The 71,699-nt window shown below is 46.0% G+C and overlaps 1 protein-coding gene and 1 pseudogene across 1 annotated transcript; one reads left to right on the top strand and one right to left on the bottom strand.

Annotated features, from left to right (window-relative positions):
- The first annotated feature begins 24,274 nt into the window (after positions 1–24,274).
- Positions 24,275–55,749, top strand: LOC135886937 (somatomedin-B and thrombospondin type-1 domain-containing protein-like). Its single transcript, XM_065414713.1, has 6 exons — positions 24,275–24,280; positions 25,187–25,514; positions 38,344–38,538; positions 39,563–39,641; positions 42,292–42,468; positions 55,632–55,749. Exons 1-6 carry the CDS (start codon positions 24,275–24,277, stop codon positions 55,747–55,749), a joined length of 903 nt encoding a protein of 300 aa, XP_065270785.1.
- On the bottom strand, positions 27,785–31,366 carry LOC135886558 (SCAN domain-containing protein 3-like; annotated as a pseudogene).
- Positions 55,750–71,699: the final 15,950 nt, after the last annotated feature.

Genomic DNA, 71,699 nt, shown 5'->3' with positions numbered 1-71,699 from the left:
CAAAAGGATTGAGGCCCCCAACTCCCACTGTGATCTCAATGAGAGTTAGGCACCAAGATACCCTTTAGGACCTGGACCAAAGTGACCTGCCTGAGGTCACGCACGGAATCTGGCAGAGCCGGGAGTTGAACCCACGCCCCAGGCTAGTGATTGAAACATTGGACCAGGTTTCCTCTCCAGGATAGGGAAGGATGTAGGAGCACCCGTATTTGAAAATCTTGGCCTTACCCTATTCCTTTAATAAATGGGGGAGGGGAATTACCTCAGCTCTAATGCTCAGCAAGTGAAATCTGAATTCTTTCTCTGGCTGGGTCTGAGCAGTGCTTCATGTTACTGAAACATCTGTCAGCTTCTAGCGGGGACCAGCCAATTCCCTGGTATAACCACCATAGGCGCTGACTCCGTGGGTGCTCTAGGGCTGGGGAGTGGGGTGTGCTCAGGGGAGGGGGCAGAACTGGGTAGGAAGAGGTGGGGCGGGAGTAAAGCGGGAGCAGGAAGAGGCGGGATGAGGGTGGAGGCTTGGGGGAAGGGGAAGGGGTGGGGGAGCGGGGCCTGGGGCACAGTGGGGATACGGAACACCCCCAGGGCCCAGAGGAAGCCAGCGCTTTTGATAACCACTGCGTGTTTTTGGAACACCAGCTGATGGCAAAAATAACATTTTTGGAATGAGATTGACCAGGGGTTTATCAGGGCTGCCCGGGGGGGGGGGAGGTGGCAAGTGGGGCAACTTGCCCCAGGCCCCACAGGGGCCCCCATGAGAATATAGTATTCTATAGTATTGCAACTTTTTTTTATGGAAGGGCCCCCCGATATTGCTTTGCCCCAGGCCCCCTGAATCCTCTGGGCAGCCCTGGGTTTATTTGAATTCCCCTTTTAAACTGAGAGCCCCAACTCCGAGGCAGTTTAAAGGAAGGTTCCAGTGGGTTAGCACTGCATCCAGCCCTCTGGCCCTGTGGCCGTGTGAAGTAGCCGGAGAAGAGAATGAATGCTGGGAACTGAGTGGATTTTCTCTCTGCTTTGCCTTATCAGTTACTGCAGGAACAGACAATTCCATATATATTTACATAACTTTAAAAAAAAAATCTGGAGTCTCTCACTTGGTTCCTATTTTTAAACAAATGTTTACTTTTCTCAAACAGATCTGTTTCTTGGTGCCGTTAGGGGTAGGGTCTGGGGGGGGCCCAGAAATAAGCACAGATTATTTCTCTGTCTGATGTTGCTTTTAATAGATTTACTTTTTTTTCCCATACACCATGAGTGGTTTAACATTTATTTTCCCAAAGACCCTATAATCTTTCTGGCCATATGCTGATTATAATATTATTTTTAGAGCTCTGCTGAGCAGCAGCATTAGCTGATGGGTTAGCACGAACTATTTACTCATTGCTGTTTCTCTCCCCCACCCCCCAGCTCCCTCTCTCATCTGAGAGTGATAAATTGAATAGTTAGCAGCTTCTGATACATCAGTTGTGTTGACAGGCTAGACTGTATTCGAGGCAATAATAGTTTGTGATTGCTCTAGGAGAGATCTAGGTCTTCTGACTGTGGAGCACAGTGCAATCAACAAATGTTTTTGACTGTCATAACATCTTGTTGGTTTTCGGCTGATCAACTGATTAATTACCTGATGATGATGACTTGCTTCTTCCTTTCCTTGCTGCTCAGTTGATTCTTTTAAACTGAAAAATGGTTAGATGGCTGCACTGGAGGCTGTGCATGGTAAGTTTCATTTTCCCTTTGCCATGGCAAATGTGTTCTAATGTTGGTTTTGTGTCAACCATTTATCCATGCAATGAAGAACTGTAAATGCTTTCTTGTGGGCTACAGGAGTCAGGATCCTTTTAAAATACATCTTTGGGGCTGAATTTTCTGATGTCTTTGCTTTTAAACACAGCTTTGGGCCTATGTTTTTATTACGAGTTTGAGTAGCACTTAAGGGTTCCCAAATAGGGACTGAGGTTCCATCGTGCGAGGGTGCGAGGCGCTGTGCAAACATTTGTGCCCCACGTCCACTTTCCATTTTCCCCCTCCTTCACACCAGCTGCCACCTGCATGCATGCGATTTTACACCTGCAAACACTTCTATGCACAACACCAGTATGTGCGCCCATGGCAGATTCAAACAGTGGCAAATACATGTGGTAGTGTTTCCTGTGCATCATCCCCTCATTGGGACAAATGGGCCTTGCATGTGAAATCATCTGTGCGTGCAGGTATGGAGGGAGCAAAGTTGAGGGACCATTGTAAACTGGGGCCTTTGTCAGGTGTTTATTTTAAAATAATAAGGCAGGGCCTGACAATGATGCCATTGTGCATATATGGATAAGCATGTTCTAAAAAGCATGCAATGTCTTTTGTCACTGCTTGCCATGGGACAAATCATGACAGCTTCCCCGGCTATTTGCTGTGAATTCTCTTGCTAGCACTTGATGGCTGCTGCCCAGGTTTGCTGTATGCAGTGGAGTGGTTCCTGCTGACGCCATTGCGGATGGATGGGTGGATGGGTGGGCTGGAGGGAAGGTAGAGGTGCCCAACGTATTTTGTAGCTTTCTGCTGGTGTTTACAACCCAGCCTGTACCACTGTGGGAAGACTCTCCCTTTTAGCACAGGATGCACATCAAGGGCCAGTGCCATTGTCTTTTAAAATGCTTCATAGGGAATGAACCACTGGTGAGAAGTGTCAGCTAGATGGCCAGGAGACTGTTACGCTCACTTTATTCACAGAGCACAGGCAACAAAAATTAAAGCTTCTCTGCATCCGCCTCTTTGCTGAAGTGACCAACAAGGGGCCAGTTAGGGCCTGATCCAACTCCCATTAGTCTTTCCATTGATTGGAGTGGGCCCTAATTGCATATTGTGATGTGGAGCCTGGGAACAGGGCTGAGCCCACTACCCTAATGTCACATGCCATAGAGCAGTGGCTCTAAACCTTTCCAGACTACTGTACCCCTTTCAGGAGTCGGATTTGTCTTGCGTACCCCAAGTTTCACCTCACTTAAAAACTATTTGCTTACCAATATCGGACATAAAAATGCAAAAGTGTCACAGCACACTATTACTGAAAAATTGCTGACTTTCTCATTTTTACCATATAAATCAATTGGAATATAAATATTGTATTTATATTTCAGTATATTGTATATAGAGCAGTATAAACAAGTCATTGTATGAAATTTTAGTTTGTACTGACTTTGCTAGTACTTTTTATGTAACCCGTTGTAAAACTAAGTAAATATCTGGATGAGTTGATGTACCAACCCCCTGAAAGACCTCTGCGTACCCCCAGGAGTAAGCATACCCCTGGAATGCCATAGACTGCCCAGCAACTATTAGATTGTAGCAGTTGCTGATCACTTCTGAACTGGGCTGGATTTGCTCAAGTGACACAAGTGAAAGGATCCACAGACCATTACCATCCTTCTTATACAAAGACTTAATTCTCTTCATTTTGAACAGTGATAAGCTTGGTTTCAAAAGGAAAATGTAAAGGGATTCTCACCAATAGGCCCTAGATCAGTGGTTCTCAAACTGTGGGTTGGGACCCCAAAGTAGGTCATGACCCCGTTTTAATGGGGTCACCAAGGCTGGCTTAGACTTGCTGAAGCCCGAGCCCTACCGCCTGGGGCCGAAGCTGAAGCCCAAGGGGCAGCGAGGCTCAGGCTACAGGCCTCCCTCCCGGGGCTGAAGTGCTTTGGCTTTGGGCCCCCTGTCTGGGACAGTGGGGCTTGGGAGGGCTCAGGCTTCAGTCCTCCCTCCTTGGGGTCATGTAATAATTTTTGTTGTCAGAAGGGGATCGCGATGCAATGAAGTTTGAGACCCCCTGCCCTAGATCTACCAGCAAGAAAAAATACATCCTTATCTCCAATTATCCATCAGGGGAAAAGATTCTCAGTTCCTGAAAAGAGGGCTGCCAGGGCCTTGACTTTTAGTATCTCTCTGTACATAATGCACAGATCCTAAGCTATAGGGACCACACCCACCCCTCCCTCCACCTACTGACCGGAGAGCTGCTGCAAAGGGCTGATCATCTGGCCCCCACAGAACTGATTTTTCATAAACTGATTCATAGGCTGTCTCTGTTTCATTGGAATTTTGCTTCAATAGCGGTAGTTTAAAAAAAAAAAACACCTTATGAGCCAGACTGTGATCTTGGTGTAAATCTGGAGAAACTCCATTAGCTTCATTGAGGTCACTTTGGAGTAACCGAGATCAGGCTCTGGCCCTGAGTGTTCTCGACCTGCCTGAATCATTTGTTCTTTCTTTCCTGTTCTATTTCAGTGTCCCCTGGGGGCATCTGGACTTTTCACTGTGCTTGTCATTCAATCTTGTTCTGCATAATTCCAAACACTTCTATTGGGTCACCTTGAAGTCTTCCCTGAACTGCTGAGAATAAGCTCAATGTCTTGAGCCTTTTCTCCAAACACATATTATTAAAGCCAGGAGTGGTCCTAATTTCCTTACTTTGCACCTGCTTTCCCAGGGGTGACTGTAACCTTCCTGTGCAAAGGTGACCAGAGCTGAAGAGTTTTCTAGACCAGGGGTTCTCAACCTTTTTCTTTCTGAGGCCCACCCCTCACCAACATGCTATAAACACTGCGTGGCCCACCTGTGTCACAACTGCTTTTCTGCATATAAAAGCCAGTGCCAGCTTTAGTAGGTAGCAGGCAGAGCAATTACCCCAGGCCCCACGCCACAGGGGCCCCCATGAAGCTGCATTTCTTAGACTTCAGCCCCAAGTGGTGGGGCTCAGAGCCCCGGGCTTCAGCCCCACGCAATGGGGCTTTGGCTTTCTGCCCTAGGCCCCAGTGAGTCTAATGCTGTCCCTGCTTGGTGGACGCCCTGCAACCTGCTTGCAGCCCCCCGGGGGTCCCAGAACTCGGGTTGAGAACCACTGTTCTAGACTGTCTCAGTGCTGCTGCTGCATTCGGCAGGAGGGTCACTTTTTTTTACTGTGTAAGTAGGCACAATAATACTTAGCTGTAGTATGGGGTAGAGGGCTTAATGAATGTGAGGGATGGACTTTGAGATCCATGGATGAAGGGCAAGAGCTAGTCTCATTCCATCCAGCCAGGGTGGTGATGATGTTGTACAATGCGTGAGTTTTGCCTGGTGGTCCTGATTGACTGTATGGAGTTTTTTTGCAACTCATTTCCTGGTAGCTATTCTACAGAATAGATGCTGCACATTGGTACCCACTAGGTAGCCTACAGCAGGTACATTATATACATTTGTCTTAGCGTACATGATCATATTTCCCTGGTGTGGCTGGCCCCAACAATGTTAACAGCCTGCTACATACATACTTTCAAAGTTACTCCTTTAGCTCAAAGGTGGTGGAAGCTTGTGATTTTGGTCCTGGGCTCTCCCAGTGATAATGGGAGGCTTGACTTAAAGAGGAGAGAGCATGACCCTTAGATATAAGGAAACTTTGTTAGAATCACTCAGTGAGCAAAACAGTCCCAAGCATTTTCAGGGTCACCACTGTCTCTGCCCTTTGTTTATTCGGCCGTGAGCACATGCAGTTGCCTGATTTGTTCACACAATGGCGACAAATGCATAAACAGCTGCACATCTAAATGATAGGAAAACTTGGCTTTTGTGATAGACTTAAGAGTCATCCCCCTGTTGATGTAAAAAGGCATAGCTGACATCTCTGTTACAGATGTTATTTCAGGCCATCTGTAGATGCAAGAACCACTGCATTGGTTACACTTGATTTGCACACAGTTCACATTTCAAAGGTTTTCTGTTCACCCAGAAGAGCTAGAAACCTACTACTACTATTTTATTTTATTTTTTTACAGGAAAGTTTGCCCTCTGTGAAATCTGCCTTTGGGCTGAGTAAATGCCTCAAGCAGGTGTGGTTCGGGCCTCTGGGGCTGGGTACCTGACGCTAGTGTTTGAAAGCAAACATTTTCTGAGCATTGGTCGTGGTGACAGTTGCTTTTTACAGTGATTTATTTATAGCTCTGATTTTCCTGGAGATCTAGAGAGGAATCCGTTTGAGCAGTTTTGTTAGTCAGCAGTTTATGTTGCCATGGCAACGTTTTATGTTGCTGTAAGGACTGAGGGAAAGCGCATAGAGACAAAAGCTGTCAAGCAGGCCAGGAGCAATTATTGCCTCTCATTGGTTTCTAACTCACTTGTTACACCATAAAAAGAGGCCTGTGGTACCCAAGGGCTGCCATTAGCTTATTTAGTGGCAATGATTTGAGACACGTCTCTTCCTGCTGCTGACTTTGGCCTGGCTGGGCCCCTTTCTCTCTTCTCAGATCTGTGAAGCAGATTCCCTGCCAGCCTTTCCACTGATCCATTTACTCCGCTTGGGGCCAGAGTAGTTTTCATGCATAACATGCAGTGCCCACATGTGAGGTTACTGGCTTTAAGTCAAATACATGTCGATGTTGGCATGGGGGGTAGTTAGTGCTTGCTAATCAGAATGCGAAGTTATGTGCAGTCCGGGCTACAGCCCAAGCAGCTAATGAATGTGTTGCACTCAAACAGACCTGGGTTTTTGTCCAGCAGATCTCACTATGCATGCTCTGTTCTGTTTTGCGCTCTCTGTATAAGCTGGATGCCCACTGAGATAAGGGCAGTGCTGAGATCAGCCTGCATGTTTATGCAGCAAACACAAATAAATCCCCTTTCTGCTCTTTACCCTAAAAGGACATCATGTGCTGACTTTCACTGGAGCTATCCCATGTCTCCTAATCCTGCCCAAAGTATGCAGAGTAACATGGAGGTGAGGAGAAGAGGAGACAGCTGGCAAGTACCCAGATTGTCATGGAGCAGACAGAGCCAGGATATCAATTATTTAACATTTATGCTTCAAATTGGACAGCTTCTGAATGCTTCACAAATAGGATGTGCCAGGCACAAAGGATGGAGGGGCTGTTCCCTGTGAGGTGCGATGCAGCCTTTTCTCCGCAAGCGGGCGTCTCTCTCTCTCCATGCATTGTGTGCAGGTGTGTGAAGTTACCAGCAAGTTTCTTGCAGTGTCTTTTTGAGATGCACTGTAGCCTTCTCTGCAATAGGAGGAAGGTGGGGAGCATCCAGGGAGCTGCATCCTGCTCTTCCACGTGGCTCATCCTTACAGCAAAGCTGAAAACACAGATCCCCTCCAGGAAGAGGTTGTGCTCTTGAAGTGTCAGTTTCTAAAGGAAAGGTGTAATTGCGAGATGTGAGGGAAAGCTAGTTCTTTGCTGTAATAAAACCAGTACTTGGTTCCGATTCAAGCCAAACTCCTATTGGAGTCCTGGGGAGTTTGCTGGACTGAAGAAGAACTGAGTGTTTAAATCTCATTCCCACCCCCAAGGTCCCTATACTGAGGGGATCTCCCTCATTCCCTTCAGAATGGGGCTCGGCTGACTTCATCGCAATATTTCCCTCCCTCTTCTTCAAACCTTGCTCCGTGGCTCCTGGGATCCGTGTGGAGGGCCACGGTGCTCTGGAAGAGGAGGGGGCAGGTTGATAGAGGACAGATACGGATCATCTCCTCACCAGCCCTTTGGAACTTGCAGCAGGAATCTGCCTTTTGGGGGTGTCCCTCAGGGAAGTGTCAGAGACAAGAGCCCTGTTAGCACTATTCCATTGGAGCTACGCTACAGAGTTGGACCTCCAGAGACCCAGCACCAGGGTGGAGGCTTGAGGCCTCCTCACAGAGAGTCATGGCCTCCTGCAGGTCCCCCTCTCCCTGGGAACTGTGTGGATCTGGAGGGATTGTGGGGGTGGCCTGTGGAGAGAACCCTCTGGCAGAAGGATTGATGAGCAGCTTCCATGAAGAGCAACTTGTGGTGGTTTCTTTGTGTTTAGCCCTCTCCCACCAGCTGTTTGGACCTCAGGAGTTGGAGCAATGTGAATAATTGTGAGGTTGTCTCAGATGTGTTAATGCCTGCCGTGCCTCGGTTCTCAGCCATGCTGATAGAGTTGTGACTTGGTTCAGGGCAGCCTTAGAGATGTGGTGTTACATGGCGCTCTCTGTCCATGAGACCTAAAGTAGGTAGAGGATGGTAAAGTGCCGTTTGCGGTCTAGCCTTTTCTAACGTTAGTGCCTGCTGTAGAAATGGGGTGGCTCAGAAGTCTTGTGGACAAAAAGCTATTCAGAAAAAGAATGTGCATAATAGTGCAGTGAGGGAAATAAATGTAATTGGCCCAGAGCTTTTGTATACCAGTTCATGCTGCTGTTATGGAGAGCAGAACCTGACAGGAAAATGTGCAAGCTGGATCTATAAAGAGCTCACTAGCTATGTAGAGAAAGTTCCAAATCAGAGGAGGAACTGAATAAAATGTTCCTTGGTGTAATAGCGGATCTGGCCTCTTAGCAACAGCCTTGTAATCGTCATGTCATCTTGCTCAGAGCACTATTATTAACAGAGCACTGAGCATGTGAAGGAGGAAAAACCCTAGGGGGCAAACTTCCTTGTTTTGTTTTTGTCTTGTTTCGTTAAAAATAATAACAACCACCAACTCTGTGATTTCCCAGCATATGAACTTTCACAGGGAGTTCGGTTAAAATGGGTAAGTTGAGCTGGGGGTAGATGGTTACATGCTGAAGGCTGTGACTGAGTGCATGGTGCTGTGCAAAAAATGTAACCAGCTGGTCAGTGTCAGGTATTTGTCTGTCTCCCAAACCACAGATGATGTGAATCTGTTACAGCTCCCAACTACAGTGCCCGGTTCTTTAGCTTCAGCTGGAGAGATCTCTAGTTCATTTCCTGGTGTCAGTCAAGATAGTGTCCATTTCACAAATATAACTAGAGGATGTCCTCCCTGCTCCAAGGAACTTACAATTGAAATTGGATACAAACCATATCATTCAGATGCACAAGACAAGCTGAAACACTAAACTCAGCCAGGCAGGTGTTTCTTTATTTTATAAATTGACCAGGATATTCAAAATTTTCCCCATGCAAAGATGTCTACCCAGTTCTGCACCTAATTTGCTTTGGCACTCATTTCCCTCATTGCACGGAAGACTGTTTAATTGAACATGCAAGTGGGCAGTTATGGTAATTTACATGTACAATTGTCTGATTTGCATGCAGATTAGGTGTGTGAGTGTGCATGCATTTTTGCATGGGCAATATTGATGCTATGGGTTGTGTTCTGTACTTGGCAGGTAAAAATGAGAGAGCTGGCAGGAGAAATGCATTTAAGGAGTGCTTTGGAGGTGGAGAGGGAGTTGATTAGCTGCACAGGCAGCAGAAATCATTGTTCAGTTCATCAAGCCTATCTGAGTGACTTGCCCACTAAAGCTGTTCCCTTTCCACATCAGCGGAAAGCAGAGGCCCAGATAGAGGAGATGACCTGCAGTCTCTTTTGTATTCAGTAATCTCCAAAGATGTGATCCAAATGAATTGTGTGCACGTGTGTGTGTGTGTGTGTGTGGGCGGGGGAGCGGATGTTAGTGAATCTCAGTGCTTGTAAAAGGTGCTGAGCTGATAGCTCTGGAGACTGAAGTTCTCCATTTGTCCAGTACAAGCAGTGGCAGAGCTAGCCGTGCCTTCACACTGGCCCTCCAGTGTGCCTTCGCCTATCCTACAGCGATCACTAGAGTCCTGGTTTCCAGGTCTAGGCTGCTTACAACAAGGGGGAGAGTTAAGCCCAGACCCTCAACAGTATTTAGGGGCCTAACTCCCCATAATATCAATTTCAAGGGGAGTTAGACCCCTAAATACCACTGATTTGGGCCTCAGTGCCTATTGTGGTGGTGATTCTTGTGACATGGACATACATCTGATATGAACTGGGCTGAAACCACCAATTCATTTCTGGCGAACAGCTGTCAGATTTTCAGTCATTATGTGAATCCAAATTCTTGAGGAGGTCTTGGCTACTCAGCCATTGAAATCTGTGCAGTGAGTCTTAGCATTTCATCCTCTCCAGGCCCTCAGTCATAGGAAGTGATGGCTGAATGATGTCAAATGGCTGCAAACATCATAGTCTTTGTCTCATGGAAACAAGAGTTGGAAAAGTCTTAAGTCACATCTCCTTCATCTAACTTCCAGCGAAGGTTTGTTCCTTACCCTGTATTCTGCGGGGCTTGTACTATAGCATTTAAAGCAAAATTACAAATACGATTTTTAAAACTCTGCTTGGATTTCACACATAGATTTCTCTTGTTTCTGCCATATGGTGCTAGTGAATTCCTCCTCTGGCTTTCCCCGCCCCCTTTTCCCATTGACAATATGAGATGCTATTCAGCAGTATTTCCATTATCTGCAGAGATTAGAAGGGAGAGTTACAGCCAGCCAGTGATACTGTTAATGTGATTTTTGGGTTATAAGGCCAATTTCTTGGGCTCATTTAGTATGTTATTAAAAGTTCTTAGTTCTTTTAAAATATAATTATTTAAAGTCTAGTGACCCCTTTTGTTATTCAAATCTGTCCTCTGACTGTTTTCTTTAAGGCTCTCCGCTCCAGACAGGGTTAGGGTCATATTGTGCTGAAGTTAGCAATAGAAATTTACAGTATGTTTGCATTTAGAAAAGGATGAGGGAGGGTTTGGGGAGGTTGCCTAGAAATCTAACTCTGGAAAAAGAGAGACAATAAAAATGTATGTGAATTTTCTTTGACATGATGCTCTGGGATATAAAGCTACATCAATCCACTGAGCAATTACTCGAAACTTAGTGCAGGGCATTTAAAACTGGATTCTTCCCTGGCAGGACTCCAGCTGATGAGCAACTCGTGGTAAATACAGTTATTTAGTTGTACTGCAGTAGTGCCTACGAGCCATGGACCAGGGCCCCATTGTGGTAGGTGCTTTACCAACACAGCACAAACAGATGGTCCCTGCCCCAAAGAGCTTACAATCAGCTATAGGACTGGAGACAACAGATGGATACAGACAGAGCATCATCTGTGAGTTCATTGCTGTAGAAAACACATAGGAAACTCGTGGTCCTTGTCCCAAGGATATTAAAATCTAAGGGAAGGATCCTGCAACTGGCTTTGTGTGGGTGGGCCTCTGCACCCCCACACATTGACTTCCTGGGGCTCGGTACTCTGTCTACGCAGAGCTAGTTACAAGATCAAGGGCCTAAAATGGCTGCCAAAAGCTGTTCAGCAGTATTGCTCTGGCTGATCAGCAGGAGAGATTGGCTTAGGTCATAGCATTCTGCCCCCTCACCCAAATCCTAGTATCTTCTGCTTGTGAACTTGGAATCTCCACAGCAACTAAGTGTCACCAGCAGAATGCTGCACCTTCAGTTATCCTTAATAATCACAACTAAAGGACACCCCATGCCCCCACCCTACCCCTACGAATGCAAACCCCAGAAAATATCCATCTGCAGAATTGTTTGTAGAGGTAAAGTTTTCTCTTGTTACATCTTTCCAGGAAGCACTAGGAGGTCTTTCATATGCTGCCTGCTATGATAACTAAGAAATAATAAAAACCAATGATATGTTTGTTTGAATAAAACACACAGCTATAGTGGGGGGGAGGGAGCTATTTTCCATCCACTTAATTTTCTATCTCGTTCTTTTTATTTACAAGATTTTTTCCTTCCTGCTATAATTTTACTGTCGTTTTTCATGAGTCCAAGAAGGAGCCCAGGCTGTGAAATTAGTATTGTTCTGTGGTGAAGGAGGTTAAATAGATAAATAAAGCTTTGATTTGGAGCCCTATAATTTAAACCTGGAACCCGCTGAACAGTGTTGAAATGATAAAAGTTTAATACACCCCTACCTCGATATGCCACGACCCAATATAACATGAATTCGGATATAACGCGGTAAAGCAGTGCTCCGGGGGGGGCGGGGCTGCGCACTCCGGTGGATCAAAGCAAGTTCAATATAACGCGGTTTCACCTATAACGTGGTAAGATTTTTTGGCTCCCAAGGACAGCGTTATATCGAGGTAGAGGTGTATAATTTTGGAGGAGAGAGAAAAATTCAGGTTTTCCCCCCAGCATGAAAAACCACAACTAAAATAATTAAGCTATTTCTTTTGCCTAAACTGCAAAGTATAGAAAATCGCATATACTGATGGCTTACATGGCAACTTTGCTTATTCTAAGAAAATGCAAAATCTAACCAAACACCCGACCAAATAACAAACTCTTGATTCCATAGTTGCTTCTGCTTTCATTTTAGAAAATAAGCATGGCTATTTCTGCCAATGTAGTAAGTTGTATCAGCTGAGAAAAATATTATATAGTAGACTAGTTTGTCCAGGTGGTCATTCATTGCTCCCATCTGCATTATTATTATATATTATTTGTATTGCAATAGCACCTGAAGGCCCCGGCCGAGATGCGGGCCTCATAAGGCAGAAAGATACCATCTCTTATTTCATTACAGTTCCTTAATGCAGTAATGGTTAGAGAATACAGGGCCCTTTGCTGGCATATTCCGTAGATGAGCTCCTGTGAGTTCTTTCCCACCCTCCCCTCTTCCCACCACCACAATATGGGCCTGCTCCAAAGCCCCATGGAGTCAATGAGAGTCTTTCTGTTGACTTCAGTGGGGTTTGGAGCAGGGCCTTTTTTTTTTTTTTTTTAAACTCCACAATCTGGTGTAATTTTATGCTGCTACTCAAGGTTCTGCAGATTGCACAGACGGCATCTGTGGATACTGAATGTATCATGAGGAGCTGCACTTGAACTTCTCCCAGCTACTAGGATTTGAAGACTGGGTGTTCTGTACGTAAGTGGAAAGGTAAATTTCACCTAGATGAGCTCACAGGTTTAATCAACTCAGTGTCCCAGCCATCGCTGATCTTCATGCAGGCAGTGTCCTGGCTGACAAATAAGCATCCAGCTCTTGTGTAGCTCTGCTACACTTTTATTGATTTACAAGGGTCTGTTGCAGTTCAGGGCAATTGCCTCTGCATTCCCTCTCTGTGGTCCACCCCAGGGCACCCACGTTAGGTTCCCAGCCTTCACCTCTCCTGGGTGAAGACCTGTGTCTCACTCCCTCCTGACTGTGGGTTCTTGAAGGCCGCACAATCCCTGCCTACACTGTGATTTCCCCAGTAACCCAGACTGCCTAAAAGGTCAATGTCTGCACTTTGCTTTCTCTCCAGAGACTATTTCCAGGGTATGACCGGCAGTTATATGTTACCACACAGCTTTTTCTAAGCAAGCACATTTATTCTTAAGGTGACTGTATTACAGAGAAAACTCATAAAACCCCATCAAAGTTCCTATATGCATGCTAATAAGCTTACCAGAGTCACCCGAAAGTCTTCTCCAGCCCTGGTAGGTCAAGTCCTTCTAACTCTTCTGCAAGGATTGGGGACCTCTGTCTGGACAGAAAGGTCCTGTGCATTTGCTGGATCAGAAAGCAGCCCCTGAGTTAGTTTAACCTCAGGCCATTTATCCAAAAGTTCTTTTTTTGTCCGTTGGTGTCTGGAGAATCCAGTTGGAACTAGTCTATGCAAGCCGCACCAGAACGTGGTGCCTCTCTGGAGGGGCTGCTGCATCCTGGCTGATTTGCCATCACCACTACCCCTACTGTTTTTAGTTCCTGGAGTTGCTGTGGTAGCCCTTTCCCATGGAGTAGAACACAGTTCTACAGCAACTATTCATTTAAAACAATGGATCCCAAAGATATTGTCACAGGATCAGGTCCACTAACCAAATGGCCAAAAGAGCCCATTTATAGGATCCAAAGGCTAAAACAAGGGAAGGGAAATGAGCTAGATATTCACCGTGAATTTTGACAGTCTGTAACCAGCGTCTAGATATTGTAGTGCTGGTTGCATTACAAATGCATAGAGAGATTACATCAGGGCAGCAGCTGAGAAGTGCTGTCACATGATGAGGGTGAGTCTACAGTCATTCTGGTAGGTAAACAAACACGGGCAGAGCAAGCTCCTCCCCCTTTGTGGGCTCCACAGGAACCAGGTGCTCTCCTCTGACCCCTTATTTTATCACTGAGTTGCACTCTCAAAAGACCAAAGTAACTATGACTATACAACAATGATCAGGCACCACCTGTGCAGCAGGGCCCCAAACAGCATCTAACTGGGCCTGGCCAGGAGAATCAAATCTTTTTGCTACCTAAGTTTTAACTAAAACCATTGTCAGTTTTTTGGGAGTTCCAGATTTCTCATTGGGTATCTGCATATGAGCCGTTTCCTGGGGCCTTATCATTGCTGCACTGGTTCTTGCTAAGATTCTGGTACACTTCGTTTTGCCATCTGACCTGGTTATGTCCTCTACAATTACTATATTCTTGCTACCCTAGCAAAACTCTTCAGTGAGCACGCAATCACCCAGCACCATTGTGTGGGGCCAGGGCTATGCAAACCACTCTCAAAGGAAATGGAAACCCTTGACATTGGAGGGTTTTGCTTTTCATTTTGAATTGTCAAAAACTGCGAGAGTTCACTGAAAATCTGACTTCAGCCAGAGTTCTGCATGAATGGCAACTGAGGCCTGACTTAGGACTTAGCCCAGTAAGTGTTCCACAAAAGGCCGCGAATCTTCTATTCAGGCCTTGTATTAGAAAGGAGAAAGTTGGCAAACCCAGAGGAGAATGAGTCTCTGAAAATCAGGGCTTCCTGGAATTTATTGCTGAAAATTACTTATGGGGGTGAAGAGGAATTAACATTAATTATAATAATAGATCTAATGTTAATACAGATCCAACTCCCATTGAAGCCCATGTGAGACATCTCATGATGCTAAAAGACCCTAATTTTGCTATTTTATAAAGGGAAGCTTTTAGGTTCCTCAGACTCTAAAAGAAACTGACGTTATTCATTCTGTTTTAAAGTGCCTATTCTACAGTTCTTTGTAACCTACATACATTTGACCAAGTATTTTCAAAACCTTGCCTGGATCAATCCGATATTAATGGCTTGTATCTTTAGTTACTGAATAGCTTTGTTTAAAACCAAGGTTTCTTCCTGGATGTAATTATTTCCCCTGGCAACTTAAAATCAAGGTCATTTTATTTTAAATGTAATTGCTTTCCTCAGCAACTTGAATGGCAACCTAATGAGGTTACGCATGATGGCCCTGATGTATCAAAGCATTTAAGCATGTGCTTAAAGTTAAATATGCTTGATAATCTGGGGTGAATATTTGATACGTTGTATAATTGGGTGAACATAAGGGTTTGAATATATAATGATGCCCTCAAATAGTTGTTTCCTGTACTCAGAAACTGGATAAGAAGCTTGGAAGTCTAGAGATCAGTCTAAGCCTGAAGTTGGCAGCTAGAATTTATGTAGGACAGGTCCTCTGCACTTGCTACCTTCAGATAAGCCAATTCTGCTGGCCCTGAAAAATCAGTAAATAAACAAATAACTTGAATGGCTTCATTAGCTTTGTCTGGACTAATTTATCCTGAAACACACACACAGGTACAGCTATAAATCCCAAACAAAGCCCATGCTTCATTCAAGAATCATTTTTCATTGTCTTTTCAGGATAATTCATTGTAAGAAAACCTTGAAGTTTTGCTTAGATTCATGAGTCGTCCTAAAGGAGGAGGGAGATGTTGGCTTTTGCATTTTAACCTTATGAATTGTCATATGTCAAAAACATAAAAGGGGCTTGGACTTGAGCCAGTGCCAACTTGCTAATATTTCCTTAAAGAGGCCTAGAGTGGCAGATTTGGCTCATGCTGCCCTAGGTAACTGCCTAGTTTGCCTAGAGCAAGGGTGGCCAACCTATGGCTCCGGAGCCACATGCGGCTCTTCAGAAGTTAATATGCAGCTCCTTGTATAGGCATCAACTCTGGGGCTGGAGCTACAGGTGCCAACTTTCCAATGTGTTGGGAGGTGCTCACTGCTCAACCCCTTGCTCTGCCACAGGCTCTGCCCCCACTCCACCCTTTCCTGCCCCCTCCCGAGGCTGCCGTGCCCTCGCCCCTCCCCCTTTTGCCCCAGAGCCTCCTGCATGCCATGAAACAGCTGATCGGGAGGTGCTGATCGGCGGAGCTGCCAGTGGGTGGGAGGCCTTGAGAGCGGGGGGAGCCGATAGGGGGCTGCTGATGTATTACTGTGGCTCTTTCGCAATGTACATTGGTAAATTCTGGCTCCTTCTCAGGCTGAGGTTGGCCACCCCGGCCTAGAGCTAGAGTGGCCCTTGGCTGTAAATGCACCATTAAAACTGGAACGAGATGGTGAGGATTATGTGGATGTTAGAGAGGCAAAGTAGAGCAAGTCCATGGAGAGAACTGAAAACCAGCAGGGTGTTTTTGAATTAGTCTGGAAGATGAATAGGGAGCCTGTGACAGTGACCCAGGGGATACTGAGTGATCTATTCCCTCTTTCCAAGGAGAGAGTGTGACCTGGCCTACTTGAACTGTGTTCTAGAGTTATTCTGGGCTCAGAAAAATTCCCTGCTAGCACCTCACAACGTTGGGTATGACCCAGGAACAGTGATCCAGTGCTATCCCAGTGTGAGTGTGCAGAAACTCCAGCTTTCACGGGAAAGTGGCTCTGCCCTTGGCTTCCCTCCAGTTAGGAAAAAGTAGTCTCGGACCTGGAATGCTCATGGGGGCATTTTTTAAAGGGCAGTTTCTCAGAGGCTTTTTAATATACAGTAGAACCTCAGAGTTATGAACTGACCAGTCAACCACACACCTCATTTGGAACTGGAAGAACACAATCAGGCAGCACAGGTGGGGGGGAAAAAGCAAATATAGCACAGTATTGTGTTAAATGTAAACTACTAAAAAAATAAAGGGAAAGCAGTTTTTTCTTCAGCATAGTACAGTTTCAAAGCTGTAGGAAGTCAATGTTCAGTTGTAAACTTTTGAAAGAACAACCATAAGGTTTTGTTTAGAGTTACGAACGTTTCAGAGTTATGAACAACCTCCATTCCCGAGGTTCTCCTGTATTCTTTAGGAAACACAAAGCAGAAAGCCAAAGCTTTAGTCTGGGTATGAAATGTGCCAGTTCCAAATAAGCAGGTTGCTTCTGGTCTTGCTCTGGTGGGGAGCAAAAGGGCATCAGAGAAACCACTAAAAGCGTTATAAGTGTATTTTATTTACTTAAAAATAAATGGTCTGACCACTTTGGACCTGCTCCTGGTCTCATCATAGAGTCAGACAATGGGAGTTTGGCCACTGATTCTGATGACAGCAGGTTTGACTCCTTTATGTCCAGTGTGTCACCGATGAATCCCCTCTTCTCTTCCAATTCATGAACAGAAAACAGAGCAAACTGAACTGAATCAGTTATTTGCTATACAGAGTCCTGCTTCACCCAGCTCTAGCCCTCACCTGTCACTACAGCAGTGTTGTAATTGAGAGAAGAAGAGGCAGAGTGAGTGGATAAAACTTGATATGCTATGGATGTTCAAGTCTTCATTGCTGGAGTCCAGGGAGAGAGAGCCGCTCTGGATTAATGAGCTGGCCATGTGCTTCTCTGGCCAATGTTAATGTTCTCATAGCTGAGAGCAGAGCTGAAATCAGTGAGGGCTGTTTGCTTTCCCTATAAAGTTACACAAGTAACTTGCCTCCACCCAGATGAAGATTCTCTTTGCAGCACCTTGCAACTCTGAATCCTGCAGATAAAACTGTTGACATGTATCCAACTGAACAAACGCACAGATATCGGACCTAGCTGATCTTAAAATAGGGCTGCAGAGGTGGCAGCAGGAGTCAGCTGCCCTCTTCTCATGACTTCCCCATACCCAGCTGTCTTGCAAGCTGATGTGATCTCCTCTCCCCGTTTGCAGTAAGGCAGGGGCCACATTCTACAGACGTGGTAACAACACTGGTTCTTTCTCCTCGAGACACAGCAGGGCCTGGAGTTCTGAACTGGCACAGGATGCAGAAGGGCCAACAAAGAGTTGTTTGTTTCTGGGTGAGAGGCTCTTAAGCCTATGGGGCAATACCCTGCTTACATATGCTAGCCAGATTCCCCTTTAGTGTGAAAGGGACCATATTTATTTTTTGTTAATTTATACAATTATTTGTGAAGGGTGTTTGTTGCTGATGGCGTTTAGGATTAGATTGTTCAATGGTCTTATCCGGTATAGCAGGAGACAGAGTACCAGAGCTTATGGAACAATAATAAATATGGCAAATCTTATGTGAAACGTCTCTGACTTTTGCTCAGTATCAAACCTGACCTGCTTGGTGAAAGCTTTTGCTCCATCTCTTCTCAGAATAAAGGCTCACAGGCAGGTACAGAAAAGTAAATATAATAATTCCATCCAAAGATCCCTTCCATTCCTGGATCTCAACAGTACCTAGCAAGGAGTAATGAATGAATCAGGGTTCAGAGTTAGACTGCCCTTTAAGTCAGGTGGAGTTAAACACCCTTATAGCTTAGAATCCTCTCACATACATTCTGGGTGAACCAGACTGGATAAAATAAGAACTCTCTTGAACCTTGCCCAAATCACAAGCCTTTTCTGAGATTCAAAAATGTTTTGTCCTCCCTCTCCCACCCCTCCCGTCATCACTTTTTTTAATTACGACTTTCCACGCAGGGTGCCTGGGCTAAGAAGGTAGATGGGGATTTTGAGAAAGCAGGAGCAGGTGTGAAAGTAAATTGGCCAAACTCCACTAGTTTTAGGAGAATTATTTTCAGTTTGTCAAAAGAAAAAATAATCTCTTAATTCCTGCTCTTGGGTATTTTCTCACACTACATCCTTTTTCTTCTTGGCGCTAAGACCTTGTTATCGGCTTGTTCTGAATTTGTTTTCGGCTTGGCCTTGAGTGCATGCATTCATATTGCGAGTGGGTTGCATGGGAAAGCAAGCCCATCTATTTCTATTGCAGTCAAGGCCAGCAGCCAATCTATGGAATGGCTTGAGAGAGACAGGACATGGGGAGTTTTAACATGAATATGGTAATTCTATAAAGCTCTTAATAACAGGTCTCTTTGGAAGAAAACCTAGGAGCCTTGACGCTTAGCCCCAGCTCATACCACAGGACCAAACTGCCTCCTCTAGCTCAGGATTAATAACCAGCTCACTTTGGTCAAACCAGTATTGTAACAGCAGCGCAACATGCAGCGTGCTCTGTCCTTTGCTCTGGGAATGTTAGAGCAGCCCCTGGAAAGGAGTGTATCTGGCTCATGTAAGGAATGGCCTTGCGCACAACTCCTTCCAGCAGCTGCCAGAGGGAGGGTTATCACAATGCTGGGGGGCGGAGGGACTGTAAGGCGAATAGGATGCTGAGGGGGTGGAGTGTGGGCTGGGATTGGGACCCTTCAAAGATCCCCGGCCACTGACTAAAAAGTCCTCATCTGTCTTACTCTTTAAACCCGCAATAGTTGAGCAGAGTAAGTTAGTAACCGTTCTGAAAACTATCAAAGGCTCTTGGACTCACGGCTCTAAAGGAGCCCCAGCCATGACATATGGAGTAGGGCTGACAGAGCATGATCACAGTGCTTGCTCTCTCCTCTCCCCTGAGCTGGATGCTTTTCCCCATCTGACTGGCAGAGGAAAGGAGCTGGGAGGAAAAACCATTCAGTAAATTACAGAGACGGACGAGTGCCACATACACAAAGACCCAGCGATCCCTTTGGCCTTGGCAAGGAGCCAGCTCTTCCCTATTCTGCCAGGCCAGTGAAGCACACGCAGAATTGACTGTGTGAAAGGGAATGTTAGCAAAGTACCGTGTGGAGCTGTTTAGTCTCCCTTTTGATTCCTGTTATCCTCCCACCCCCTGCTTCACTTTCCCTTTGGCTAGGGCAGATGGGGAGCAGGAGCAAACATCATTACATAGCCACAGTCTTGAATTGGTGCCCATGAGCTAAGCAGCAGCACAATCCAAGCCTTGCATCTGAAAAATGAATCAAACATTATTTCCAGCATCACAGGAGGCCATTGGAGCCTCACTTAGTGCCAGGGGACATCAGCACATATGGCATCAGCAGAAACAGAGGAATGTGTCTCCATGGCCAATGAGATGAAAAGGAAAGAGTTAAAAGATCTTTACTAAACTCAAACTCAGGAACCAAACTTTGGGGGGTTCAGAATCTATGACAGAATGTTGCAAAGCTCCCCGTGTTTATAACAGGCAGAACCAAAGCCCCAAACTCCTCCTCCTTCACCTCTCCTGCCCCAAGAGTCTTCAAAATCCTCACCTGGATCCAAATGGGGCTTGAGGTTTACTGCTCTTGTTTGCATTTTCCAATCGATATTTTTAAAGGCACACTGTGAACTTGAATATTTCTAGCGCAGTGCCCTTTAAATAGCATTTCCCCCTCTCCCCCCACAGTGTTTGCTCTCCTAGGCCCCTGGTTACCAGTGAAACCAGAAATGGTGAAATATTACTGGACCTCTTTGGCATCATGATTATTATTATTATTTGTAGTGCGGTAGTTCCTACAAGCTCCAGTCATGGCTCAGGACTCCACTGTGCTAGGTGCTGTACAAACATAGAACAAAAAGATGATCTCTGCCCTAAAGCTCTCATGCTCTAAATATAGGACAGAAGAAAGAGATGGGTACAGACAGAACAGACTGGGGGAACCAAGGAAACAATATTGACCAGCATCATGGGCAGCACTCTGCACACCAGTTGCCTAAACATTGTCAAGTTTTTTTGTAGGCATCATGGCAAAGTAGGGTGACCAGATGTTCCGATTTTATAGGGACAGTCCCAATTTTGGAGGCTTTTTCTTATATAGGCTCCTATTACCCCCCACCTCCATCCCAATTTTTCACACTTGCTATCTGGTCACCCTATGGCAAAGGAGAGTTTTACGAAGGGATTTGATGACCCTCCTTGCTTGTAGCACAGTGGCTTCAGTTCCACAAGCGGATGCATTCACCTGTAATGCAGACATCACTGATGCTGGGCCAGGGAGAGCAATTAACAGTCCCAAGCACTATCCAGAAGTAAAAGTGAGAAGAAGGGTTCCTTTGTGTCTACCACTTCTAAGGAATGTTTCATCTGCCAGCATCCTTCTGCCCACGAGTTTAACAAAGGGGGACTGAGAGTGAAAGCCTCTGGGAACTGGGTCACTGGCAGCTCTGCTGCAGTGCAACTTGCTTAATTAAGGCAGAAAAAATGAACCAGAGGGGAAGGAAATCCCAAGAGGCTGGCAGGAAAGGCAGCTGTGTGCTGAAGGAGCAGATAAAGCTGTTTGTCTGCTTGGTCCCAGCAAACAGCCCATTGGTGTTCCCCTTAGCTTGGCAAGCACAGCAGCCAGTGCCAAGAACACCCTTGTGGACTCTTCCTGCCTCTGAACTGCTCCCACTTGGCAAAGCGAGCTAGTCATGCTGCCTTGTGATAAAGTGGAAAGGGCAGAGAGCTTGCATGTTCTTGGAATGGGCCTGCTACGCTTTGCCATGAAATAAAGTGAAGCATTAGGCACAGGAACAGCTGACTCCAAATAGTGGAATTGTTTCTTTTATGGAGGGAGAATGGATCACATCAACTTCCACATGCCCCTCCCTCTGACCCCCTTCTGTCTCTCACACACCCTCATTCCCCTCCTCCCCCAACCCTCACACACACGCTCTCTCTCATTTTCTGTTCTCTGTTGTTGTTCATTGGCTCCAGCCCTTTCAGAGTGCAATCAACACTAAAACCAATTGGACTCTCTCCATGGACCTAAATGGGAGTTGGATCAGGGCTGCTATTCCATTTTCCTGCGGAAAAACATCTGTAACTTTATCTTGTCGGCATCAGAGGAGAAGACAAGCGAAAGGGAGAAGCCAAGCTGTGGGTCAGGTTCTCAGTGTCACAGGTGGTAGGAGCTAGCACTAGAGGTCACATTGTTTGACTTGACCCTCAGCCACACTCAAGATCAGCTTTGGGTCCCATCTCACTGTCACGCATGGCCCTGCAGTGAGCTGTGTACATTTTATCAAAGTTGGACAAGGAGCTTTTCTGCTCCGGAGACCCAGGCACGCTGAGCTGCTGCACACCTATTGCTGTACAATAAGTTTGCCTGGGCCAAGTCACATGGTGTTCTCAAATATGGCCAGTAGGCCCACTTCTAGTGCCTGCAAATTAGGGAGTCTGTTGCCTTGCTGATGGGGTCTCAGCAAGGTTTAGCCAGGGGAAAATAGGGCCTGTCTCAATGTGGCCCTTTTCCAACTTCAGAGGCTGTCGACATTGAAGTGGCAAAACCATTTCAAATGAGGGGTTCACACAAGGCTAGTCTCCAACTAGTTCAGAATAAGGGAGAGTTAACTCTTATCCTTTAAAAGCTAGCGCTGGAGTCAACCAGCAAAGTTCCGATTGGGAGCTGGAGGTTAACTATCCCAAAGTTTAGGGCGAGGCTGTATTGGGCGAGAAGTCTACCACGAAGTCTGGATCCTGATCTGAATTTCCTCAAAGTTTGAGGTTTTGGTTTGGGCCCCATATCTGTATAAAACTAAATTTTTGCTCTGTTGTCTGTGGAACAAGCTTCTGCTAATCCAGCGGGCTGAGCTTTGCTTTTGCTGCTGCTTGTTGAAACAGTCAGTGGAGCCGGTCTTACTTATGGCTTTTGTTGGCTGAACAACTACAATGCCGGGACAGAGTGTTCTTGAGACCGATGGTTGAACAGGAGGAGAGCAATGTGAATGTGTCCCCTGTGCCCCAGTGTGATGGGGACTAGGAGCATGGAAGAGATAGCAGCATTAGTGCCTGAGACAGAGGAAATCCCTTAGAATTATTCTCCATTTATGCCACTCTGCATAATATGCACAAGGCCACTGAGGACCTCTGGCTTTATGTTGATTGATTAGTTAAGCCTGATAGATGAATAAATAGAGGTATGGAGTGATTAAATGACTTACCCATGGTCACATAGTGAGTCAGTGACAAAGGGAGGAATTAGAATCCTAGAGTCCTAAATTCCTGGTCTCTTTCTGTGAGCATTAGACCACGCTGCCTCTTATTTTCCCAACTCCTTGGCTTCCCCAAATTCCTTTGTCACAGCCACACATGGCCATACATGGAAGATAACGTGTCTTCTATTTTTTATTCTTTCGGAAGGCCTGCTCCTGGGAGGGTCTAGGTCCCCTGAACTGCCAAGTGCTCAGAACCTCACAGTCTGCTCTAGAAACGTCTTCAGTACAGCCTCTCTTAAGTGGCAACTTTATTCCTCTGCCCACCATTAGAACTCTAGTATAATCCCTTGTAACAACTCAGTGGGTGGGTTTTGCAAACCCCTATTCAGCACACTGCAAGTAATAACATCTGTCGTGATCAATATTTAAAGCCAGTTCCTTTGCTAAAAAGCTACAGTAAAACCATCAGATCCCCAATGAATAGCTAAATAATTCACAGGGGTTGCTCTAATGTCTTTAAGCCTCCAGCACTTGAAAGCTAGCAAAAAATTCTTAGTAAAGTTGTTGCAGCAAGGCAGGGTAGACAGCTGGATCATGTTTATTACAAGCTGCTTTAGTGAGAATGGTGCAGCCTCAGGTTATAGTGGCGTCCTGGATTTGCTGGAGTTATATCTGAAAAAAATAGTGTCTTTTAAATATATATATTTTTTTGGTAGTATTCTGTGTGTCCCTTTTCTGGGGGCTTGAGCTGGCTAACAGCTGGCAGCTAATGCATACGTCATACCCTTTATGTTTCAAAAGTTGCAGAAGCTGAGCCATACATCATGTTCATCTCAAAGCCACTGCAAGGTTAAAGTCAAGAAACAAAGTGTATTAACATCAAGGGCAGATATAAGTATGTTATAGCAAAGAATTAGCCTAATAAAAATACTGTTGTGGTCTATAGCAATGGTCTGAAGTACTGAAAACCTAAGATTGGGGCAGGGACTGCTGTTTGGTTCTGTGTTTGGCCAGCTCCTAGCACAGTGGGGTCCCTGGTCCATAACTAGGGCTCCCAGGTGCTATGCCATACAGATAACAAATAATAATATGATGTAACATCACCATTGCTAGCCGAAGATCTCTGGAGTGTTACAATAGATTAGAATACTGTCAGGGTTTATTATCCAGTTGTATTGCCATAGGTGTAGGGTCCCCCCAACCAGTACCTGGGCCCCACTGCACTAGACGTTGCCCACACAAAGGCAGTCTCTGCCCTAGGGCAGTGGCTCATGTTGGCCTAAGGCAGTGGTTCCCAAACTTTAACAACCTGTGAACCCCTTTCACTAAAATGTCAAGTCTCGCGAACCGCCTCCTAAAAATGAATATTTCCAGGGATTTTCTCCTTTACCTGAGTATAAATTATAAAAACAGTGATCTTGGAAATATAACATTTGTTTTTATGACATGCTTATTATACTATTTATTATTAATTATTAGTTATCATTACAGTATTTTTATTACATTATGAAAACGGCAACACTCTTCCAAGATCTCACTTTCGTCGCTTGTATCACTTTGAATAAGCCTGTTATAAGACAAGGCTCCTATGTTTCATCAAGGAGTATCAGACGTGAAACAGCATGAAGGTATTTAAGAAGCCAACTCAAAGAGTTCCTCCTTCCACAAGCATTCAGGTCTTGAGCAGTCCCGGCAAACAACGCACGATACAACAAAGCTTAAACTTGTTCTTCATAATAATTTTAAAAACAATACTAGCTGTCTATTTAATTTTAAAATCAGCAAAAAATATCCACCTCCCTTTCCATTTCTTATAAGGAGTCTTGAAGTTTAAATCTCCTCAGTGTGATAGATATGCTTGCTTTGATCTGCTTAGCTCTTGGAAGTCCAGGGACTCCGGGCTGCTGGCCCCGTGCTGCCCAGGGTCCATAAGGACAGCTCTGTCCGTCGTTAGGGAATTTTTCCCCAAGAACTCCCTGTAACATTTCGTGAACCCCCAGGGCTTCACGAACCCCAGTTTGGGAACCACTGGCCTAAGGGAAACCCGGTGCTACTGGACCCTCATTAGGGGTGTGTCGGGCTCTTCAATGGCTGGCCTCAGCCCTGCCGGAGGAGAGGCGGAGGCAGGTGAATGAAATGAGTCCCACAGCCCCGCCCTCTCGAGCTTTGAGCTGGTCTGTGTGGATGAAACACACAAGTGTGAGCCGGAGCGCTGGCACGTGTGTTCAAGGGCGCCAGCGCCGAGCACCGGGGTGGGGAGGGGGAGTAGGAGGTTCCTGGGCGGTGTGTCAGAGCTGGCTGGGGAGAAGGCGCCTTGCTCCTTTAAATCGCGGGAGCTGAGCGCAATCGCCGCAGGGAGCGGACGTTGGGCTCTGGTTAAGGGAGTCCCGGCGGCGGTGGGATTCGCTCCTTCCCCAAAGCTCGGCACGTTGCGGGACGATGAGTTGAGCAGCCGCTGGCACCGCCTCCCCCCGGGCGCCTGCTCGCCCGGCTCAGCAGCACCTGGGCACCGCACCGCACCCCTGTGGTGGTAGCTGCCGGGCTCCCCACGCGGTGCCTGCCCGGCCCGCTCCGGGGCTGGGCGCGGCTCCGGCTGGGTTTGCATTTGCTGCCCTCGCCCCAAGCCGGGCGCGGCGATGGCTCGGGGCCCCGGCTGGCTGGCGGCGGCGGCGGCTGCGCTGCTGCTCCTGGCGCCCGGCTCGGAGGCCGGCTGCGCCGAGCTGGGGCGCTGCTGCCGGGGCAGAGACCTGGCTTGTGTCAGCAGCGGCTGGAGACCGGACCGATCCCACGGCGTCTGCTACTGCGACCAGGCGTGTCCCCGCACTATGGACTGCTGCCACGACTACCCGCAGGCCTGCCCAGGTGGGTGAGCGCCCGCTGCGGCCGGCGGGCGGCTGCCTGCTGGGATCCGGAAAGGCGCCAGGTGCCGCGGGGAGGTGCTGGGCACTCAGCACCGATCAGTCACTTTGAAGGTGCCTGGCACCCATAGGTGCCACGGGGAGGTGCTACCCGCCTGTGGGTCTCAAGGCAAGGCAGTGAGAACCCATGTGCCTGTGGGCGGCCAGGAAGAGGTGCCAAGTCCCCTCAGGGTTTGGCTCAATATTTGTTACTTTGCCCTGGATTTCACTGACTAGGGTTTGTGCTGCTGGGCAGCTCCTGGTCTGATCTGAAAAATGCCAGGTGTCCCAAGGTGTTCAGTAACAGCCTGGGCAATGCCTTTCTGGCTTGGGATAAACTCCTTGTAGTCTCCCTTAGCACCCCCACCCCCTTTTCTGGTGTTTAGAAATACCCAAGGGAGTTAAAGGGGCACCATCAACTGGAAAGTAATCTAGTCCGTTTTAAAAAAATGACTAAAGAGCAGATTCAGATCCGACACCTGTCCCAAGTTCCCTTTCCGTTTCAATATTGTGTGTGACTGTAATGTGTGTCTGTTTTCAGAACCACCCCCTTTCCCCCCTGGTACTGTGTGTAACTTCCCACCCCAACAACAGAGGGAACTGGCTGTGCAGGAGAAACCCCCAAAGAGGCCATCACAAATACACACAATACACAGACTAGTTTTCTCTCCTCTCCTCCAGTTATAGGAACCCTAGGCATTACTTACAAGAAGAGTACGTAAAACGTTTTGAGGCAGCAGTATGATGATAAATTTATGGTTTGCCTCTAAGATTAGGGTCAACTAACCTTCAGGACATGTCATGAGGCAACTCGGGTGAAGTTTATTATTTTAATGATACGTGTATTACCATAGTATCTGAGCACTTCTACAAGTATTAATTATGCTTCAGAAACCTCTGTGGAATAAGGAAGTAATAGCTCCATTTGACAGAGAGGGAAACTGAGGCACAGAACTTAAATGACTTGCCCAAGGTCACAGAGGAAGTCTGTAACAGAAATGGGGAAAGAACCCAGATCTCTTGAGTCCCAGTCCTGTGCTTAAATCACAAGACCTGCTTTCTTCTCATTAATGAATTGCTAACTCTAGGACCAGATCCTCTGCTGGTGTAAATCACTACAGCTCCCCAGAATCAGAATGCTCTCAAACTCTGTATGTGTCTGGTCTGGGTTCGGGCTGGGATTTGAGCTGGCTGGACCCTGAGCCCCAATCCATGGGCAGTTGTGTTTTCATGTTGATGTGCAGTTCAGAATGGCAGGGAGTGGAGCAAAGCAGTAAAATGCTTTAGAGCAAAGTGCAAATCTTTAATCAGGGAGGTAACTTTTTCCAGAGATTGGTGCAATCACCTGCCTGTTTCCCACAAACAATTTCCTCAAAGAGTCAGATGCACACCGATAGTATTCTTAGGTGTCCTAGTCACAGTTTCCATATTTTTCCTCAGTTTGGCTCTGCCCTAACAAAGTTTTGCAAACATTTCCGTGATCTTTTGGGAGCACTACTTTGAGGGAAAGTTCCCTTTGGGCAATGACTTCATATAATCATTTTAAATTGAATTTAGTGTTGGTGAAAGGGGCTGGGTTGGCAGTTCGGGAGACTGAAAACTCCTATTTACCCAACATGCACAGTATGGATTGCAGCAATGCAAACTACATCTTCGTTGCCTCAGCCCTGACCTGGAGGGATTAACTCCAGGGATGAGAGAAGAGCTCAGTCACTTTTCCAACTTGGCTCCTCTGGGCTGAGGCTGCCAATGAAGGGGTCTGTCCTGTTGGTGCTAGATGTCAGGATGGCTTTTAGTGATGTGGACACAGGCCCACTGGGAACTGAACTGTTTCACACGTGGGGAGTGTTTGAAGTACAGACACATCATGATTCCCAGTGGCCATGCCCTAGAGCAGGGCTTCTCACAATTTTTTTGGTGGCCTCAGAGTGCTTTGCACGTTCTTGTCTTTTTTTGATTATTATATTTCTTTTCTTTTTTTGGTAAAAGTGGTTGTCTGTCTGTACAACAATTCTGAAGTAAATTTAAAAATGCTTTGACATAATAGGTTTTATCATTATTATTTGGACTTCTATCTGCAAATAGGTCCCAATTTTTTATTTCAGAAAGACAAATATCAATCCAATCCAGTAATAATGATCTTAACAACAAACCTACTCCTATTCTATTGTATGTTAGAAATACAGCATGATGATAAAAGTTCTGGGTTTTACCACAACCATTGTGTAGATCAGATTACTTGCAAAAACTCAGCAGCTCTTTGAAAGGAAAGTCTGCAGGATCTCGGGTCTCCTGTGAAATTAAAATAAAAGCTTCGAGGTTCGCATCAGCGAGGCAGTTTCGGTACTTGTTTTTCAGGAAACGAAGTGCACGGAATGCCTTCTCACACAGCACAGTAGTAGAAAACCGGGACAAGCAAAGCAACTTTAGCTACAGGCTTGTAAGTGTCCTCAAACAGGTACATGTTATTCCAGAACTCCTATACTGTACCACCAGGCTGACTGAAGTTTGTTTTCATTCTTGAATCCGTGCACATTTTCAGCATAAGGGACTTGAGATTCCTTAAGTCCAAAGAGTCAAAGGAAGCTAATCTGTCTTGAAAGGCAGTTAGTTTGTTTGCAGCCAAAAAAGCTGAACCAGAATTGTTGAATGGGTCAGTCACAAAGGTGTACTGATGGGGGAAAAAAGCTTCCCTCACTGAAACAATTTTCAAGATCCTCCAACAGGATACTCGGCTGTAACCAAATACCTAAGCTGACTTTTTGCTTTACATTTTCATCCTGACAGCTGAGAAACTGACCTAAGCTTGTGTTTTTTAAAAAAAAAAAACCTGAAAAGTCCCATTCCTCTTGTAGGTGCTGGATGATGTTAGTGATTGTCATTTTAAATGTATTAATTATTTCAATGCTATCAAATATTGTTAGCTGAGGTTTCTGAAGCTCCCGGTTCAAGGAAGCAAGCTTTGGTAAAAACTCTTTCAAAAAGAGCAGGTAACCATGTACTTCTGGATCTTGTCGTTTTTTTGGACAGTTCTGGTGAAACTTTATTCAAAACCTCAATGAGCTCTTCTCAGAGCTCAAACAGCCTCTGTACACGGTCACTAAGCCAGTGGACTGGGTTGTAATTCAGCAGCACCTTGTGTGCTTCACAGCCCATTTCACACAGAGTTGCGAATTTCCCTTTATTGACACTGCTGGTGTTGACAACATTGATGGATTCCCCCCCCCCCCCCCCCATAGATTCAACCTCATTCATACTTTTCATTGAAGCCTTGCTGGCAAGTACTTCTTGGTGGCAAAACAGTGAACCAAAGAAAGTCTAAGTGCACCTTTCTTGGAAGCCGTTCAGCACCCCTACTTGTGCACTTTGCATATCTGCTGCCCCATCAGCTGTCAAACCACAGAGGTTGTCAAAGCTAACACGGCACTCCTGCATTCTCGCCTGCACACGTTCAAAAATGTGTTTGCCAGTAGGCCTATCTCTGAGGCTCACCTGACATAAAACACCTTCAGAAAAACAGCGATCACGGCCCAGAAAGCGAACGCATACGATTACCTTGGGATTCCTCATGACATCAAGGCTCTTCTCCAAGCACAGACTGTAGAAAGGGCTTGCTGTGACTTTTCCAGCTATTTCATTTTGTAGAAAATTCGCCACATCTCTTGTGCTGCTCTGTAATGTGTCGTTGCTCAGTCAGTGGTAGCTCTCTGAAAAGCTTACTTTCTGGTTCTATGGCCAGAACAATTTTCTTCAGGAGTTCTCCATCGCTGAATGGTTTCCTTGCTTTTATTCAAACAATTTTGAGCTGCTGCTGTTGTCTTTTGAACTCTGTTTTTGCATCATGTAACAGCTTGCGCCTCTGAAACTCATTGTGGTAATTCTGCTCAAGTACCCCTGCATGAGTACTATAGTGATGTTACATTGCATACATTTTGATTGGATGAATCTCTCTTACAAACAGCACAGGGCAACTTGCTCGGAAATGTGTTTCTGAAGCAGTCTGATTCCAAGAAACTGCATTCCCTGCTGGTCTTGAAATATTCGTTTTTCTTCCTCCCATGTTCTGCTTTTCTTAGCAGGAGGTGACTCCTGTGGGACCATATCTGTATCCCGTTCAGGGGCACTATCTGGCACTTAAATGGATATTAGAAAAGTAGGTTTTTTTGTGTGTCTTAACTCTTTTTTACCTTCTGCCACAAACAATCTCAGCCTACTCAAGCCCCACACGGTGTACCGTGATCTTGCCCACGATGAGGTTGACCAATAGCTGCTTACGGAGCTACAGTAGTGGGCGATGTAAACACACTGTTTACGTTTTTTGTGGTTTGAAAGGAAACCACATCTACGCAATACAGCTCTGCCTGCACTGTAGTAATATTTAGAAGGGAACAAGTCTGCATTATGATTTATGGCATTTACAAGGCATCTTTAAAACTTTATATCTCAACGATTGTTGGGGTGCTCTGGTGCATAGGAGTAGTTTGACTTCTATATCTGGGGGAGCAGAGCAGTGTGGCTTTAACCAGGACCAAACAGGGCCTTGTGGGTGGGGATTGTGGACAACTGCCCACAGTGCCATGGTGGGGGGAACGCCATGGACAAGAGGCAAGAAATGGGGCAGGCTTGGGGTATGAGGCCACGGAAGGGCGCTTGGGACAATGCGGGGGGAGGCAGTAGGGCCTATGGGTGATGGGGCAGTGGGTGGGGAGCCTGGGAGGCAGCAGGAAATAGAGATAATGGGGGGCAGTGCTTAATTTGTAATGAAAGGTGTCAGGGCTCAAGCTGGGCACCTGCTGGTGGGTGCTGAGCTCTGAAGGCAGGTGACATTGTGGTGCTAACTGTGCTGTGAAAAGTGATATTTCTGTTTTTTTAAAATATCACTTTTCACAGCACGTCCTGGCAAATTGAGAGCTGGGTGGAGGGTGAGACACCAGGGCCAGGGATGATAGATTTCGGGGGGGAGTGCCACCACTGCATGGTCTGGGCTGATGGTTGGTGCCCTGGGCCAGCACCTGCAGGATTCCAAGGTTGGCACCCGCTGCCACGTGGCCAGGGGTTGGCCCCTGGGGCCGGTGCTTGGGGTCTGCGCCTGCTGCCGGATGACTGGGGCCAGGGGTTGGTGCCCAGAGCCAGCACCTTCCGGAGCCTGCTGCCCTGCAATCGGGGCCAAGGGTCGGTGCCCAGGGCCAGCACCTGCTGGAGCCCACAGCCGGCACTGGAGATCTGCACCTGGGGCTGGCGGCTGGGGATCGGCACCCAGGGACGGAGCCCACTGCTGCGTGGGCAGGGGCTGGGGATCGGTGTCCCGGGTGGGGGGGTCGGAGCACGCAACCCAGGGTCGGCAGCCACCACTGGGGTGGGGATTCGCACTTGCAGTCTGCACCTGCTGCCGCTCGGCTGGGGCTAGGAGTCTGCGTTGGCACCCGTGGCCAGCACTCACCGGAGTTCAGGGTTGGCATCCAGGGCCAGCGCCCTGGGTCAGCTGCCAGGGCTAGGGGTCAGAGCGTGTGGCCGGGGGTTGGCGTGCTGTGTGGCCAGAGCCAGGGATTGGAGCCTGCCGCTGCTACACAGCCAGGGGTTGGAGCCTGAAACCCCATGGCCAAAGGCTGGGGCTATGTGGCCAGAGCTGGGGGTCTGCACAGGAAAGCCCTTGGCCTGAACCTTGTGTTGGCACCTAAAGCCCCAGGGCTGGAGCCCTGGTCTGCAGCCAGGCTCCCTAAGTCCCCGCTGCCCAACCACCCCAGGGCTGAACCCTGAGTCCCCTAACCTCCCCTCCCCCCCTCCCCCAGTAGAGAACTAACCTTGCTCCTTCAGCATTGTCCAGAGAGGCGGTGCAGGGTGGCGCATCCAGGAGTAACAAGGAGGAAGGGGAGGGGCTGATGCTTCCCCCCCCCGGCCCATCACTGCCCAGGAAGCTGCCGTGGCTGCAGGGAAACCCCCTGGTGGCCGTATTTGAGAAACGGTGCCCTAGGGTAGCACTGGCACTGTTAACTGCTGTAGCTATGTCATGGACGTGCAGCCAAGCAGCATCTGTATAGCCATGGGCGGCACACACAATCGTAGCTATGTCTATGTTTAACATGCATGGCAGCCCATGATCCCAAATGCCTGTGTGTGTAAGCCAATGTCTTGGAAGAAAACTGCTATCACTTACCCAGCTAATGCAGACAGGATGGGCATTTTTCTTTTCTCGCCTGCAAGAAGAAGGTGCTCTAGTCTAGAGAGTCACAAAGTGTGCTTGGAAGATCACTCTCCCTGCACCATTCGATGTATGAGGGGAGAGGAGGCTCCACCACCCACATGAGTAATGTTGGTTTGAGAGGACTCAACACAGGGCTGCTAGGGTTTAGAAATCTCTGAGAGGCAGTTCCTTTCTCCAGCACCTGTGCTGACCACAGGGGTCAAATATTATTGTAGGGTCATGCTGAGGGGCCCCAGTGCCATTGGACTAGCCATTTCACAGACATGTAACACAATACCGGTCCCTGTTCTTAAGAGCTTGCACTCTAGGTAAAGGAGCAATTTCTGAGAGTGACGGGAAGGCAACAAAATATACAGCTCATCTCTTGGTGCTGCTGCAGGATGGAAAGCATCTGGCAAGCTCGCTGGCTGGAACAGTGAATAAACCTCGAATACATCTAGGGATAACCGCCTAGAGGGATCAGGCCCTTGTCACTGCTATAGTGCTATAGGTGTGCATGGCAAATAAGACTATCCATGCCCAACAGTTTGTTGTATTTATTGGGTTTTTGATTTAATCTACAATAGGGGTGGGATGCTGTTCAAAGAGACCATTGCTTTTTGCTTAGCATAGATCTTCTGAGCCCAGGTCTACACTACAGAATTACTTCGGTAGAACTACGTCACTCAGGGGTGTGAATAATCCACCCCCCCCAAACGACGTAGTTATACCGACCTAAGCGCCGGTGTAGACAGCGCTGTGTCAGCAGGAGAGCTTCTCCCACCAGCGTAGTGACCGCCTCTCGTGGAAGTAGATTAACTAAACTTACAGAAGAAGGTCTCTCCGTGGGTTTAGAGCATCTTCATTAAAGCGCTACAGCTGTGCAGTTGCACCACTGCAGAATTTTAAGGGTAGACCTGCTGCTGATGTCCTTGGTTAAAGGAACTGCGGGGAGGGGGGACACAAAACCCTCACTCCCCCCCTCTTTAAAATTTTTTTTTTAAGTCTTGCTTTTCTTAGTTTAGAAATATCAAGTCATAGTCTTCCAAGGAGGCCTTCAGGGAAGATAGGTAACTGAAGTGGAAGAGTTCTCAGCCCTCAGTTGAAGAGGCTGGGGGTTGAATTATTAACCAGGAGAGCTTTCTTCCCAATTGTATGCCAAACAAAAACATAATTAGCGAGAGAAGATGGATGAGGTATTATTTTTTTTTATTGGACCAATTTCTGTTGGTGAAAGAGGCCAGCTTTCAAGCTACTCAGCTCTTCTTCAGGACTGGGAAAGCTGACACTGAGTCACCCTAAATAGAATTCAAAGTGAAGTGGGCAGTTAACACCTCTGCAGTCATAGGACACAGAGGGTTGGTGGGTTAGAGATTGCCATAATGAGTCATAAATCCAGTGTCTTTATTAAGACCATGATTTTTAGTGTCTAACAAAATCATGAATTTAAGCTCCTGGGCTTATCTTTTGAAGGTGTGGCACAGGTTTCCTTTGAGGACAAGGACTGAAAGGTCACATGTGAAGTGATCATTTTGTGAAAAGTGTTCACCCACAGACGGCATGGTATTTTTGGGTCTCGTCATTTTTCTCTGAGTTCATTTGAGAGCGTAGTGATTCTGACTTTGCCCACATAGGTGTTGTTGGGACATTTAGTGTACTGGGTAAGGTGTTGTGATAGGCATGTGTAGGACTGACGGATCTTGAAAGGCATGTTGTGGGGGGGGTGTTGCCAGAAGAACAGATGCATAATCTACAGACAAGGGCTGGTGAACTTTGAGACGCTTGCTTATGATGATCTTGCAAGGTTGGGGGCTTGTTTGAAGACCACAAGAGGGGCTTTGGGAAGGGTTTCTTTCAGGATGTGGTCCCCATTCAAAAATTCCATGATTGACAGTCAATCCTGTTTCCTCTCAGGTTTCACTCCCAGTGATGGTTAGATTGAGCAGCAGTCAGGAATAGCTGATTTTATGTATTTATTTTTTTAAAAAATCCAATAATTTGGCTGTGCAATACTTGATGTATGTAACCATGTGATTCCTTTACTGTTACCCCTGTCCTCCCTTACTCCTTGTCTCCTATTGTTTGTCAGTCACTGAGTCTTGTTCACAACCTAATCTGAAACTCTTTTGGGTTGGGGCACTGTTTTCTCTAAAGTGTTTATATAGCACCTAACATAATGGGCCCTTGAACGTGACTGGAGCCTTCAGACATTACTATAATCCAAATAATAACCCTTGTTATATAATGCTCCTTCTAGTTTCCCAGTTGTCTACTATAGAGTCTTCCAAGAAAACAAGGAATGGTAATGGCCAAATTTCTCGTGTATAAAACTAGCAGGGGAAAAAAATCTTTTCATGCATTGTAAATAAACCAAAAAGGCAATTACAATTTTCCCCCTTTGTAGATCACTTTTTTTTTGGTGTGTGTGCAAAAGCTGCCAAAATTTGCAGCAAACCACCTGTTATGAATACTGCCTATTGTGATGTATAAATAAATGATAGTATTTTGAAACAGTACCATCTAGTGTCATATTGTAGGTATAACAATGTACTAGCCACTGAATTATGTCCAAAAATACATGGTCATTTTCTGTAAAGAAATAACTTGGAGCAAAAGATATTAGTAATGGTTCATTCGTACTGGATGCAAGGAACTCAAATATATTTGATATTGAATCATATCTGTAGACTGTTTCAAATTATTTTTCCTCACTACAGATTTACTTTATCCAAGTAATATTAAAATGAAATATTTAAAGTGTGGTATTAATACCTGAAGCCAAACTTGGCTGAAAGAGCAGGTGATTTCAAAGAGGATTCACTAGAGGATTAATGTTGGCCGTTGTACAAGCCAATAAGCATTTAGGTTTTATTGCTGAGATGCTGTTCCAAAGATGCAGCAATGCACATTTATTTAGCTCATTAATGCTAATTACTGATATTGACGTATGGTTACAAAAATGAAAGGTTCAGATTTGTTTAGATTCTGGATGGTGCCACATTGGTGTGTGTATGTGGTTGTGGGTTGTTTAAATCTTTGCAAGGCGAATGGGAACCTCCCCAAACATACTGAAGACAATCTGAGCAGCAGTTTCAAACAAAGTTAATTCAGTAACTAGAGATTATCTGTGTTTTACTGGAGAAGAAACGGAGGCATTGTGACTAGTTTGAGGCTATATGGCAAGTGCCCAGTGTTGTAAGGTGTTGAACACCCTGAACTCTTCATTGATTTGAGTAGGAGATGAGACAGTTGGCACCTCTCAAGATTGGGCCCCAACTTCAAGGCAGAGCTGGGGTTGGATCTCAGGAGTTCTTCGCATTTGAGCCTAGCGTGAAGGGTCAGAGTCTGCCATCCTTATTCATTTGAAGTAGTACTTTATGCCCCAAGTGGTCATAGTGATTTCAGTGGGGGCTACTCCTGGAGTACTACTCTTGGTGAGCATGCGTCCTACAGACTCTGGCCCTAAAGTAGTAGACTGCATTGCACAGTGAATGGGACTGAAGCTGAATGGGAACATCTGGACACAGGAATGATTATCACCAGCAGAGAGAAGCAACTGTCTGAGGAGTCCAATTGAAAGCCAGGATCTGTCAATAGAACACGTGCTGTTGTAGTACAGTATGGCTTTCTACACAGCTTCTATGTAGATGTTTGTAGAAAGCTGCCTCAGAACCTGAGGACGGTGGATGGAGAGTGGAGAGGTTGATTTTAGGATTATAAAGTACTAACCTGAACTTTCTAAAATAGGAAACCGGGATGAAACTGAAATAGAGCAAACTCCCAGACAATCTGGGCAGTGAATGTCCCAGTTACTATTCTCAGTCCAGCAAGGAAGACTTGAAGTTGGAGGGAGTGATCATTCTAGCCAGGATGTGAGGTAGCATGCCTGCACATCCCAGACAGAAAAGAATTACTGCACAGAACGGCTGGCAATAGAAAGCAGCTAGGGAAGCCATCCAGAGGCCTGCCTGGAGAAGCAGAGATGCCAGAATGACCAAGGCTGAAATACTGGCTTCCTTTCCTGCTGATTCAGGTGCAGAATAGTCTGGTGTGTGTTGAATACACTGGGATGAAATAGGAGGACTGCAAGGATATTTTGGGGGGGCTGTTCATGAAACACTGTATAATACACTGATTTGCATCTGCAGGGTTTGAGTTTACATCGGGATCATCTTGGGGGGGTATTGGTGCAACAAACCGATGGTCAATCTAGCACTGATGTTGCTACTTTCCTATGTAATGGCTCAGTCCTGTAAGGTGCCGCATGTCCGTTGTCTTCAATGGGACGTGAAGGCTCATAGCATCTGTCCCTGATGGTTCTGCAAGGGGCTGATCATGTCTCTTCATGATACTGGGAGTTTAAACCTCAGAACATAATTTTGACAGGTTAGAGCCCTGTCCAGGAAGATGGGGGGCCAGGGTGGAACTGATGAGGGATTCCTTTAATGATGTTGTGTTTGCTCTGGTCTAATGATCTGCAGTGGATCCTTCTGTGAGGAATAAAATCATCATAACACATAGTGCCACTTGTTCTTGGGGCTCCTATGCTAAGTGGCAACCTCAGCAAAGAGGTCAAGCTTGAAAAGGAAGTGGTGACTGAAAATGAGGTGGGGATGAGGAATCTGATTTCAAACTATGGAGGTGCTGAAAAAATTAGCATCAGGCAAGCAAAAAAAAAAAGGGGGGGGGAGTGATCTAGGGAGCAGAGCATGGGAACTGGACTTGAGACGTGTTCTTGACTGATGTGAACTTGGCGGGGTGGGAAGAGGCAGAGAGGGAGTGGGGTGTTGGGGGAAGGGGTGGAGTGGGGATCGAGCACCTCAGGGGAAATGAGTCAGCATCTGTGGTCAGTATCATTAGCCCCATTTTACAGATGGGGAAACTGAGGCTCAGAGAGGGGGAGGTGGCTGGCTCGGGGCAGAGCCGGGAATAGAACTCAGGACTCTTGAGTCCCAATCCAGAGCCGTGTCCCATAGTGTCCTGCCTCTGAGGATCTCAAATTACTGTACAAATGTTGATGAATTTTCACCTCCCAGCAGCTCATGGGATGGGCAAGTGCACTGTTTATTGTCATCTCACTCTTACCTTGTACTCCCTGGTCTGTCCGACTGTATCTGCCTGTTGTCTTTTGTCTTAGATGGTAAGCTCTTTGGATAGGCACCATCTCCTTGTGTGTTTCTACAGCACTTAGCAAGCTTTCAGCCCTGATTGGGGTCAGTAGGTGCTATTACAGTACAAATAAATGATTATAATAATATTTATTCCTATCTCAGATGAGGAAACTGAAGCACAGAGATATGCAATGACTTGCCCAAGGTCACATGGGGAAATCTGTGGCAGAGCCAGCCAGGGATAGGAAACCAGTTCTCCCAACACTCAGTCCTATGCTCTAATCACTCAACAAAAAACTATGTCCGATACCCTGATGGCCTTTTTTTTTTTTTTTTTTTAATGTTCCCCCTGCTGCTTAGTCCTGTAACTATTTCAGCTTGTGGTTCCCAGGTAGCCTATGGCAGTGGTTCTCAACCAAGAGTCCGGGGCCCCCCTGGGGGGCTGCAAGCATGTTTCAGGAGGGTCTGCCACGCAGGGCCTGCATTAGACTCACTGGGGCCCAGGGCAGAAAGTTGGAGCCCCACTGCATGGAGCTGAAGCCCGGGGCCCTGAGCCCCACCACCTGGGGCGGAAGCCAAAGCCTGAGCAATATAGCTTTGTGGGGGACCCTGTGGCATGGGGCCACAGGCAATTGCCATGCTTGGTACCCCCTAATGCCAGCCCTGGCTTTTATATGCAGAAAAACAGTTGGTGTGGCACAGATGGGCCATGGACTTTTTATAGCATGTTGGGGAGGGGGGGGACCCTCAGCAAGAAAAAGGATGAGAACCCCTGGCCTATGGGCCAGTTTAAGGACCATGCACTCATTCAGTCGTGATAGGACCAATGCCCCAGAGTTCTGTTCTAGTCCAAAGTTCGCTTGATGCCTGAATGAAACTGCCACCCAGGTGGATGAGAGGCCCTGGGGAAGATGGAACCCTTGGTGGTTCTGCGTAAATATTTCCCGAATTAGCAGTAACAGAGGCAGCAAAAAATCATAAACAAGCACTGAATAAACCCAGAAATGCTGCTATTTCTAAATATTATTGTAATGCTTGTGTTACTAGAACAAGGCCCAATGACTCCATTCCCGGGACAGACTTCTCTACCATGTTTGCTTTGGTGACTGAAAGGAGGGGTCTTTACCCAGAATAGTATTTTAGATTTCAAATTTAGCTCTTTTTTTTGGTACAGGCTACTTGGCCATTTAAAAAAAAAAAAAAATAGGCATAATCGTTTTACAGCAGTGCTTCCTTGCTGCAGTGTAGCTACATGGGTGCAACACCCCCTAACACAGACCAGCCTGCGTTGAAACTTCCTCCAGAGTCAAGTACTTTCCTGCGATGAGAGCATGGGGCCTTCCACTGAAACTGTTGGGAAGTGCTCTGTGTGACCGAATATGGCAGGCAGTCTCGGTTGGCTGCAAACTCAGCATCCCGCAGCTTTAGTCAGGGGAAGATTCCTGAGAAATCGCGTGAATGATTTCTGCAGCCTACATTGTTGTTTCTCACCCCACTCCCAGAGGTCTCCTGTGCTGTATCCGAGTGGAGTGACTGGAGTGGCTGTGCAGAGCCTTGCCAGGCAACATATCGAGTTCGGAGGAGACACGTCGTGCAGGAGCCTAGAAATGGAGGCGAGGCGTGTCCTCCTCTGGAGGAGAAGGCTGGCTGTGTGGAGTATTGGAACCAGGAAGGAGCTGAGTGCAAACAGTCCCTTAGTAAGTGCATTGAAAACGCAACTTCTTGGGCACATGGCTGAGTCCTGGGCTGAAGAGGGCTTGCTTGAATCTAGGGGTCTGGCCACTAAACCTTCTTTACAGTGTTTGTTGGCTGGAGTTATTTGCAGATAAAGCCTTTGGGCCCAATTCTGCTCTGTTACACCAGTCTGAATTTGGAGTTGCTCCATTGAAGTCAGTGGAGTTACTCTGGATTTACACCAGCGTTACTGAGAACTGAATTTAACCTTTTGTATGGGGTTCGTGGGCATCCTTTCTGGGACATTTATTTGAATTTGTACATGCTGTTTACATAATCTGGTACGTTTCAAAAGTAAAACACCAGGAGTCTGATTCTGATCTCACTTAGGAGTGTAAATCTGGAGTAATTCTTGTGAAGTCAGTTGAGGAAAATTCTTGTAAGTAGGAGGGAAAATTTGGCCTTAGGAGGTCCTGAGCAGTATCTTTATAAATCAGCTGCAAAAGTCATGGAGGAATGGCACCCATCAGAGGCAAGATATCACCTTTCCCCACCCAGTTTCTCTTGCGTGCCATTTTCTGATGTAAATGTGGAGTAAAGGCTGATTTGATCTTGAATACATTGACTTTCTACGGGTGTAACTCCACTGACTACTTCTGATTTTTTTTGCTGATGTCTCTGGGACCGGAGTTTGGCTTTGGCTTCTTTACTAGTGTGGATTTAATAGTTCAGGTTTATTTTAAATCAGCTTTCTCAAACCTGCTGAGTTGCTATTAAATTAACAGTGATTTTGTTCTCCGTTGGTTGGCACTGCTCTGATAAGCAGCCTCCATCTCTCAGACAGTAAAAGGGGATGAATATAAATTTATCTCCAATCAAATGCTGGATATTCACTGATAATATGGAATTGTCTTTGGCAGGAAATCAAAGTAAAAATTATGTGCCGTTAAAGACCATCAAAGCCCCAATCTTTATTGTTTGACAGGCACAAGTGGCCTCAGTGGAGTAATGTCACTTACCATGTGTGCTATTTCTCTTTGTGCACAGTTCCAGCATTAATAACCACAGGAGGTTATGGGAAAGCAAGGAAAAAGAGAGCTGCGTCCAGCAAAAATGAAAGATCAGGGTAAGTAGGGGGCTGAGTGCTGCAGTGTAATCACACTTCACACACCTTTTCTCATCGGCTTCAGCGTGTGCAGGATTGCACCCAGGGTCTGCTCTTATCAGAGCAAATGTTCAACAGGATGGAGACTTCTAGACTCTGTCTACACAGCATGTTAAGCCTGGGCTCTGACTCAGGTTTGAGCCCAACCCCCCATTCTGTCCACATACAAATCAGGACCCGAGTCCTATGACCTGGCTAGAGGGGTGGGTCAAAACCCAAGTTCCTCTGTGACATTTTGCAATGTGGCCACAGGGTCAAACCGAAGACCCAAGTCAGAAGGTCTGGGTAGTGCAGTATGGATTCATTAGCATGCTTGCAAGACCCAAGTTCAGTAAGTGTGAACCCAGGTTTACAATTTAGTGTGGATGCTAAAGTGCAGGTTTGGAAACACTGAATCTACAAGTCCAGGTCCCACAAACCCTTAAAGCCTGATTCCAGTGTGGCACCGACTTCACAGAATAAAGGGCTTGACTCTCTGCTTGGGGACATCAGGGTAAACCAGGAGTAACTCCACTGAGGTCAGCGGGACTCCACGGATGTAAAGTTGGCGTGATGGGGAGAGCAGAGTTGTAGTTGTTTAATATTGTTGCTATTTAGAATTCCATAAGCAAAGAGCAGTCATTTCAGCCTGTTCCCTTGACCTACTTCTCTCTGGGTCCAGTGCCCTTTTCTCCCATCATCATGTGATGGGCTTGCTGGCAGGGTAGCTCTCAGTCTCGCTGTGCTCTTTGCTGTTTGTTTTACCATGAATAGATTTCCAGCATAGACCATGGCCTAAATAGTCAGAAAAATGTGCGTGTATGTACTGTTACTGTCATGGTACTTAGAATAAATCAATCACTGACGTAGGAACTTCTTATCTCAACTGTATAGGCCCTTGATGCCTATTAATTACTGTCAAAGAGGAGTGCATTTATGGACCCCGTGTTTTTTTTCCTGTGTATGTTATGTTTTTGTTACTTGTTTACAGTTGATCTTCAGCTTTATAATAGGGATAGCCATTTACACTCCCCTCTTGGGCTACAGTGTGAACCATAGTTATCCTCCGCATTAAAGGGAAAGCGTGGACTGTGGAGACTCCAGCTCCAGCACGCTGGGAGCTGTTGTCTCTGTGGGCAGCACCTCTGTATTAAATGTGAAGCCAGGTGCAGCTGGCTCCATTTTATGCAAATTAGCTTTGCCATTTGGGATCCTGGTAAATTGCCCTATTGGGTACCAGCAGAGCAGAGTCTGGGCATCCTTGCTGTGTAGGAGGCAGTTTATTGTACTGGTTGGCTTGATTGCATCAAGAGCTGGAGGGAGATCTGGGTGATGTGCTTGGCTCCCTTAAGCTCCTGCTGCACGTTTTCCCCCCGATGTCACTGTTACACAGTGCAGGTACTGGCAAGCATCAAGGTTCTGCATGTGGCTCTCATGTGCACTCTAAATCCTGTGAGAGACAGATGTGCGAGTGCTGATCAGTCGCCAGGCCGGGGTTCTCGACATAGCCACGAATTTGGCAAACGTTCCTCCTTTATGCTCACCTTAAAGAACTAGGATCTGTGAGGTGCTGACTTTGGCCTTGCTTCTCGTCCCTGTAGGGGCTGCTTTTGCTATTGCAGGTCCATGTAGCAGATCACGAAGAAGGATTGCTGCCTGTTTTCTTGTCTCCTGCCTTACTCCGTTTTGCAGGCTGGTGATTCTCTGTGGCATCTTATTTCACGCTCCTGTGGAGGGGTTTTCTTTGTTGTCACCTGCCATTCTGTAAGTGTCACAGGGAGGATATTGGTACCTCTTTGACACCATATGGCAGCTGTGCATTTGCTGGTTCCGCACCCTTGCATGCGCGCACACACGTTTCCATAATGTGCATACAGCCATCACCCTCATTTAAACGTCTGCAGGGAAAGAGCTTCTGCTTGTGCAAAACCCCATTCTGTGATATATTTGCGCACAGTTACCGCCACCTCCTCAAACTTCCATTCTCCTCACTGAACAAGGCCGGTTCTTAGCCTTTCCTCTAAGGTTTGGTTAAAAACACCAGTACAGCGTGATCTGAGCATGGCATAAATAGAGTTCTAAGTCTCACTGTTAGCCTGATAATCCTCCTCAAAAAGATGGCCGCTTCACCCCACTTCAAAGCAAGTACATTGCCATAGAAAGACCTCCAATTACTTGAGACTTGGGTGCTGTTACGAATTATTCTACAAGACATGTCTTAGTCTCCTATGAAGAATTACCATAAATAATCAAAACTAAGCACTGGGGGCCAGTACGGTCCCGGGAACAAGGCACCAGATTAGGAGTCCGCAGACCTGGGCTCTATTCCTGGAGCTATCATTTACTTGCTGTGTGTACCTCTTTTTCCCTACTTGTAAAAGGGGCATCAGCGATATTTACCTTCCTTTGAGAAGCACTTTGGTATCTGTGGTTTGAAAGCACCATGTTAGAGCTGAGTGTTGCTATTCAATCTAACCTGTCAGAATAAATGCACACAGTGTGTTTTGTGATGCACTTCCCCTTTTTTTAAAAAAAATGATCTTTGTTCACCCAGTCTGCTCTGGGTCGCTCGGTCACTGGTAGGTCTGTAACACAGCTGTTCAGCTAACTGAGACTGTCGTTTCTGCTGCAGGTATTGTGTCGAATTCCAGATCACAGCCATCACTGAAGGCTGTTTGCAGGGGAGCAGTTCCTATACTCAGTGGATGCGATATCTCAGCGAGGGGCACACAGTCTGCGTGGAGTGCCAGTACCCGGCCCTGGATTCCAGGAGTCTGCATTGCTACGGGGATGGCAGTGGAAGCAAAAAGTAAGAGCCCTGAATCCTGCCTTGTTAGTGTCTTTTCACATTGGATTTTTATATTCCTCCCCTTTGAGCTACTTGGAGAGTTTAATAATACCCTCTGCTCACCTCTCACTTTACATTTTCAGAGCCCTGTACATATATTAAGTAATCCTCACTGCACACTAGGTGTTAGGTAGGTGATATTATAATCATTATTTGACAGAGAGACTGAGATGAATGGTCTTGGCCAAGGTTTCATGGTAAGCCAGTGGCGGAGCCAGGATGGGAACACAGGACCTCCTGTGATTAGTCCGCTAAATCTCACTGCCTCCTAATTTAAGTAGCACAGTCATGATTTTTTTAAAGGCTCTCCTGTCGTCTGACCAACGTCCCGTGGCCAGCAAATAAAACCAAATCTGTTTGCAGGCTGGCACTGGTTCTAAGAGCCATTTACTTCACTCGAGTGGACCTGTGGCTCATCTAGATCTGTATCGTGTTTCCAAAAGTGACCCTAACTGGGTGGTTCAGAATAGTGTGTTTCTCCCTGACCCCAGGCACTGTAAGCTCTGGTGCTGGGAACTGGTAGCCAGTGTAACTGGAGATCAAAACAAATCTTTGCATTATCGCACCTTTCACCCAGGAATCTCAAATTGCTTCTGCAAGCATTACTCGCACTGTACAGATAGGCCAAAGGAGAGGAGGAAGGACTTGCCTGTGGCCACACAGCAAGTCAGTGGAGGAATAGAGTCCTGATTTGCCAGTGCCCTGCTATAGCCACTAGGCACCACTGCCCCTCCACTTTTCTCTCACACGGTTCCCTTCCTAGTTACATCTGTGTAACAGGTGGAATTTAATTTTGTTTTTAACATATTTAAAAACCCACTGTGGAACTGCAGGGCAATCCAGCACTGGAAATGACGGCGTGGCAGGGCTGTGGGTGTTTTGCTTGTAGCTCACTTTAATATTGAAATGAATAGCTCTGTTTTTAAATACTGACCATAAACAAGGATTATGAGGCTTGAAAACATGCTATATATTACACACCCACTACCGCAGCCAGTAATAGCCTTTTTAGGTAGAGGCTGCCCATGGCTTTTAATGAGAACAAGTCACGTTAGATTCTTTTCCTCCCACTCTTCCCCCTGCTTGTTAAGTATGAAAGTTGCAAAGATCTTTAGATAAAGAGCAGCGAACCCAACTGATGTGGTCAGCGGAGGCTAAAAAGTGTAAAAAATTATTTTGTTGGAAATCCTGGAGCCAAAAAAGAGCATCGGAGTAGGTGAAACGAAAAATATCTGCATCCCACAGTTTCCTTCCCAGGGGTGTGGAAAGAGACCTTCCCTCATTTACCAAGCTGTCTGGTGAATAATATCATCTACATTCATAGCTTTATAGAACTGAGTGAATTTTTTTTGAACAAACAGTTTATTCATGGAAAAATGCAGGTTTGGGTCGACTGGAACTATTTGCACATTTGGGTCAAACTCAGTGAAGAGTTTTGCTTGGGGGGGAAAAAAAAATTCCAAAAAGCTAAAATGTTTCAATACTTTTGAAATGAAACATTTTGACTCTTCAAACTACTTTTTGCTTAGAAATTTAGCTTGTGAGTGTTTTTATTTAATAATTAATAATAATAATAAAAAAGCCACCTGAAAACAAAAGAAGCAAAACCAACAAACCCTAAAAGTCATTTTGGGTTGAACTAAATGTTTTGTTTGACGCAAAACAAATTTTTTGTTTAACTGACTTTTTTTGGGAAGATGGTCATTCACTCAGCTCTAACACTTTAGTGTATAGGGCAAGAAAAACGACATTGTCTCTGTTAAAAATAGTAATCTCTGATGGCAACCTGGAGAACTGGCGAGCTTAGGGGAGTGTTAACGGAATATGGAGTGAATTCTAGCCCCATTGAAGCCAGTGGGAGTGTGGCTGTTGACTTGAATGGAGTCAAGATTTCACCCATGGTGCCTTTCATCTCTAAGGAGCTGGTTTGAATCCTTTCTAGTTCAGCAGAGATGGAATTTGTTCCCATCTGTTTGCTGTATACTGGTGTATGTGAGATGAGTTGCTGAGCTAATCCATTTCCAGGTGCATGAGAAACTGGGAAGTGAAACAGATTATAAAACATAGTGAACTTGACCAGTCTAGCTTCCAAGCTGAATCAAATAAGTCTCATGGGAATTGGCACCAGTTGGCCGTCTTATCAAGGAGACCAAGGGTTGAATGAGGTTTGGACAGTGAATGCCCCTTGCAGTACTAGAGATGGTCCTTCCAGATAGGGCTGGGGCCAGGTGGGGGAAGCTTACACTGCTGCTGCTTATGTCACATCTGTTTTGAGGACTTTATTTTGACCCAATATAGCTCTCAGTGAGGTGTCCGTGCCTAATGTTGTTATCTTGGGAGCCTACCTTCTACTGCCCTGGTTCATGAAGCTCTACTCTGATGTGAGAGCACCTGGCAGAAGAAAGCTTAATTAGCAGTTCCAGGCTGGTGGTGGAGTGTGCAGTTGGCCGACTGAAGGCAAGATGGTGCAGCCTACAAATCCATTGGGACGTCAGTGTGTATAATGCCATTCCTGTTGTTGGGGGGGCTATGCACTGCAGAGTTATGATGAAGAGACTAGTGAATAGGAAGCCCTGTAGAGATGACAAAAAATTAAAATGAATTCACCTTTAATAATCTAAAGGCAAGGCACCGCTCTAGCCCTTAACACGGCAAACCTTCTGTGATGGAATCCTAACGGGTTGATTACCCTAATAAATTAAAATCCCTGAGTGATTGGAATAATCCCAGCCTTGGCAGACATCTTGTTTCCATTCATTTCATTCCTCGACTCCCCACCACCTCAATCCTTTCATCTCCCCCTGCTGTTTGAAAGCAAAGAGAATTCCCAACAAGTTTCTGAGCCATTTTAGCTTTTACTTCAGGGTAAGAGATTTTGTTGGTTCTTTTGTTCCTTTCAACTGGATTTGTGGCCTTAAATTCCTGAGGGGGTAATGGGGCTTGGATCTCTTCTGGAGTGGTGGGAAGTATTTTTATGATTCACACATTTAGATGATAGCTCTCCCTAAAGCTACCACAAAATGTTGTGCAAGTTGTGGGGGCCAGTTGTATTGATTTCTCTAATTGCTGTCCTATGTGCGGTTCAAAGTATTTGTTGGTGGAGCTGAGCCATGTTTGGAATGTCTTATATGGGCATGTCTTATGCACAGCGCTGGTGCATGATGCTCCCTTTTCACTTCCTTCCAGAAATAGGCTTTAAGGACTGGCCAAGTGGGATGGAGGCAGGGAAGGCATGTGAGTGGGGGGGCATATGAAGCTGGTCAGCCATGATCTCTGAGAAGGAAGAGGAGCAGGTGGGATGGGAGAAACGTGTGTGTCGGAGGGCATTGCCTCTCCAGTAGAGTAGCTAGACATATCAGAGTATTGACTGAGTTTTGAAACATTTTAGGGGAGCTCTTGTCCTGCTAAACTCCTCAGGCCAGAATCTGTGAGCCCTGGTAAAGAGGCTGAAGCTGGCAGGGGCTGGGATACAGCTTTGAGCACTTGGCCAGGTCTACGTAGAACTTTCATGCTATACATCCAACCTCCCTTCCCCACAAAGTACCCTGGTTTCAATCTTTAGCCTATGTAACCGTTCCAGTTATGCTAATAGGATAAATTGATCTATCTGCCTCTCCTAGAGGGGAGTCACTGCAGCTCCTGGCTGAGGCACTGCGAGGGAAGCATGTACAGCTGGTGCCTGGATCACACCCATCCCATCTCCACACTTCAGTCTTCTAGCGCTGTCGGTTTGACAGCTGGCACCAGCGTTTAATTCACTACTGGTTCCCAGAATGATTGTCGGGAAGTAAAACTTCAGAGAGAGTTTAAAATTAAACTCCGCAGCGGTGTTGTACTTTTGAATATTTTCTGTCTCTCTCTCAGCCTAGTCTGGCGCAATTCAAGCATTTGAGTAGCTAGTGCAGACTAACGGGAGATTCTGAAGGCTGCCTATGTAACCCGTTAGCGAGTGGTTCCTTCTCAGTGCGTGACCTGCAGAGAATGTGAATCTGTTACAGTCACAGCTAGGGAGCCTTGGGTCTTTGGCTCAAGATGTAGCAGCTCCTGCTTGTAGCTCTGGAGGTCTCCAGTGTGATGGCCAAGTAGCAGCCGTCACATAAGTGGGGACACCTGGGATGCTCCAAGGAGTTTGATTGGCCTCTGTCATAACTATAAAGGGAAGGGTGACAGCTCTCCTGTGTACAGTGCTATGGAATCCCTCCTAGCCAGAGACTCCAAATCCTTTTACCTGTAAAGGGTTAAGAAGCTCGGGTAACCTGGCTGACACCTGACCCCAAGGACCAATAAGGGGACAAGATACTTTCAAATCTTGGGGGGGGGGGAAAGGCTTTTGTGTGTGTCCTTTGTTTAAGGGGTTGTTCGCTCTTGGGACTGAGAGGGACCAGACATCAATCCAGGTTCTCCCCATCTTTCTAAACAAGTCTCTCTTATTTCAAAATTGTAAGTAAAAGCCAGGCAAGGCGTCTTAGATTTACTTTTTCTCAACTTGTAAATGTACCTTTTACCAGAGTGCTTATCTTGTTTGCTATACTTTGAACCTAAGACAGAGGGGATTCCTCTGAGCTCTTTAAGTTTGATTACCCTGTAAAGTTATTTTCCATACTGATTTTGCAGAGATGATTTTTACCTTTTGCTTTAATTAAAAGCCTTCTTTTTAAAAACCTGATTGATTTCTCCTTGTTTTAAGATCCAAAGGGGGTTTGGATCTGTATTCACCAGGAGTTGGTGAAAGGAAGGAGGGGGGAAGGGTCAATTTCTCCTTGTTTAGAATCCAAGGAGTTTGGATCTGTATTCACCAGGGAATTGGTGAAAGGTTTCTCAAGGCTTCCCAGGGAGGGAATTCTTAAGATGGTGGCAGCGGACCAGAACTAAGCTGGTAGTTAAGCTTAGAAGTCTTCATGCAGGCCCCTACATTTGTACCCTAAAGTTCAAAGTGGGGATACAGCCTTGACATGGTGGCACAGCGGTGGGATCGTTTTAAACCCAAAAGCCAGTAAGAGATTTTTTTTTCCTTCTAGCTGCTTGGAGAGCAGAGCTGAAGGTAGATGCATATCTTATCTCTCCTTGCCTGAAGGCAGAGGTGTTAAGTTTTTTTAACAAGGTCCTTTGTTAAGAGAACGGTTCAATAAGTGAGCAAACTTTGATCTGGTAAAGGTAATTTACAATCTGAATTGTTTTTTTTCTTTTTACATCCTCGGAAGTAGCTAGTTAGAAAGTCTCTGTTAACTCAGCAGCACTCAGCAGGAGCCTGAGCTAAATACATCCCAGTTTCAGTCAACTGCAGAGGGTGTGACCCAGCACAAGAAAACAGGAAAATGACTACCAAAGAAGCAGCTAACAAAATAGAACTGGCCAAACTAGAAGCAGAAGAAAATGAAAGAAAACATCAAAGACTGCTTCAAATTAAAAAACTTGAAGAGGAGGCCCATGAAAGAGAGGAAAAAGCCAAAGAGGAGGCTCACAAGAGAGAGATGGAGCTGGAAAAAGCCAAACATGACAGAGAAGAGAAAGCCAAACAGGAGGCCCATAAAAGAGAGATGGAGCTGAAAGAAAAAGAGATGGAACTGGAAGCAGCAAGGACTAGGCAGGGTGCATCAGACCATCCTAACAACTCCTCTCCAGGTACCACTTCCCATCCCAGGAAATTCCCCACCTACAAGGCAGGCGATGATACTGAGGCCTTCTTAGAAAATTTTGAAAGGGCCTGCCTTGGATACGACATCCCTCCAACCCAGTACATGGTAAAGCTGAGGCCGCAGCTCAGTGGACCCTTAGCAGAGGTGGCGGCTGAAATGCCTAAGGAACACATGAACAGTTATGAACTTTTTAAAAACAAGGCCAGAATCAGAATGGGGCTAACACCTGAGCATGCCCGTCGGCGGTTCAGAGCCCTAAGGTGGAAACCTGATGTGTCATTTACCCGACATGCCTACCACATTGGGAAAAATTGGGATGCCTGGATATCAGGAGCAAATGTTAAATCTACGGAAGAGTTGCCCTTCCTATTGCAAATGGAGCAGTTTTTAGAGGGTGTTCCTGAGGAAATAGAAAGGTACATCCTAGATGGGAAGCCCAAAACTGTAACCGAGGCGGGGGAGATTGGAGCCAAATGGGTGGAGGTGACAGAAAAGAAAAAAGCTAGTAGCAGTTGGAGCGAATATCAGAAGGGGCAAACCAAAACAAAACCTTATCACCGGGGACAACCCAAGGCCCCACCCACATCCCAAGGGAAACCCCAGACGCCTTCTCACCCCACCACACCAGTCTCCATCAACCAACATCGCCCCAGTGATACCTTAGCAGGGCGATGTTTTAAATGTAATGAACTGGGGCATATAAAGGCTCACTGCCCCAAGAACCCCAACCGATTACAGTTCATTACACCCCAATCACACCAAAGAACCCCAGACCCAGATGCCTCTCTCATACCCTCGGAGCGAAGGGAAACCTTGAGAGTGGGCGGAAAGAAGGTTATCGCTTGGAGGGACACTGGGGCACAAGTGTCAACTATCCACCAATCCCTAGTGGACCCCAAACTCATCAACCCTGAGGCTACAGTGACAATTCAACCCTTCGTGTCACAGTCTGTAACCTTGCCTACAGCCCAGTTGCATGTCCAGTACAAGGGCTGGTCAGGAATGTGGACTTTTGCAGTCTATGACAATTATCCCATTCCCATGCTGCTGGGGGAAGACTTGGCCAACCACGTGAAGCTAGCCAAGAGGGTGGGAATAGTCACCCGCAGCCAGGCTAAGCAAGCTTTCACCCCCATCCCTGTTCCTGGGCCGTCCACCAGGGCCCCGTCTGTGTTACCGGAGACCCAAACACAGGTGGTGGAACCGGATCCCCTGCCAACGACTGCAACAGCCGTAGTGGATCCAATCCCAGAGGCCCAGCCAAAGCCAGTCCCAGAACCGGAACTGGCAACGCAACCAGCACCAGAACCATTGCCAGCACTGAGTCCAGCGCTTGCAAACCCGTCTACAACTCAAATGCCAGAGGGCACCAGCGAGCCTAAACTGGCGGAAGCAGCAGATAACCCTACCCAAGAGGCTCAGCCAGAGCCTGAAATACCACATAGTGCACCAGCGGACAGCGGTTCACAGTCAATGGAAAAAGCCCCAGCACCTGCATCGCTTCCAGAGGGACCAAGCCCCAGTCCACAGTCCAAGGAGGAACTGATGTCTCCAGCATCAAGGGAACAGTTCCAGGCCGAGCAGGAAGCAGATGACAGCCTTCAAAAAGCTTGGGCGGCGGCACGGAGCACCCCACCGCCTCTCAGCTCTTCTAACCGATCCCGGTTTGTTGTAGAAAAAGGACTTTTATACAAGGAGACTCTTTCTGGTGGGCACCAGGAAGACTGGCATCCTCAAAGACAGCTGGTAGTTCCCACTAAGTATCGGGTAAAACTCTTGAGCTTAGCCCATGATCATCCCAGTGGCCATTCTGGGGTGAACAGAACCAAAGACCGGTTGGGGAAGTCCTTCCACTGGGAGGGAATGGGCAAGGACGTTGCTAATTATGTCCGGTCTTGTGAGGTGTGCCAACGAGTGGGAAAGCCCCAAGACCAGGTTAAAGCCCCTCTCCAGCCACTACCCATAATTGAGGTCCCATTTCAGCGAGTAGCTGTGGATATTCTGGGTCCTTTCCCAAAGAAGACACCCAGAGGAAAGCAGTACGTACTGACTTTCATGGATTTTGCTACCCGATGGCCGGAAGCTGTACCCTTAAGCAACACCAAGGCTAAAAGTGTGTGCCAGGCATTAGCAGACATTTTTGCCAGGGTAGGTTGGCCCTCCGACATCCTTACAGATTCGGGAACTAATTTCCTGGCAGGGAACATGAAAAACCTGTGGGAAGCTCATGGGGTGAATCACTTGGTTGCCACCCCTCATCACCATCAAACCAATGGTCTGGTGGAGAGGTTTAATGGAACTTTGGGGGCCATGATACGTAAATTCGTAAATGAACACTCCAATGATTGGGACCTAGTGTTGCAGCAGTTGCTTTTTGCCTACAGGGCTGTACCACATCCCAGTTTAGGGTTTTCACCATTTGAACTTGTGTATGGCCGCGAGGTTAAGGGGCCATTACAGTTGGTGAAGCAGCAATGGGAGGGGTTTACGCCTTCTCCAGGAACTAACATTCTAGACTTTGTAAGCAACCTACAAAACACCCTCCGACACTCTTTAGCCCTTGCTAAAGAAAACCTAAAGGATGCTCAGGAAGAGCAAAAGGCCTGGTATGATAAACATTCCAAAGAACGGTCCTTCAAAGTAGGAGACCAAGTCATGGTCTTAAAGGCGCTCCAGGCCCATAAAATGGAAGCGTCGTGGGAAGGACCATTCACGGTACAGGAGCGCCTAGGAGCTGTTAACTATCTCATAGCCTCCCCCACCTCCAACATAAAGCCTAAGGTATACCATGTTAATTCTCTTAAGCCCTTTTATTCTAGAGAATTAAACGTTTGCCAGTTTACAGCCCAGGAAACTGATGATGCGGAGTGGCCTGCAGGTGTCTACTATGAAGGAAAAAGGAATGGTGGCGTGGAAGAGGTGAACCTCTCCACGACCCTGGGACGTCTGCAGCGACAGCAGATAAAGGAGCTGTGCACAAGCTTTGCACCGATTTTCTCAGCCACTCCAGGACGGACCGAACGGGCATACCACTCCATTGACACAGGTAATGCTCACCCAATTAGAACCCCACCCTACCGGGAGTCACCTCATGCCCAAGCGGCTATACAAAGGGAGATCCAGGACATGCTACAGATGGGTATAATCCGCCCCTCTACCAGTGCATGGGCATCTCCAGTGGTTCTAGTTCCCAAACCAGATGGGGAAATACGCTTTTGCGTGGACTACCGTAAGCTAAATGCTGTAACTCGTCCTGACAACTATCCAATGCCACGCACAGATGAGCTATTGGAAAAATTGGGACATGCCCAATTCATCTCTACTTTAGACTTAACCAAAGGGTACTGGCAAGTACCACTAGATGAACCCGCTAAGGAAAGGTCAGCCTTCGTCACCCAGGCAGGGGTGTATGAATTCAATGTACTCCCTTTCGGGTTGCGAAATGCACCCGCCACCTTCCAAAGACTTGTAGATGGTCTCTTGGCGGGATTGGGAGAATCTGCCGTTGCCTATCTCGATGATGTGGCCATTTTTTCTGATTCATGGACAGAACACCTGGAGCACCTAAAAAAAGTCTTCGAGCGCATCCGGCAGGCAGGACTAACTGTTAAGGCTAAAAAGTGTCAAATAGGCCAAAACAGAGTGACATACCTGGGGCACCAGGTGGGTCAAGGAACTATAAATCCCCTACAGGCCAAAGTGGATGCTATCCAAAAGTGGCCGGTTCCAAAGTCAAAGAAACCGGTCCAATCCTTCTTAGGCTTGGCCGGATATTATAGGCGATTTGTACCACACTACAGCCAAATCGCCGCCCCGCTGACAGACCTAACCAGAAAGAAACAGCCAAATGCAGTTCAGTGGACTGATAAGTGTCAAAAGGCCTTTAACCAGCTTAAGGCAACACTCATGTCTGACCCTGTGCTAAGGGCCCCAGACTTTGACAAACCATTCCTAGTAACCACAGATGCTTCCGAGCGAGGCGTGGGAGCAGTTTTAATGCAGGAAGGACCGGATCAAGAATTCCATCCTGTCGTGTTTCTCAGCAAAAAACTGTCTGAGAGGGAAAGCCACTGGTCAATCAGCGAAAAGGAATGCTACGTCATTGTGTACGCGCTGGAAAAGCTACGCCCATATGTTTGGGGACGGCGTTTCCAACTACAAACAGACCATGCTGCGCTACAGTGGCTTCATACCGCCAAGGGAAATAACAAAAAACTTCTTCGGTGGAGTTTAGCTCTCCAAGATTTTGATTTTGAAATACAACACATTTCGGGAGCTTCTAACAAAGTGGCTGATGCACTCTCCCGGGAAAGTTTCCCAGAGTTAACTGGTTAACAATTGTTTTTGGAATAAAACATATTGTTAGTTTTTATATAATCAGTAGTATGTCTAAAGGTACATGTGTTTTATTAACTCTGTTTTCTCCTAGAGCTCCAGGAAGAAATCACAGCCAGTGTGGAACCGGACGTCCAACACTATCTGTGATTTGGGGGGCGTGTCATAACTATAAAGGGAAGGGTGACAGCTCTCCTGTGTACAGTGCTATGGAATCCCTCCTAGCCAGAGACTCCAAATCCTTTTACCTGTAAAGGGTTAAGAAGCTCGGGTAACCTGGCTGACACCTGACCCCAAGGACCAATAAGGGGACAAGATACTTTCAAATCTTGGGGGGGGGGGGGAAGGCTTTTGTGTGTGTCCTTTGTTTAAGGGGTTGTTCGCTCTTGGGACTGAGAGGGACTAGACATCAATCCAGGTTCTCCCCATCTTTCTAAACAAGTCTCTCTTATTTCAAAATTGTAAGTAAAAGCCAGGCAAGGCGTCTTAGATTTACTTTGTTTTCTCAACTTGTAAATGTACCTTTTACCAGAGTGCTTATCTTGTTTGCTATACTTTGAACCTAAGACAGAGGGGATTCCTCTGAGCTCTTTAAGTTTGATTACCCTGTAAAGTTATTTTCCATACTGATTTTGCAGAGATGATTTTTACCTTTTGCTTTAATTAAAAGCCTTCTTTTTAAAAACCTGATTGATTTCTCCTTGTTTTAAGATCCAAAGGGGGTTTGGATCTGTATTCACCAGGAGTTGGTGAAAGGAAGGAGGGGGGAAGGGTCAATTTCTCCTTGTTTAGAATCCAAGGAGTTTGGATCTGTATTCACCAGGGAATTGGTGAAAGGTTTCTCAAGGCTTCCCAGGGAGGGAATTCTTAAGATGGTGGCAGCGGACCAGAACTAAGCTGGTAGTTAAGCTTAGAAGTCTTCATGCAGGCCCCTACATTTGTACCCTAAAGTTCAAAGTGGGGATACAGCCTTGACAGCCTCCTTGTTCATGGAAGGGTAAGAGTTAAGAAGCCCAACGTGACAGGGCTGTAAAATTATCCAGCGATCTTAGGACAGGTGGCGGTGGGGTGTTGGTTGGTGGGTGGTGGTTGGGTGGTGGTGGTGGTGGTTGTTTTTAATGGTACCAGACCTCCGTACTAAGCAACAAGCACGGATGTCTGTGATGAGCATGCGCTACAAACTGCTCTGGGGGGCCGGTGCCTGGGAGGATTAGCTGTTCTTTATAGTCTTAAGCAAGATGTGGTGATTGCAGCCCACAAACAGCTTCACTTGGCACATCCAGATAGGGAAGTGGGGGAACATTCCTCTAAACATAACACAGACCGTGTTTCCTATCGGCAGGGCCAAAGCTGGCAAGTGTGCTTTATGTTGAAGGAATCAAGCCTTTTAAAGATAAAGCTGTGGCCCAGGGGAGGAGGAGAACCATACAACATGTGGGACCTGTCCATGTATGTAGCCTGCTCTGTAATATCTAGGATCTTGATTCTTCCTATGCAAATCCTGGTGCCTTGAAATGACCCAAAGCCAGAAAAGAGAATGTTTCATTTCCCCCCCACCATGTGTGAAGTATAAAACTGCACCCTGGATCATGGCACCTCGTTAAACCAGCAGCACTGCTGTCTCTGTAAAATTGGCAGTGCTAATTCAGGCTTCTAGAGAACTATAAAGCAAACAGGAGCAACAGATCATTCTGGCTACTTTGCTGACAGCTCTTGGCGCTGGGGCGAGGACTGAACGAGCCATTGTGCTTTTCCGAAAGGGCCGGGCTGAGACCTGTTGGCATGTGGTAGTGCATGTGTAATGGGAGAAGAAGTCTGCAATGCTGCTGCCCGTGCCGTACCTTTTTCTATGGCTAAATTTCAAGCTCCCTGTCTGTCTGGCCAGCACCTTTTGTGCTAACATTAAGTGTACGCCTACACAAGAGTGAGGGTGTGATTCCCAGCTCATGTTAGACATAGTCTTGCTAGCACTCCTCCAGCTAGAATGCTGAAAATAGCAGTGGCAAGAGTCGGCACAGGGTAACTGCGCTGCGTACAAGCTTTCCTGAACCTTGTGGGTATGTGCTAGCTTGTGCGGCCGTGGCTTCGCCGCTATTTTTAGCCAGCTAGCACGAGTATGTCTAATGTGAGCTGGGACTCTCAAATGCTACATCTGCACATCAGGGTAAGTACTTAAAAGCATTTGTTTAAAATGGAACATTTCTCTAGTCAGTTCAGGATAAACACATTCAATAACTTGCTGGGAACATTCAGAACCTAGGAGAAAATAGTTTAGAAGGTGACGGTGATGTCTCTGCTCTCTTTTCCTGCCATACAAATAGATCCGTACTGCATGGCTCTGTGTTGCATAACACCTACTCGTTCAATGTCTATGGATGACAGTGAGAGCTCTGCCCAAGGAAAGCTGGCAGGATACAGAAGAGACTAGAGCTGGGGGAATTTTTTTGCACAAAACTTTTTTTGGCGACACCAAAATATTTCATGAATTCCTGTAGATTTCACCAAATTGTTTTAGTTTGGAAAAAAACATAAACAAAAAATCAAAACGTTTCATGTTGACATTTTTGAAACAAATATTTTTTTTGTTTGAAACATTTTGTTTCAAAATTTCCTTCAATTTATTAAAAAAAAATCAAATTTAAAAAAATGCTCAAAATTGAAACAATATTTTGTTTGAGCTGTAACAATTATTTTTTCCCCTCAGCCACTCAATTACCAGTGAACCAAAAAATCCCTTATTCGCCCAGGTGTAGTAGAGGCTGGTGATGTGCATTGAAGAAGTGAACTTTGCCTGTGGCTTGCAACTTATCAAATGCTTCAGTACAAGAGGACTGATTGTGATCTCACTTTACACTGCTTTTGCACTGATGTAACCCCATTGGTATCAATAGAGTTGATACTGATTTCACCAGTGTGAGATCAGAATCAGGCCCAGTGGGTGCAGACTGATGTCAGACAGAAGCTTCAGGATTTATTGGCTGATTTCAAACAGTGGCTGTGTGATTGGCTACTTCTACAGAGCAGCCAGCTTCCTGTTTAGGAGCCTTACTGGAGCCCCCATTAGTGATGGTGCATTATGCACTCAGGTACTGTCCTTGAAGGAGTTAATACACTAATCCCTTCCCTCCCCCCACTTTTGCTTTGTTCCACCAGGAATCAGTTGCTGCACTGGCAGGCCATGGGGAATCCCCGGTGCAGAGGAACCTGGAGGAGAGTTCGCCAGCTGGACGCTTGCTCCTGTCCTTCCGTACACAGTTTCTTGTTCATCTAACTCTTCTGAATTGGCCCAGCACCTCTAAGCCTGAGTCACGGGATCGTGGCTTTGGCACAAAGTTTGAAGTAACAACCCAACCCCACCCCACCTGCTGATCAGTCAGTAAAACCCCTCTTGGACTGCTTCAAGGAGGTTGCCACCTGCCAACGCTGAGGCTGAAAACCCCTTCATATCCACCCATGCTCTTGGCTAGCAGAAGAAGACAGGCTGACAAAGAAACTTCAGGCTCTTTGTCCCCACACTTCCTTCCATGAATGTCCCCTGTGCTTGAGAGCAGCCACCCTGACTTGGGCAGTCAGTCGCCTACTCTACTTCCAAGTCCCTCCTTCCCTGAGACTTGCCAGTGAGAAGCCACCAAATAAAAGAATTCAAAAAAGAATTAATATACATGTATTGTTTTAAAACCTAGCTAAGCAGCCAACAAAAGATGTGCAAAATGAGTCCACTCAAATTGCCTCCTCTCCATACAGATAACCCCCCTGCCTGGAGGGCACTCCTCCCTTCCCGCAACGCTTTTGTTATTTTATGTTGGGTTCCTGGTCTAATGTAGAGGCCAGTGCTGTACCTATTGAAATTTGGGGCAAAGCTCTCATTTACTTCAGTGAGAGGAGGTTTGAGTCCTTAGGGACTGATCCTGAAGGGTGCTGAGTGCCTCCGCTCCCATTGGGCTGGATCCTGCTTCCATTGAGGTATACAGTAACTCCTCACTTAACGTTGTAGTTATGTTCCTGAAAAATGCTACTTTAAGCAAAACGATGTTAAGCGAATCCAGTTTCCCCATAAGAATGGGGGGGGGGGGGGGTTAGGTTCCAGGGAATTTTTTTTGCCAGACAAAAGACTATATTTTATATGTATACACACACATACATTGTTTAAAACTTATATTGTGTATTACTGTACAGAGCAATGATGATTGTGAAGCTTGGTTGAGGTGGAGGAGTCAGAGGGTGGGATATTTCCCAGGGAATGCCTTACTACTAAATGATGAACTAGCACTCAGCTGAGCCCTCAAGGGTTAACCTATTGTTGTTAATGTAGCCTCACACTGTACAAGGCAGCAGGAATGGGAGGGGAGACAGCATGGCAGAGAGAAACAGAGACACATCGTGTGTGTGTGAGACACACGCATTGCCCCTTAGAGTGGGGTCAGCGTACTTAAAGTACATTGCCTTTTTAAGTAGATAAGCAAGTTTGAGACAGCAGCTGCTGCCAGCAAGCTTCCTGAGTCCTGTCGTATCCCGTCCACCCCTGCTCTGTGGATGGGGTAAAGGAGCGGGGAGGGTGACCCCCTGAGATTAGCACCCCTTCTTCCCCCCCCCCCCCCAGCAAGCAGGAGGCTCCTGGGAGCAGCTCCAAGGCAGAGGGCAGAAGCAGCACATGGCAGTGGGGGGAGGGACAGCTGAACTGTCCAGCAATTGATAGCCTGCTGGGCGGCTGCCACACAGGGAGTTTAGGGGAGTGGGGAGCTGATGGGGGGGGGGGGGGCGGTGGTCCACCCTGGTTCCAAGCCCCCACCAGCTAGCTCCAATGGGCTGCTCTTTCTGCAAGCAGTATACAAAGCAGGCGGCCGCTAAACAGCGTTAAGGGAGCATTGTGCAACTTTAAACGAGCATGTTCCCTAATTGATCAGCAATGTAACAACAAAACAACGTTAACCGGGACGACTTTAAGTGAGGAGTTACTGTATATTTATATGAGAGTTGTCTGCAATAGCAGGGGACTGGACTCGATGACTCAGGCAGTCCCTTCCAGACCTATGTTCCTTTGTGCAAAGTTTCCATTTCACGATCGGTCCTGTTGAACCCGATGGGAGTTGAGGGTGCCATGGAGAATGGAGTCCTTTGATTTCAGGCTTCAAGGAGCATGGACCATATTATCTCAACTATCTGTGAAGTGCCTAGAACACCTTTGAGGTGTATAGAAAAAGTAGCCATTTAATGTGCAGCTGGGAGATAACTGTTCCTTTTTGTTTGCACATGGAACTGTTTGAAGTATTTTCTTTATAATTGGTTGTTTTGTTGTAACACTTTCCTGTAGTGAATAAAGAGATGCTGGAGACATTCTAACCGTGTTTGATGTGTTTCTATAGTGCCGTCATGGAGTAGTTGGCCATTGAGAGCTCAGTCCAGCTAATCTTGCTGTCCACTTCTCTACCACAGGATATAGGGCAAGGATGGATCTCTCAGATATCCAATACCTAGGTCACTTAGAACTTCCAAAAAAATCCCAAGCACCTTGAATGAATGGCCCCGAGAAGCGGATGTGACATTTTACATGTGCTTTGTTTTTAAATGTAATTAAGCAAAATAAAAAACTAAATATAATAAAATAGCCCATCTTTCTAGCTTTGCCTTGATAGGATCCCTCATTTGGACAGTCAGAGTGGCACTTACATGTGCTAATGTCCATTTGCTAGACCTAAGTAACACAGTATACTGTAGAGCTGTATAGGATAAAGGGAAATGATGTATTTTGCCTACAGATGGAATGCTCTAGTGCAGTGGCTCTCAACCTTTCCAGACTACTGTACCCCTTTCAGGAATCTTTGTCTTGCGTAACATGCATCACTGCTCTAGTGGTCTACTTCCATTCTCACAGTAAATGATAAACTATCCACTGCTTTGGGGCTGTTGAGTTCAGGGGTAGTACTCAGTGCTGTGATCTCTGTGGCTATGTCTTCCCTGCTAAAAGAGGTATGTTTTTACATCGAGAGCTGACTCCAATTAGCTATATCACTATAAAATGCTAGTGGAGACAAGGCACAGGTACTTCTTACCTCAGTCAAGCTAGTTAAGGCCAACCCTATAACCTCCCTCCCATCAAGGTAAAAACTACAGTGCCTTTTTTCCACTAGGGTTTCATTGAGAAACCCATCTCCCTGAAAATACACACCTATTTTTTTTTTTTTCCCCCAGTGAAAACCAAGCCTTTGATCTTTACCTTTGTGTCTATTTGAAGCCTCTAGCAGCCCTTCTCTTCCTCTTGTGTTTAAGATCTGCCTCCCAAGAGTCCTGTTTAGATACACTCCAACTGGCATGAGGTACTGTTCAGACTTCCCCGCAGTAGTGGGTTTCCCCTTGCCTGCCTTAGGCATTTGCTCTGTTTAACTTCTTTGCGCAGCTGATGACACAGTAAACTCAGACAGTACAGCAGGCATCTGCTTTTTAACTGTATATTACAGACTCTCTTAGTGGACTAATGACTCTCAGTGAAATGACTTCATCTCAGTGTAGCAAGGTGGGGGGGAAAAAGGGCTTATGCTTTGCTGTCTCTGACATCATCTGTGAGTAACTGGCCTTTGTGGCCTCCTCAAAGATCCTTTCTGTTTTGTGGACAAAGACATGCTCCTTTTGAGGAATGACGTATGAATAAATAACGAGTGCAGTATTTGTGCTTTTGCAGTGAGGCATTTCTCTGGATATAGAAGTAAGTCTCTTTCTCTCTCTCTCTCTCTCTGGAGTTATGTGATAATAGTAACACTTATTGGAAGGTTTTAAAGAGGCCTAATCCTGCACCATATGGGTCCAAAGGGAGTTTTGCTATTAGCTTCCGTGGCAGCAGGCTCAAGTGCATGTCAGTAGCCTTTTTCACTTTCAAATTAGTGTATCCAATCCTGTGAGAGACCAAACCCCCACGTCCTGCCAGGTGCTGGGAGCCATCAACTCGTATTGCCTTCAGTGGGTGCAGTAGTGTACTCAGCATTCATTCAATATAAAACTTGTGGCCTAATTAACTTTCTCTACAAAAATTCTATTCAGCCCCAACCAACTCCTAATCTTGCAAAGCACCCCTCCCCTACAAATTCACCCACCAGCCAACTAAGTGTATGTAGACTGTTGCACACAGTTTAGATTATGGTTAGAAAAACATTAATGAAATGTTAACTATACTATGTCTGTGCATTAGAATACACATTAAAGAGGTGGTTGTGTTAAACTCTGTTAAGCATTTATTACTAGAAATCTCATGTGTGGGCTTTGTTGTGAGACTTTCAGGATCTAGTGATTGCCACATGCCACAGTGACAAGTGCAGAATGAAGACCTTGATGGACAGAGATCTATAGAACCTCCTCGTGTCAGCTATGTGAGAGTAACTGCGAACACTGCTGTCTTGTTGGTACCGATAATTCTATTCTGGCCCAGATGAGGTTGCAAAGAGATGCTGAGAAATTGAGAACCTGATCCTGCAAGTCCTTCCTCTAGGGAACTCCCCCTGGCCTCAATGTGAACTCCATGCATGGAGGGCTTGCAGGATCAGCCAGTTAAGTAAGTACAAGGAGATTGGTGATGAGCTATGGCCCCTTTCAGTTCTACGTTGCTGGTTCAAGTGAAGCTCTGATAGACTGGAAGTTGCCACCAGCTGAAAGCTGTTCAGTTGCCCATGTGACATGAAGTGGTAGGTGAAGTGGTCAGGTGTCCGTAGTATGAAACACTACCTGAATGGGCCCAAATGGGCAACTTTCTAGGCAGAGTCAGTGAAGACAGCAATGACTTGTGATCCATTGAAGTCTGAATAAATCCCTCATCACCCTCAAGGTGGTACCTTCAGCTCATGACTGAGGCACTTGGGTGAGATGACGACTTCAAATCTACAGGGCTGTCAATCTTGCACCACAACAGAGAGAGAGAGACACAGACACACACACACACACACGTTAACCAAGAAGGGACTGTTTCCCACTGTCTGCCCCCGGCTTTCCTCAGTTTGAACCTCAAACAAAGCTACATCGAGGCTACATTCCATAGTGATGGTACCACAGCACATACATCAACATGTCCCAGAAGAGGGCAGCACCAGGCACCCGTTTAAATGCTGCCCCTGAGACACTCGCACAAATAACCTATTGGTGAGTTTTGGGAGGGGAAAGCACAAATATTGAGAGAGAGAGAGAGACATGTATCCCATTAGCAGGAGAGGTTAATGGAGGTGATGGGCCAATTTCCCCAGCAATGACAAATTAATCCCTAGTCCTGTCTGCTGCCCCCAGGGTTTTTATCACCATCCATCATCATAATCTCTGTACCATCTTAGAGCCTAGATCTAAGGGAAGACAAAGCTATTGGAAAGCCCAGGCTAAATATTGCTGAAAAATGGCTTCAGATGGCAAAAAAGACAGCCAGCTTCGTCTTGAGCAAAAGGCTGTTTACTAGATGACAGTTGTTCCCATGACAACACTGTGAGCTTTTCACTATTGGGTGTCAACAGGAAAACAGCTCCTGCAGTGAATGGATGAAACCAAGAGCCTTAGCCCAATAACTCAGAAATCATCCTGTTGGTCAAGAACAATCAGGAACTGTTCCTTGTGTACGTGTGCGGGGTTCACGTTTTAGCTATGGGCCTTTGGAGCAGTGAATGAAGGAAAAACCACAAGAATTCAGCTAATTTATCAAAGTTAAAAATAAAAGCCTCAGTGACACCTTAAGATGTTTGATCAAAAACCATGTTCTTCTGCCTGTTCCCCAGCTTTTTCCCCACTTAATTTTCTATGTGCTTGGGGCTTAGGGGGATGGGCTCAGTGGAAGGCTAAGGACTCTTTTCCTCATTGAAAATTTCAGCTTTTCATCAAAAACTTTCCAGCTTTTGGCAACTGGAAACCAAAAATTTAAGGCCAAAAACTGTAAGTATTTGGCCAAAACCTGATTTCCCCCTCGCCTGGTTTTGCCTGGAAAAGATTAGCTTTTCAGGTCTTTGGCTTTCAGTAAAAAGCTAAAAATGTTCAAGGGAAGCAGACACTTTGCATGAATACTTTAATGTAATTGAAACTGTCACAGTCACAAGCCAGACAAAACCACAGGCCACTTCCAGAGCGATGTAGAGGCCAGTAGGTTATTTCTATGACAGAAGGGTCTGTAGATGGCAGGTGAGAAAGAGAGGCCCTGGGAATTTGTCATGTGCATTGTGTTCTGGTCTTTTAGCATAGTCTGTGATTTAGCCAGTCTTCTTCAGTATTGAAACACAAAGCAGCACAGGATCACACCTTACCATGGGGCCTTCATTGGTGTTACCAACTTTTGTGGGAGTCTCACAATACTTTGTTTTCCTTCAAGCCCCAGCTTCAGGGTTCATGTGAATGTGAGAAGACCAGCTTTCCTTTTAAGGGAAAAAAGGTAGGTTTCTAGCCCTGATGATTGTGGAGAAAAGTTTGAAAATGTGACCCAACTGCATGTGAAAGGCTCAGAAGCTGGAAGGTAAATATAAAAAACTCCAAATGTATTTTTTTTAAAGTAATCTCAAGATTTTTGGGGGTAGCAGAGGGTTAATAAAGGATTAATACTGCTTCATGTGTGGAAAGGTTTCATAATTACTCTGCTAATGCTAGCTTTGAGACTTTGACATTTTTTTGTCTTTTAAAACTTGTTGGAAACTTTGTTTTGGATTAAATTTTCCCTCCTACATTGGGGTTTGTGTTTTGGTAATGAACCTTGTGGCAGTTGCTCAGGTGATGAATCTCTCTGGGTTATTGAAACCTTTAGTTAATGTTATAAAGCACTTTCAGAATGTTAAGCATTACACAAAGTTCTAACCGTTACTGTTAAGGCCTTAGACTCATGTTGTACAATTAGTTGCTGTGGAGATGGCTGTCATGTTGCAAACAGAGGATTATAATTGATGAGGATAAGTGTCAGGAGTAGAGGAGATTCCTAACCAACAAAGATTATTTTGTTCTGTAAATATACATCTCTTACAATTAAAAAAAACCCCAAACTGACAAAGGAGAAACTAACTCTTTCACGCCCCATTTCCAGACTGAGAGAAATAGATTGATTTCTGAACTGAGTTCAGTGTTTTCTATTAGTCGCCGGCTTTTTAAATCTAGGAGGGACCAGGATATTCAGGGACTCGAAGTCGCCAGTCTACGCTGTCAAGGATAACTTTTGTCCTGTGACATAACCACACAACTCTCAGTGGGACCTGCATAGGCATACCAAGGGCAGGATCTGCTTAGCTGCTTGTTAAAAATGTTCTCCATGCTATAAGAATAGAGGGAAGGCTGGAAGTTGCAAACCTGATGCTATCTATCCACATGCATGTAATGAATGATCATAACATTATCCAGTTCTTTTCTTAAATCTAGCCATGGTATTTGATCTGACGACTTCATGCAGCAGTGAGTTCCAGAAGTCACTCATGCATTGGTTAAAGAAGTATGCTATTTTCCATTACCGGTTGTAAATTTACCACCTCTTTAATTCCACTAAGTGCCCACTTCTGAGTCATCAGGGTAGAAAGGCTGTTTCCACAATGAGGTCTTGCCTCTGCTGAGGTCAATGATACTATCTTTCAATGCATTAGGTTTTGCTGTTACTTTCTATGCTTAGTGCTTGTTTACTTGTGTGTTTTTGTGGCTTTTCATACCAATGACTATGTGTGATTGAATTAGGGTGTGGGAGAATGTCAGAGCTAATGGGTTCTAGCTTTCTCTGCTTTTAAACCAATCCTCAGCCAATTTTTCATTTATTCCTTGACTCTGCACTTTAGACACTGACCCCTGAGGTGGAGCTAATGCCACCACTACTGTTCCTGTATTTTGCAGACAGCAAGTGCTTGGCACAGTTCTATTCACCATAAGTGCTATTGTTCTGCCACACTGTTTTCTTGTGAAAATCTATTGAGGGAACTAGGACCTACTTTACAAACAATGTCATCTGCAACGCCAGTGGTAAGACCATTTGGGAGACCTGCTGACACTTCTATGACCTCCTGGACAGAATTTACTGAGTCTTACTAGATCTGCAAACTCAGTCATATGTGTAACCAGAGCTCATGTTTCAGAACATAAGACTCAGTAGGGGTCTTATTTTTCCTCCATGGAAGTACAGCATCGAACAACTAACTCTGCAGATTCTGGATTTTTTTTTTTTTTTTTAAACCTTCCTGTGAAGTAGGGTGACCAGATAGCGACTGTGAAAAAATGGGCCGGGGGTGGGGGGTAATAGGTGCCTATATAAGAAAAAGTCCCAAAAAACAGGACTGTCCCTTTAAAAACGGGACAAATGGTCACCCTACTCTGAAGCATAATCTATTATCCACTTCTGGGGGCAGGATATTGGACTGGAGGGTCTGATCTGGTTGGACAATTCCCATGCTTCTGTAAATAATCTGCCATTCCACTCGAATGATGCTAGTTCCAAGAGTTCAGTGTATTTTGGATTTTCAAGACTGCTCCTATTTTTCATCTGTTTGTTTTGACTCAAATCAAATGTGAATCCAGCAGGCTGGTACAGTACAGAAAGGAACCTGTGGGAAATGCATTAATTGGAATGTGATTTGAGGTAGGAGTTTAATGCAGAGATGTGTCGTTTCACAGATGACGCTAAAGGCACAGTTGACAACAATAAAATACCTAACCCCTACACAGCTGCCTATGTCCATGAGGGAAGAGCTATGGTACCCCATCAAAACGTAACCCTGGGAACCCTAAAGGGAAATAACTCATTGCAATGTACTTGCTACACCTGGCAGCACTAGAGTTGCATTCTGCTGAGTTTCTCTGCCAGATGTATCCGGCTAAGGATGGGTTCCAAACTGTGAAAGTGCCTGGCTTTTGTGTGCTAAGTTCCTAACCATTTAGTACTCTGCGTACTAAACAAAGTCATAAGCTGTTCATTTTCCTAAGGCAGAAGAGCTGAAATATTTCCAAGAAAAGTGCCACTATTTATCATGCTGGGCAAACTAGAAAGTGTCAACTCTACAGTGTGCTGCAGGTCTGACAGTGAACCAAACAAGGTGCGTGCACACACACATGTGGACACACACAGAGTGAATGAAGAGGAGGGTGAAAATGGTGCTAATCTTTTTTTCTGCCTTTAATGGTTAAATCAAATGTCAGGGAGCTGTGCTGGAAACTGTTCACAAAGGGAACTGGGAGGGAGCATCAGGACTTTAGCCAGATAGGGAGGGTACCCCTAGGAATTAAGTTGTCACCAGTTTGGAGGCTACCAGAATGATTTGCAGTCTTCGCACATGGCTCCCTTCAGAATGCTGGTGTCAGGAATGTCCTTGCACAACAAGGGGCCATCAGCAAAGGGCTCTGAAACGCATGTTAAAACACAAACGTTTCAGGTACATGACATAGTTTATTCCTGGTGGGCTAAGATTCTTTGCTTCAGAAACTTCTGCCTGTTGGGCAAAATGGACAAAATGAGCCTTTCTGGAGTAAAAGGGGCAGTGACTGGCAGGTAACAGAGGAATCCGAAGGAAAGTCTTTCTGGTGTTACACCATTCTTTGAGACCGAAAATGAGCATGCAGAAAAACCAAACCTAATGGAAGAGAATTCACAAAACTTTAATGTTTTCTAACTTTTTGTTGTTGTTGGTAGCATTGATACTTCTGTTTAGTAAATCCCATAATGAACTGCAGATTCTTTTGTGGCAGCAGATTAAAGTTGCACAATTCCACTCCTAGAAGTCAGGAAGAGACATACGTATGGTCACAACACCTACCAGCAGAGCTGAAGGATACCCTTCTCCTGAGAGCTGGGCAGGAGGTGTGGGGAGGTGCTAGCTAAGGACTGTGGGTGGGGAGCTGCAGGGTGGGGGCTCCCCTGAGCTGCTGAGTCCAGAGACTGTGAAAGGGGAGGGGGGACTGAGGAAGCAAAGTTAAGCCCCTTCTCTCCCCTAGCCAGAGAGGACAGGAGAGGGATAGCCCAGTCAGCTAAACTGGCCATGCTGGGGAGAGTGGGAGGCAGGGGGCTGTCTGGGAGGATGCAGGTGGTTTGGGGGGTGGGGGTGCCTGCAGGAGGCAGGGAGGATTGTGTGAGAGGTCGGGAAGGTGGATGCCTGCAGGAGGTGGAGAGACAGGAGCATCTCAGTTCATTCTCACCCCCTCCCCCATGCACATATGTCAGGAGTGGGTACCAAGTGCCCAGCCACCCCCTACCTGTTACCTGCCAAATCCAGCGAGATGGGAGGCTCCTCCTCTTTCGAAAGATCTGGTACTCCTGCAGTGCATGTGCACAGGGACCACTCCAAGCCAGGCAGCCATGCAGTTTGCCTGATCCGAACAGACTACACCAACGTGGTTCACACCAGGGTCTACATGGGCGGTTAGAGCACTACACGTTAGAGTGCTCTCCTCTTCACGTACCTGTGGACCGGTCTGCAGTGCCACCCAGACAGCTGGCTAGTTTGCCTATAACTAGAGTGGCCTCCGCTTATGGTAGCGTGCCCAGCTTTTGCTCTACCCCTTTGTGTACGCATTGTTGCACCTTTCATTATGCTATCTCATCATTCATTGCACAATTATTTCTTGAAAGACAGTATCATAGCAGACAATTAGATAGCAATATGTAAAACCTGTTTATTCTTGTATACGCAGTCTATATTCATTGTCATAACAGCTCAATAGATCTTTAGTAGTTTAGACATTTTACATGCACTCTTCTCTCTCTAAGGTCTGTATTTCAATAATTAAGGCCCCTTATCCTCCAGACACTTGTACACATGCTAACTTTACTCATCTAAGTAATCCTATTGGCTTCAATGGAACAACTCTCATTAGTAAAGTTATTTGCAGTGTTGTAGCTGTGTTGGTCCCAGAATATTAGAGACACAAGGTGGGTGAAGTAATATCTTTTACTGGACCAATTTCTATGGATGAAAAAGGAGCTTTTGAGCTACACAAATTCAGCCTACTGCTCAACACGACTGCTGAAGTTAAGCATGTATGTCAGTGTTTGCAGGATAGGGGTTTTACTCCGCAACCATGTGCAATTGATTTTATTTTCCAGTCAGCAGCTTCACGTTCTTAGATGCAGTTCAGGGAATGAGGCGGGTAACCATCAAGTTCATTAATCTCCACACACATGCACACCATGGCTGCCTCAGATGCAGCTCAGGAGATGAAGCAGTTAACTACCTAAGACCTGGTAGGGGTGATGAGGCAAATTCACTCATGTCGTAACACCTCTCTGTAACACCAGAGAGGTACCACCACCTGGAGAGGCTTGCGTGTTCTGCTTCACACTGGATTCTCTAGAGACCAGCAGACAAAGAAAAGACTTTTGGATAAATAGCCTGAGTTTAAACTAACTCAGGGCCTGCTTTCTGTTCTAGCAAATGGACAGGACCGTCTGTCAGACCAAGGCCCCATTCCTTCCTGGGAAAGGTTGGAAGGACTTGACCTATTGATCGGGGATTCTTGTTCTGAACAAAGGGTATTCTGAACTTGTAACCACAGAAAAACCCCTGTGTGGGGTTTCAAAGACTGACTCCTACCAGATCCCCTGCTGTAACTAGGTGGGGTGGGGTGAGGGGAAAGTCTCTGGTAAGCTTCTTAGCATGCGTGTAGGTTCTTTTATTATTTTAATGTTTTTTCTGTAATGCTTTCACTTTAAGAATAAATGTGCTTGCTTAGAAAGGGCTGTGTGGTAACTTAACTGTGGACAATTACAGCTGAGGAGAAGGCAAAGCAGGGCTGCTTAGGCCATCTGGCTTGCTGGAGATATGCCAGTGATGGGAGGGAACTGTGCAGCCAGGTAAAAAACCTGGTCAGGATGGAGAGAGATGTGACTCTCTAGCCAAGAGAGGTGATAGCTGAGGAGACTGAAGCCAAGAGTGGGTGCCCTCAAGGGACCATGAGGGGGAAATCCAGGTGCAATTGCCCTAAACCGTGACAGTCTGTACATGCCAGCAATTTTTCATTATTTATATTACAGTACACTTAATCCATAGTATGCGGTGCATAGTTTACTGTGTGTTTTTCATATTTATTTTAAATCTGCCTAAATGAGAGTATTAGATGATGCTACAGTTAAAACAAAAAGTCTTTCTGTACTATTTGAGAAATAGTGTGTGCTCATCTAATTAAAGACTGTATGGTAATTAGAGCTGGTTGCAAATTTTTGATGAAAATCAGAAAATAAAAAGTTAATCCTTTTCCACCCCCCATTCCCATCCCCCACCTGCTCTATCTCACATGCAGACAGTGGCAGGGCTAAGAAGTGTATGAGCTTAACTAGGTCATTTTCTGAATTTTAAATGCGTATTGATGATCCTGTACCATTCTTTTAACTTCATTTTTTAAACAAATGAAATTTCCTTGTTTTTTTTTTTAATAAAGACAAAAGATTTAAAAAGAAATTCAATAATCTGGAAATACTGAGCTAGGCACCCCCACACTGCCATGTCCCATGCACTCTGTCTGACACACATCTCCTGTGCTCTGAAGGAGCTATGCAGCTTTTTATCTGACAAGATGCTAAACGACCAATTTGCTGCTGCTTCCACTTTGATTATCCAGGGCTTTTACCATTTATCATAGGTCTTTTCCCTCTCTAGAGTCTATTAGATCATCCTGCCCAATGAAGCAGTGTTCCCTGAAGCTCATTTTATTGTGCTTTGTCCAGTTCGGTATTAAATGTTTCAAGTGAGGGGGCTTCCTGGGAAGTGTCTTCTGCTGCCTGCTGTATTTCATTGTCAGGAAATTTCTCCTGTAATTCAGCCTATATTTCCCCCTTCTAAATGTCTTCCCTGTCCTCCTAGTTTATAGCCTCCTCTACCACATGAAATTATTCCTCTCCATCACTGGTGTTTGCCAACTTCAGCTAGTTGTAGACTGTTATCCTGCCTCCCTTAATCAAACCAGACATGATTCTCTCCTTTAATCTCTCCTCACAAAGCAGTCCCCCAGTGCCCTGGCTCTTCTCTGAACTCCCTCCAGCTTGCTCAGATCTTTGCAGGCAGTTGTCCAGGTGTGGTCACCCCAGAGCCATGTAGAGAGGGACTGTTACCTGTCTTTCTAAATGACATGCTCTAATTCCTGGGTTATCAAATTTGTGGGTGTGTGTGTGTGGCCACCCGCCCTTTTTTTATGGCTAGCTGGGATGGTGGGGGAGCAGGGAGGATCCTAAAACTTCTTTATTGTAACATGGGGTCACTGTAGAAAAGATTGAGAGCCACCATGCTAGTTCAATCCCGAATTATTGGACAGGATGTGGTAATCACTGGGTTAAGTTTTTTGGCCTGCGTTATGCAGGAGCTCAGACTAGATGTTCACATGGGCATCTCCTGGCCTTAAAATATACTGGTGAAAAACTCACAGCTCCTGTGAAGGGAAAGCAAAAGTGGCTTTTTGCCAGCTTTGCACCTTCCCGATTCTGGGCTGCTCTAGAGCCTGAAATGTCCCAGCAGCCCGTCTCCTCCTGCTCATGGATGGCAGCTCATCCAGAATTCCCATCTCATGAGAAGTTCATCCCTTCCTGCTTCCCTCATGCTCTCTCCTGCCTACTGCACACCCCCATGCTGGGGCTTGTGGGGCGGATGTGTAGGACAGCTGTGGCTAACAGCTGTCCTACTCGCTGTCTGTACCTGGGGAATTCTCCACTGTTACAGGGCTGGGAGTCTCCTTTTAGTGCAGTCAAAGGCCAGACAAACTCAAAACGATGCTCTAGGCTGAAACTCTTTATTATGTGGATTATAGTTGTACTGGCATAATGTGTCACAAGAAACTATACCTCAAACCTCCAAAGTAGGGAAGTTCCTCTGATCACAGGGCAAGTGTAAATATTCCCTTAGCACACCAGCTGCGTGGCTTGATTTTGTGTCCTACAACAAACAGACGGATGGCAGATGGGAGCTTTGGGTTGGAGAATTCATTCAGTTCCATTAGGCTGCTTTTCGACATTCGGAATTGCAATATTAATGGTGGTTAACACAGGTTTCCTGGAAACAAAGATGACAACTTGAAAGCAAATACGTGAACTAAGTGGATATGTTTGTGGGTGTGAAGAATAGTGGAATGTTTACAATAATTGAGAGGAGGATGGAGACCACTATTTCTACAAGTGTTAAGACAACAGCGCATCCTACGTGTCTCAGGTGGAATCGCAACCTCGTCCAGTGGTACGCCTTTCGGGAGCGAAGGCTAGGATGGGATTTGAAGCAAATGATTTAATGAAATATTAAATGTTGGGTTAGAACAGCAAAGACCTAGATGTGGCACTTGCTTAGTGTAGGGAAGGGGATGACGGTAGGAACAGTGAGATTACTGATAAGAACTGGTGAGAGTAGGAAGCTGGTGAGCAAGCCCTCTTTAAACACAAAACACTTCCATGCCAATGGCCCTTAGGGAAACTTTCTCTGCAGTGAATGCAGAAATAACACAGCTCTCTGCTGGTCTCTGCTGCCCCCCACTCAGAAACTGTCCTTCCATTCTCTGAACTCAGTGGGATGTAAATTGAAATAGGAATATTCAGCAGCACAAGCAGGGAATCAAGGCCTGGAAAGCGTGCTTTAGCTGGGCATGGGAAGAGGGGAATGGAAAGAAGCAGGGATGAGCTGTTATAACGAGGGAGCAGGAATGGTGGACATACACTGACTAGCCAGCCAGATGATCTTAAACACCTAGCTAGTGATGGATCTGCAAGGAGGCTCCATCCTTTGGGGATTGGTCTTGTTGATGATGAGGAATAGAGGAAGGAAACTGATGACATGGTGGTTTATCTAAAGAATTGTTTTAAATCAATAAGTCCAAATGCATTTACATTCAAGATAGCACGTCTCCCCCTAAATGCCTTATTACATAGGGATGTAACAGCTGTACCTACATTTATTTTATTAGGAATGGTTTCTTAAACAGTTATAATTCAGCAGCCAGCACTACACAGCCATTTGCTTTATATTAATGGTTGCACATTTCATTGCAAATGGCTTAATGAGTGTATTCAAGTCATTTATTGTGAAATGTGGAAGCCCTAGAATTAAGTAAATGCATTTTCCAGAGTTATAATTGTACTGTGCTCTGTACATGCTGTAGACTATTTGTGAGCTGTGTATTCAAACCTGTACACTATTGATAAGAAGCATATAAGTAGAGCAGGGGTGGGCAAACTTTTTGGCCTGAGGGCCGCATCGGGTTTCGGAAATTGTATGGAGGGCAGGTTAGGGGAGGGGGTTGGGCCTGGCCCCCACCTCCTATCTGCCCCCCGCCCCGGGACTCCTGCCCCATCCAACCCCCCCTGTTCCCTGACGGCTCCCCCCCAGAACCCTGCCCCATCCACACACCCCCACTCCCTGTCCCCTGACCGCTCCCCGCTGCCCCATTACAACCCCTCCTCTCATTCCTGATGGCCCCCCTGTGACTCCTGCCCCATCCAACCATCCCTTCTTCCTGGTCCCTGACTGGGGGTAGAGCCGACAGGCCTCCGACAGAAGAATTTATGGGAGAAGTGAATTTTGAGGCGAGGATAAGTGCACGGGATCTGATTCCGAGCCCACTGAAGCAACGGAGAGACCCTGAGGTTGGACTTTTCAATGGAGATTAAAGGAATTAGGTGCTCAAATCCCATTGAAATTCAATGGGGGTTGGGTACCTAACTCCCTTAGGCTCCTTTAAAAATCCCAGACCCTAATGACTAGAATTGTTTTAGGATTTGACTCTTAGTGCATGGGAAGTGTGAAGCTGGTCTGTGCATAGTGGATGCCCTCAAAGAAAAGGTGGAGCCAAGAGTGAGAGAGAAGCAACAACACACACAGTCAATATCACATTGTCAAATATTTGTTAAAGGTGAGGTGGATGTCTTTCCAAAATCTAATATGTTTAATATCCCGACCCATTATCCAGCATGTCATCTCTCAAGTCACAGATACATTCATTTAAAAACAAATAATTGGAGATCAGGACTAGTCCTCTATTCACTTGGACTTTACATCCATTCTTCTGCATTCTTTCATAGAATCATAGAATCATAGAATATCAGGGTTGGAAGGGACCTCAGGAGGTCATCTAGTCCAACCCCCTGCTCAAATATTGCCCTTTGTAATAGAACCAGGTGGAGATGGTCAAGGTTAATAAGAGAATTAATTTTAGACAAGATCCCAGACATGTAGATAGTTTCCTTGTAATTGGCTATGGTAATAAAGACTCGTCTGATATGCTCCTTGCCTTGATCTTCACATCTATTAATTATTCTGGAACAGTTCTAACTGATAACTCATTGGCGGTTTC

This window comes from Emys orbicularis, chromosome 12, assembly GCF_028017835.1.
Source record: "Emys orbicularis isolate rEmyOrb1 chromosome 12, rEmyOrb1.hap1, whole genome shotgun sequence".
NCBI classification, from domain to species: Eukaryota; Metazoa; Chordata; order Testudines; family Emydidae; genus Emys; species Emys orbicularis.
The sequence above is the reverse complement of the archived record's forward strand: the minus strand, read 5'-3'. Positions and strand labels throughout refer to the sequence as shown.

Coding starts and splice junctions, on each gene's coding strand:
- LOC135886937 (XM_065414713.1), top strand. Junction 25,515..38,343: donor CTACCCGCAGGCCTGCCCAG/GTGGGTGAGCGC, acceptor CCCCACTCCCAG/AGGTCTCCTGTGCTGTATCC. Junction 39,642..42,291: donor AGCAAAAATGAAAGATCAGG/GTAAGTAGGGGG, acceptor TTTCTGCTGCAG/GTATTGTGTCGAATTCCAGA.